General features: G+C 46.8%; 4 protein-coding genes and 1 pseudogene across 6 annotated transcripts; 2 read left to right on the top strand and 3 right to left on the bottom strand.

Moving 5' to 3' along the window:
- The first annotated feature begins 22,661 nt into the window (after positions 1-22,661).
- On the top strand, positions 22,662-23,206 carry LOC136551114 (transcription factor HY5-like; annotated as a pseudogene).
- Positions 23,207-24,051: 845 nt separating this feature from the next.
- LOC136551113 (UDP-glycosyltransferase 91C1-like) lies at positions 24,052-25,829 on the bottom strand. The gene is made up of 2 exons (XM_066542702.1): positions 25,306-25,829; positions 24,052-25,190 (listed from the first exon to the last, which is right to left on the bottom strand). Exons 1-2 carry the CDS (start codon positions 25,801-25,803, stop codon positions 24,168-24,170), a joined length of 1,521 nt encoding a protein of 506 aa, XP_066398799.1. The 5' UTR covers positions 25,804-25,829; the 3' UTR covers positions 24,052-24,167.
- Positions 25,830-31,054: 5,225 nt separating this feature from the next.
- On the bottom strand, positions 31,055-38,448 carry LOC136549514 (coatomer subunit gamma-2-like). The gene is made up of 18 exons (XM_066540818.1): positions 38,171-38,448; positions 37,859-37,956; positions 37,661-37,711; positions 37,167-37,280; positions 36,880-37,080; positions 36,670-36,771; positions 36,341-36,448; positions 36,041-36,271; positions 34,915-35,165; positions 34,645-34,816; positions 34,110-34,265; positions 33,961-34,011; positions 33,608-33,748; positions 33,326-33,526; positions 33,098-33,229; positions 32,837-33,010; positions 31,873-32,112; positions 31,055-31,500 (listed from the first exon to the last, which is right to left on the bottom strand). Exons 1-18 carry the CDS (start codon positions 38,217-38,219, stop codon positions 31,306-31,308), a joined length of 2,667 nt encoding a protein of 888 aa, XP_066396915.1. The 5' UTR covers positions 38,220-38,448; the 3' UTR covers positions 31,055-31,305.
- A 17,694-nt stretch (positions 38,449-56,142) lies between these two features.
- Positions 56,143-58,575, top strand: LOC136551112 (uncharacterized). Of its 3 annotated transcripts, XR_010782441.1 has the most exons (3): positions 56,143-57,753; positions 57,996-58,179; positions 58,453-58,575. XR_010782441.1 is itself a non-coding variant. In XM_066542700.1 (2 exons), exons 1-2 carry the CDS (start codon positions 56,457-56,459, stop codon positions 58,031-58,033), a joined length of 1,326 nt encoding a protein of 441 aa, XP_066398797.1. In that variant the 5' UTR covers positions 56,143-56,456; the 3' UTR covers positions 58,034-58,231. The 3 variants fall into 3 exon arrangements, 2 of the variants coding, with proteins under 2 accessions (XP_066398797.1, XP_066398796.1); XM_066542700.1 differs by lacking the exon at positions 58,453-58,575 and having other exon boundaries at positions 58,005-58,231; XM_066542699.1 differs by lacking the exon at positions 58,453-58,575 and having other exon boundaries at positions 57,996-58,231.
- A 4,202-nt stretch (positions 58,576-62,777) lies between these two features.
- On the bottom strand, positions 62,778-66,871 carry LOC136551111 (uncharacterized). Its single transcript, XM_066542698.1, has 8 exons — positions 66,646-66,871; positions 66,469-66,552; positions 65,760-65,853; positions 65,476-65,661; positions 65,284-65,337; positions 65,050-65,120; positions 64,170-64,242; positions 62,778-63,522 (listed from the first exon to the last, which is right to left on the bottom strand). The coding sequence occupies exons 1-4, from the start codon at positions 66,673-66,675 to the stop codon at positions 65,534-65,536; spliced, it is 336 nt and encodes a 111-aa protein (XP_066398795.1). The 5' UTR covers positions 66,676-66,871; the 3' UTR covers positions 62,778-63,522; positions 64,170-64,242; positions 65,050-65,120; positions 65,284-65,337; positions 65,476-65,533.
- Positions 66,872-70,950: the final 4,079 nt, after the last annotated feature.

Here is a 70,950-nt window from a genome sequence, read left to right as displayed (position 1 = left end):
TTTGAGAGGTGTGATGAAGATGAAAACTACAATCCACTCGAAGAACCATCGTCTAGCCAAGCTAATGGAGATAGTACTACTCATGGCGTTGAAGATCAAAGTATGAATTAGTTTTGGAATTGGATAGCCGACGATTTGTATGCTAGGAGGTAGCTTTATTGATTTATAATAATGGAGATTGTTGAACTGCATGAACAATGGTTTAAATAAATGAAATTTGGTGATTTTTAAATCCTGGCCAGCAGCGCGGCCGGGAGCATCAGTGAGCCACGTAGGCGCGCGAGCAGCTGGCTTCAGTGCGGGAGCAGCCAGCGCGCCAGCGTGGGAACACACCAGCGTAGGAGCAGCCAGTAGGCCAGCGCGGGTGAGTGAGTAGAGATGGATAAGCAGCATTGATTAGGGGCTCTTTGGTCATTGTTCAGGTGTATTAATGATGTTTAGTTCCTTCTAATCCATGGAAACAAACATCATTTTAGTTCATTCACTAGTTCCTATTTTAGTCTCTAGCCTTACGACTAGAGAAAAGGACACACCCTATAAAGCTGAATAATTAGCCTCATTTGTAGACCTACAAACATTCAAAGAGCTATTGCCGTTTGCCAACAGCTATCAAACATTGAAAATGATAGAGTGGCCCAATGCCAACCATGGGAACACCAATACAGCTAGCTGAAAGGTCCTTGCTTGGTTTTGGTAATTGAGTGACAACCCTAGGTGGACTAATTGTGTTTATATAAGATATACAGGTGATTAGTCTATAGGTACATGTGTGTGAGCAACATATGCCATGGAGGTGGAAATGGCTCGGAGGTGTTGTAAAGCTCACACATGATGATGAAGGAGCTCATTGCACATGAGACATGACATTGGCTCATGTGATCAAGGTGGAGAAGATCAAGACATGACTTGGCTCGACGGACCGGTTGCAAGTGTGAAGGGCAAGTTGAGTGATGACTTGGCGCTGATGGACCGAGGCAACGGTGAAGAGCAAGTGAAGTCAAGATTGATGAACCAATATGATCACGTGATGATATAGAGTGGATCATATTATTGTCGATCATGTTGGTGCATGTGTTGCATCAACATCGAAGGAGATGGAATGGAATACACAAGGCAAAGGTATAACCTAGGGCATTTCATTTCACCGGTCATAGGTGTGTAGAGAAGTTGATGACCGGGTTTAGGATAGATGGTCGTACTATCAAGAGGGGCAAACTTGTTTGTGTATCGGTCATCTAGTGCCACTCGAGTGATCTAACTTTGCATCGTTGCTAGGATCGAGTGGCATGGCAAGTTGAGTGGCTAATCCTTTGAAAAATGATTGTGAAAATGCTAACACACATGCACATGGTGGTGTACACTTGGTGGTGTTGGCACATTTGCAAAGGAAAAGAAGTTGGAGTTAAAACGGATCAACTCGGTGAAGAAAAGGACCCGATGCTTGGCGAAGAGGTGACCTGACACATAGTGGCCACGTCCGGTCAGGGTGACGTACGGTGACGTAGGCAGCGCTGGAGTTGGCGCACAGGCATAGAGCTGATCGAACGCTAGTCAGCGTCCGGTCATGCAGGATCGGACGCGTCCGGTCACAAAACAGAGGCTTGGGGAGCTCTCTGGAAACGACCGAACTCAGGCATAGCAGCATCCGGTCATCCTCGTTGTGCTACGTCCGGACGTCTTGACCGTTGGTGCGTGAAGTTACCGTTGAGATCGGGTGGCTCTGGTTGAACGTAGAGCGACACGTGGACGACGCAACGCGATCAGACGCTGGTAGGGTGTGTCCGATCATCTCGAAATCTACCCAGTGAAGGGGTAACGACTATTTTAGCCCATGGGGCTATAAATAGAAGCCTTGGTCGGTCTTTGGCCGAGAAGTGGAGCATAGCTGAGCACCCTTGAGCCTTGATGGCTTGTGTAGGTGTGCTTGGGAGCCCTCTAACTCACTCTAGCTTGATAGTGTTCATCCGATCGAGTGAGTGAGCGATTCTTGTGTGATTGCATCGTGAGGTTGCACTGAGTGGCACTAGGGGATCGAGTTGCAAGCCAGTGGTGCTTGTTACTCTTAGAGGTTGCCTCCTCCTAGATGGCTTGGTGGTGGTCTCCGTTGAAGCCTGCAAGAAGCTTGTGCGGTGCTCCGGAGAAGAGCTTTGTGAGGGGTATTGTGCTTGCCCCGTAGGAGCCGTGAAGAGCAACTCTGGTAGAGCGAGACATGAAGGGAGACAAGTGGTCTAGCCGGGTCAAGTGCTAGAGCTTGTGGTAAGCACTCCACGTGGGAGAGTGTGACTTGTGGGTCACCACTAGCAAGAGGACCAATGGCAACCTTGGAGCTTGTCTCAACGGAGACTAGCATGTTGGCAAGCACATGAACCTTGGAAGAAAAATCACCGTGTCAACATTGTTCTTCCTATTGGTTTGCAATCCCCTTACATAGGCTGGTAATTACTTTCATATACATTGTGCTTGTGTAGTTGCTCTTATAATTAGTTAGCTTCTGTAGCTTGCTAGTTACCTTCTAGCTTGTGTAGCATAGAAGTAGCTCCCCTACGTGACTAATTTGGTTTGAGTAACCTTGTTAGTCACATTGCTTAGTTTGTGTAGCTAAGTTTTTGCGCTCTTTAATTTGGCATTGGTTGCCTTGTTATTGAGCATTGCTAGTGAGCTTAGGAGCTTTGTGCTTTTGCTTACTAGAATTGTGTAGGAGCTCCCCGGTGTGCAAAATACTAGTGGCATAGGTTTGTGTGACCTTGCTCCTAGAATTGGATATGTGAGCTCTAGCTAGCTTGGCACCTTAGTTGCTTAATTAGGATCTTTGCAAGGTGCTAGAGAACATAGATAAAGGGGTGTAGTTTTGGCTAGACCGATAGTTTTAATTTCGCACTTGTTTCAGTTAGCCAACGCGATTAAGTTTTAGAAAGGACTATTCACCCCTCTCTAGTCCGCCATCTAGACCCTACAAGTGGTATTGGAGCTAGGTCTCTTATTTGTGGTCTTCACTGACCCGAGAGGATGGCGACTTATGGGCTAGATGTTGAGTGTCCATACATTTTTTATGGCACACACTTTACACAATGGAAAAAATTGGATGATATGCAATTTTAAGTTTATTTGCCCTCAAATGTGGTGGGTGGTAGATGTAGGCTTTTCTCATGTGTTGGATGAAAATAATCTAACTCAAGCACAAGAGAAATGCCTAGATCTCGACACCCAAGCTATTGACACCATGTATAGATCTTTGGATGATAACATATTTGGTGAGATCATTGACATGAAGACCGCTCATGAGATTTGGAGTTATCTCAATGAGAAGTATGGGATGGTCTTCGATGATGATGATGAGCCCAAGAAGGAGGCACATGATGATGTTGAGCATGACCACAACTTGGTGATTGTGGAAGATTGCTCCACCTCATGGTCAAGTGATGATGATGATTGAAAGGGGACCATGATGCCTAAGAGGGGGGTGAATTACGCAACTTAAAAATCTAACTCTAAACTATGGCCTCTTTTTCTAAACCTAGCAAAACCTATGTAAAAGATAAACTATCTAAATGTGCAACTACGGTTTTGCTAGTGTGTTGCTATCTCTACCGCAAAAGGAGTAATACAATTAATGTAAATGCGGAAGCTAAAGAGCAAGGTAGAGATATGCAAACTCTCATCGATGACTCTAGTATTTTTACCGAGGTATCGAGAAGCGCACAAGCTTCCCCCTAGTCCTCGTTGGAGCCCCTCGCAAGGAATCCCTCGCAAGGGCCAAGCACCTGGTCAGGTAACTCTGTGGATAGCCTCGGGCCTTCCCCATGCACAAGTGGGTCTCCGACGTGCCTTCCGGCAAGCCTCTCCTGGATGCTCCCCGCCGTCTTCACTATCAAGCTTCCAGCCAAAATGCTGTGGGCCTTGTTCCCTCCGGTACACGGTGGCGGCCACACCACAAATGTGGTTGGTGTGATCTCGCAAGACTACAAGCCCCTCTGATGTACAACAATGGTTCGCGCAAGCACTAAGTAGTAAGAGGTATGCAAACCTCACTAAACACTAGGCCTAAACCGAGAGCAAGCGTATAAGTGGTGGTCTAATCAACCTAAGCACTTCACAAAGCACATATGCTAATCACCTAATAAAACACTAAGCGCTATGCAAGTGGAGATCACTAAAATGGTGTATCAACACCCTTGGTATGTTTCCTTAGCTCCACCCATGCCATTTGGCCGGTTAGGGGTTGTATTTATAAGCCCCACAGAGAAAGTAGCCGTTGGGGATGAAATCCTGCTTTTCTGCTACTGACCGAACACTGGAGTCATCCTGATCGGACACGTCCAGTCGTCCCGACTGTTGGAGCCACGAACAACTGATCGAACGCTGGCAGCGTTCGGTCACTTGCCACCGGACGCGTCCGGTCGCAATTTCACCACTCTGGAACCTCTCTGTACTCGATCAGATGCCGTTGTCCTACGTCGGGTCAATTTGCCGCCAGCGTCCGGTCACTTGTTGAATGTGTTGCTGTGCTGATGAACAGTGCCATCGGTGCATCTAGTCGATCCACTTGTTCAGTGTCCGGTCGCTGCTGCTGACGCCTGTTGTTGCCAAGGCACTGATCGGAGCATCCGATCGCTTCCTTCCAGCGTCCGGTCACCTTTGTGAGCTTGTTTCTTCATGATCTTGCATACGGCTTGGTTCCTATCTTCATGCTTGGATTTTGCTTGATATCTTGGGTCTTCTCTTATGCTCCTAAAGTCTTGCTTGAGGTGTTGATCATCGGATCATCACGTCGCCATTGTCCAAGTCACGTCTTGCATCCTATTGAACTACAAAACAATCACTTGCAAATTCATTAGTCCAATTTGATTGTGTTGGTCATCAAACACCAAAATTCAAAGTAAATGGGCCTAGGGTCCATTTTCCTTACAATGATCATACTACCACAAGATCACTTGACAAGGTTGATGATGATGCCACAAGTGTTGCACATGAAGATTCTACCTCAAGCACACTTGGTGGTGATCTTGATGATGTTGGTTCATGCTCAAGCCATGATTGTGATGCTACTACAAGCTCTCCAACTACATCACATTGCTTCATATCACAAGGTGACACCAAGGTATCAAATGATAATGTGGTTGATCATGTTGATTCATATGATGAGCTTGTGAGTAGACTTGCCAGCATGACCATGTCTTTAGAAAATGAGAAAGCTAAAACAATGAAATTGGAAAATGAAAATTCATTTCTAAAGAACTCTTGTGAAGAACATAAGAAATTACTTGATGTTCTTAAATCTTCACATTGTGATCTAAAATTGAATCATGAGACACTACTTGCATCTTATGAAGAATTATTAGAACAACATGCTTCTCTCATTAAAGTGTTTACAAAGAAACTTAAAAATAATGAGAGCTCATCACATGGATCAAATGATAAATTGCAAAATGTTGTTAACCCTTGTGATGTAGGCAAGAAGCATGTATCCACCTCTTGTGATGATTTATTAGATATGCCATGCTCTTAACATATAGACGCTTGTTCTACTTCTATAACTTGTGAGACTAACCTTTTGAAGGAGAACAATGAGCTTAAAAATGAAGTGAAGAATTTGAGCAACAAGTTAGAGAGGTGCTACAACTCAAGAGTCACCTTTGAGCATATGTTGAAAACTCAAAGAAACTTTGGTGATAAGAGTGGTGTTGGCTTCAAGACTAGCCAAGTCAATCATCAAGAAAGCCATAATGACATGAGTGGCATTGCCTTCAACAAGAGCAAGATCAAAGGCAAGAGATGGGGCAAGAGAAGATATGAAAGAGAGATGAAGAAGCAAGAACAAATGAAGTTATCTTATTTCATGTGCTTCTCAAATGCCATGAAGTGGGTCATCTTGCAAATGGTTGCCCCAATGAAGAAAAGCTCAAGTTGAAGAAAGAAGAAGAGAGGCTAAGGCATGTCAAGTGCTTCAAGTGCCGCACATGGGGTCATCTCACCTCTATGTGCCCAACCAAGCAATTAGTAAAGCAACAAGTGAAGCCTCAACCAAAGCCACAAGTTGAGCAAGAAAAGACACGCCAAGAGTAAATCAAGATCAATCATGATGGTAGTGACTTGATGATGAAGAAGAAAACAAGAATAGGTTGAAAGGCAAGGCATCCAATGCAAACTCAAGTGTAACACCCTCGGTGTTACCCTATAAATCATTTACTAAAACACTGCATGAGCATCATATTTATGTGTTAATGTATGTAATATAGGGTGTAAATCAATTTACGTAACTTAAAACGACCAACGGAAATGCATAACGAAAGGTTGTTCGTGACGTATGAAATTATCAAGTATGGATGTTCGTGAACTTTTATTGAACGAAAACACTATAGAATGTATATACAGAACTTTAATAAAGTTAGAAGTACAAACCTTGTAGATGACTATGAAATACCTGCGGTCGAATAATGAATTCACTAGCTAACTAGTCTAATAGGTTGGAAATTGAATTTGACGCTAATCCGATCAAGACTTAGTCGATTTCATAAGTCTAAGAAATGGTTTGACAAAGCTGTGTTTGACAATTTTTGTAGAGTAATTGGGTTAAGGAGTGCTATGGTTTTAGGGCTTGTCTTAGTAGCCTAATATGGCCTCTTAAGAATTGCATAGGTGGTTGGGCGATTAGATCAACGTGTTAGATTTTTCGAGCGCTTTAAAAATCATGCGTAGCATGCTCTTGGCTAGTTTCAGCGACTGGGCGCAGTCACCGTGCCTTGGCACTCGGCATTGCAGCGTTGGCTTGTCCAGCGCGCTGTGGTAGAATCGCCTGAAATAATGCACTTACAGAGGCGCTCGTCTTCCACCAGATACTAAGCACCCCCGTAAGCAAGCTATATCGGGCGGTTTCTATCGGGCACACCCCAAGGGAGAGCTCGAAAGATCCATATTTTTCCCCAAGGATCCAATAATGAGAACAAGTTACAATACTTAGTACATTTCATACATCCAGAGTTCTTAGAAATTCATTATTACATTGTCAAATTCAGAGTGCTGAATATTAAACAGCGGAATGATAATAAACATCTATCGATAAAGAACAAGGATCCGTCTGTGCCCACTAGAAGAATCCTTCACACAATGGTACTCCTCAAGCATTACCTGCAACAGGGGTAAATAACCCTGAGTACACAATGTACTCTCAAGATTTATCCGACTAGTGGGAATAATTTCCCGACTCCAAGGAATATGATAAGTTTTATGGTTTGTCGGTTTCCTTTTTGCAGAAAGCAATACTAATAGTGAGTCCTTATTTATGTTATTATTAGCAGCCATGATTAATTTATTATCTAGCCATTCTATGTAAGCACATGTTCTACTTTCAAGCAAGAGTTGAGCAATCAGTTCCATTTCATCACCGTTCATCTTTCAGTTCTTACTATGATGCTAGAGTTTAGACAAGCCGTACTGGATTTCCTAGCGATTCGTGAATCAATGCCCCCAGCTGGGTATCCCAAAAACACACACCTCGCTTGTACCCCATGCATAAGCAGGACCAACCCATCACCCTCATGTCATGGGGTCTAGATCCCTGTCCAAACTTGGACTCCAAGCCCCCGCTCCTAAGTCCCGGACTTAGTGCGCTGCAAGGACCTCTACCATCCCCGCCTCCAATCAGTCGGTCCAAAAAGAGCTGGAACCAACGACAAGAGAGCAACAAGCCTTCCCTATGCCCATAACCACGTATGTGCTCGGGATAATAAGTCTATGACTTGCCTAGCGTCCAATGCAATAGTCGGTCCTTAACCGACACAGACAGGGAAAAAGTGTAACCAAGCTATGCCCTATTGGCCGTAGGACACAACCTCTTACACCCACTAATACCCAAACCATATCCCTGCCCGGTCACCATTTTTCCTTTCCACCATTTTATCATGAGTGATCATAATTATCACCTATTGTGAGTAATGGTAGGTTACTCACGCTACCGAAATCCTGAGCATAGCAGCTACTCGACCTGTACTAGTAGGACTCATAGGTAGATATATTTATGCATGTAGTTTCCATAAAATGCCTGTAACATAAATGCACATCATATATATATTCAGTGATCATTAAAAATATGGGTTATGCACCGGGGCTTGCCTTGGGTAGGTGGTGGGTCAACAAAGTTAGCACCAAAAGGCTCTAGGGCTCCCTCCTACATGAGGATCTCATCCTCATACTCCTCAATGACCTCCTCATAGTTCTATTCGTCCGTAGGCATGAACTCTACCAACTCGTGATCAACATGCATGAAATGATGATGCAACACTTAGTAATACAGCAACAACAACTCTTAAATAAAAATACGTCTATCAAGCTACTAAGCTAGCTCTACCGACTAAGGTGCTAAGTTACCTACTATTACCACTAACAAGTATGAAGCATGACATACATTATCTTAGCAACTAAGGTAATTCTTACTCTTAATACCGATTTACTCTATATATGATAAAACAAGGGTACTAGCTACTCTATTTATCAACCAACTCTAGGGCTACAAAAATTACAGTGAGTACATAATAATCTAATGAACCTACTATAAAAATTTTATGGCTAAAGCTATCACCGATTTGCCACAAAAATTCCTACAAATATTGAGCTACATAATACTAAGCTTTCTAAATTGAATTTATGACTCTATCATTATCACGGCTAACTGTAAACTAACTACACCAACAGATAGATGGCATTTTTGTGAACCTAACAAATTTTGTTTTACTATTTTTGGATGCCTACAACATTTACTATCATTTTTCAAAGTTCAGCTCAAAACTAAATTGAATAAACATTTATTCATTCACTGGAAAAATGAAAAACCGAATCCCTCTGCGTGGCCCGTGAGCGAGCGGCTCGGCCCACTCCAGCGCCCCACGCAGCCCACGTCTGCTCGGTGCACATGCATGTGACGCACCAGCGCGGCCCACGCGGGGGCGCAGCCCAGGCGCTACAGTGGCCCCACGGGGAGACCCCCGTGCGCGCCGATGATTATGCAAAATAGACCCCGGATTACAACTAATAGAACCCGCAATCCTTACCACTATTTCACTCTCTCTCTGACACTCGCACTTAACCCCCCGGTTCACTATCAATTCTCATTTCAAGGTCCCTAGCTAGAACTTAACAGAGGCCACGGCATCTCTGGCCAAACGCCGGCGAGCACGGATGCCCTCGGTAGCAATCCTCACCACCGCTACACTCCTCATCACAAGCGCATTTGATAGAGGTAATAAACACCATGTTTGGTGTTGCATAGAGGCATGGCCACACACCATGGTGGGGTTTGACCATGGTGACACCGATGCTAGCGAATTAACCTAGCCCAACGCCTCTACCGCTACCCTAGGAGCAAAGGTGCCTCACCAGATACGTGAAGGATGGTCTGGACGAAATCACGGGGCTCGGCAGGGTGGTTGGCCACGAGCGCGAGGTCGCTCTGGTTCACGGCAAGCGTGGTGATGGTGTCCCTGATGACCTGCTGCTCCGCCGATGAAACTATTACACGGGTGAGGCAACCAAGTCAACACGACGCAAAGGCACCGCTTAATTGAAACAATGGAGCACGGAGCACCATGCTAGCCAAGCACCTGCCTCGACGGCCATGGCGGACCGCCACGAGGAGAATGCCCCGCATTACCTCACTAGAGGATGGAAGCTCACCAAGACGACTCTAATCGTAGGCTAACTAATAGGGCTAGTTGAGTGCACAATTAATTGGAAGGAGGTGGACAATGCAAGGCTAATTAGATGGACGACTCAACTCGGTGTTATGGTGGCCGGCGATGGGGAAAACTCAAATCGACACCCCGACATCGTATGGCCACAACAGTGGTAGTCTTGGCATGATGCTAGACTCCAAACCAAGCTACAAACATGCACAATTACGAGGGTGGGGCCAGGCTCTCTGGGTTTTGCCTTGGTGTGGCTCGACCGGCGTGATTCAAGGTGATGTGACGGGGAGCGTGGTGTGGGAGAGGACGACAATGCAATAGGTGCTGGCTCCATGTGCGCGTATGAGTCTGGCACGATGACATGCAACCGGACCACCATGACCCACAAGACGATGGCGGCACGGCACTGCGCGCCGCAGTGGCTGGTGCCGATCTAGGAGGCATTAGCATGGCGAGGCACGAACGCGGACATGATGGCAAAGGCAAGAGGGGCAAGCCCACGCGCACACAGCCATGAAGGGTCAGCGACAGTAGTGACTAGGCGAGCGTCGGTCAGAGCACAGCGTGACCAAGGACGTAGCTCGACGCGATGGCGATGGTGAGCAGAGTGACTCAGGCTGACGCGACAGCGGGCAGAGCGGCCAGGCTCACTGGGCCCCAGCGTGCGCGTGTGTGCGCGAGTCGTGTGCTAGGGCATGGCAATGGTGGTGCGGCCTAGGCGGCAGTGCGCATTGGCACATGCGTGCTGCTGGCGGCAACGCAGGCCAAGTCATGGTGACCGCAGCCAGACGCTGGCACCATTCAAAAACGTGTCTTGCACACTTTTTAAAGTTGCTCCAAAATCCAACTCGATGATCTAGTAGCTACACCACCTATTTTATGCTCGAGATAGTATGTCAAACTACTAAAACCAACCATGAAATTACACTACTTCTTAATCCAATTCACCTACAAAAATCCCCAAACCTAGCTTCGTCAAAGTGTTCTTCGACTTAGGAATTTCAGCTAAGTCTTAAACGGTTTCACGTCGAATGCGATTTCCAAGCTATTAAGTAAGCTATCTAGCGAATCCCGTTCTCGACCGCAAGTATTTCACAGCCACCTACGAAGTTTGTACTACAAACTTTATTATAGATTCATATATGAGTTCTATAGCATTCTCATTCAATGAAAATTCATTTAGAACCCTAAGTGACATAACGCGACATGAAATATAACATTCGTTTCGCGTTTCCGATGAACGTTTTGAGTCACAGAAATTGATTTACACATTATATTCCATACACTATCACATAAACATGAAGCACAAGCAGTGTTTTAGCAAAAGATTATACAGTGTAACACCCTCGGTGTTACACGCGTGCACACGTGCGCCGCCGCACAGGCTCCGCATCACCGCTCCCGCGCCCAGGAACATGTTGCACCAGTAGAGCACGCACATGCCCACATCGCGCACCGCCACGTTTGATCGGTCGCTGGGGGCCGGTTGGCCTAGCCGCTGTCACCGTGGGCCCGATGCCCTGGCTGGTCCGCTGCTGCCTGCCTCACCATGTCACTAACACCGTCCCATCACCGTGATGCGCCGCGCTATCACTGCCATGCCATAGCATGCTGCCATTGTGTCCACCTACACCACTGTGTTGTTGTCATCATGAATTCATGCACGTGGGCTTGCCGAGGTCACGCGTGTGTCCTTTCACCATTATCAGTGCCATGGCCATGCTACTACGCTGCCACCGCCCGCACGCGGGTATGCCCCCCTCCTGGCTGCGTTGGCTCGCTATGCTTATGCATGTGCAGCTACTGCGTCCCACCAAAGCTTGGACAAGTAGCCAGACCCATCCCCTTTTCCCTCCCTCCTTTGCTGCATGGGCCAGCCAGGCCGTGCCATCAATCCGGCATGGATGGGTCATGTCTCTTCAATTCGGTGCGCTCCTAACTCCGTCTTTGAGCCTGCTAGCTGACCAACCCTGCACTGTGTCCAATCATGCCTTGGCAAGCTCTAATTTGGAGCCAGGTCTCCGCCGTCATGCCATTAAAGGCTAAGCCTGCCATTGTCGTGGGAACTACCCACCCTATCATCCCAAGCCACATTGGCCACACCCCTAGCCCTGTGTCACAGTCCTCCTCGATGTGCGCACCTTAGCCGTGCCCTCACTACTTCCCTCGCGGTGCTGACACGGCCGTGCCTACGTGGCTCACCATCGCCTTGCCATACACATGTGGCCGACTCGACTGGGCAGTCTCCGGATGAACCACCACTTTGGGTAGGATCACGGTGAGACCCTAATGCTTATCTGTTGTCCGTATTTCTTCTCCAGTGGCAGATCTCGACTGAACGGGGTTGCCGCCATCGCAAGTTGTCTGGCGTCGTGGAGGGAGCTCCTGACCGCGCCCCAATTCATCTCTTCACTGCCTACCGCTTCGCGTTTGCATCTAGGTGAGCATAGGTCCCTTAGAGGGGGCGGGGAGGGGCTAGGTTGGCCAACGTGACTGCCCAGTGCCGTCGCCACCACGCCGGTGTGTGCGCAGGTGCCCGAGGACCTAGCCGTGGTAAAGACGGATTGTTCCGAGGGCTAGTTTGCTTTAACGCTGACTGTAGGAATAGTGCTATGAACCCTAGGGGAAATCACAAGTAGCTCAGGGTCATTTTCACAAAAATACAGGAGCGCGTGGGCCTCCCCGTCGCGGGCCATTGCCGCGCGGTTGGGCCGCGCCCTGTGTGGGCCACGCCGGCGGGTTGCGCATGCGCGCGCGCTGCACGGGACTAGGCCGCGCGGGCTGAATTCGTTTTTCATTTTATAGAAGATAGAAATAGCTTTATAATTTACATTCTAAGTTAAACTTTGGAAATAAATATCAATTCATATAAGTATCCAAAAATTGCGAAATAAATTCTGTTGAGTTCCTAAAAATGTGGTCTACCTGATAGTAGGATTAGTTTATATATATCTATGTTTATGCTAAGGTCCATTAAATCATGTGGAAGTGCTAATGTTATTTAAATTAATAATTGTAGGAATTTTTGTGGCAAGGTTGTATAGCTCTAGCCATAAAATTTTTACAGTAGGTTCATTAGATTATTATATGCTCACTATAATTTTTATAGCCTTAGAATAGGTTGATAAATATGGTAGCTAGTACTCCTTGTTTTATTATATATAGTAAATCAGTATTAAGAGCGAGAATGCCTTTAGTTGCTAAGTTAATACCTGAAATGTTTCATACCTGTTTAGTGGAAATGATAGGCAACTTAGCGTCTTAGTCGGTAGAGCTAGCTTGGTAATTTGATAGATGTATTCTTATTTAAGAGTTGTTGTTGTCATATTATTAAGTGTTGCATCATCATTTCATGCATGTAGATAACGAGCTGGTAGAGTTCGTGCCTGCGGGTGAGCAAGAGTATGAGGAGATCATTGAGGAGTACGAGCAGGAGATTCTAGTATAGAAGGGAGCCCCGGAGCCATCAGTTGATGACTTTGTTGACACCCCGTCTGCCCAAGGCAAGCCCCGGTGCATAACCCTTATTTTGAATGATCAATGAATATATATAAGATGTGCAATTCTGTTATAGGCATTTTATGGAAACTACATGCATGGATATACCTACCTATGAGTCCTACTAGCATAGGTCGAGTAGTTGCTATGCTCAGGATTTCGGTAGCGTGAGTAACCTGCCGTTACTCACAATAGGTGATTATTATTATCACTCATGATAAAAAAATGGTGAAAGGAAAATGGAGACCGAGCAGGGATATGGTTTGGGTATTGGTGGGTGTAAGAGGTTGTATCCTGCGGCCAACGGGGCATAGCTTGGTTACACTATTTCCCTATCTATATCTGTTAAGGACCGGTTGTTGCATTGGGTTCTAGATAAGTTATAGACTTATTATCCCAAACACATACTTGTGTATGGATGTAGAGAAGGCTTGTTGCTCTCTTATCGTGGGTTCCAACTCTTTTCGGACCGACTGATTAGAGGTAGGGATGGTGGAGGTCTAAGCACCGCACTGAGTCTGGGACTTAGGAGCGGGGGCTTAGAGTCCAAGTTTGGATAGGGACCTAGACCCCGTGATAGGAGAGTGGTGGGTTGGTCCTGCTTGTGCCTAGGGTACAAGCGGGGTGTGTGTTTCAGGGTACCCAGCTGGGCACATTGATTAGTGAATTGCCGGGCGATCCAGTATGGCTTGTCTATAGTCTAGCACCGTAGTAAGAACTAAAAGATGAAAGGTGGTGAAATGGAACTGTTTGCTCAACTCTTGCTTGTAAGTAGAACAGGTGCTTACATATAATGGCTAGATAATAAACTAATCATGACTGCTAATAATAAACATACATAAGGATTCACTATTAGTATTGCTTTCCTCAAAAAGGCAACCCAGCAAACCATAAAGCTTATCATATCCCTTGGAGTCAGGAAATTATTCTCACTAGTTGGATAAGTCTTGCGAGTACATTGTGTACTCTAGGTTTATTTACCCCTATTGCAGGTATAGCTTGAGGAGTAGCCGTTGTGTGAATGATTCTTCTAGTGGGCACAGATGGATCCTTGTATATTATCGATAGATGTTTCTTTTCATTCCGTTGTTTAATTTCCGCGCTCTGAATTTGGTCCTATAATAATGTATTTCAAAGAACTCTAGATGTATGAAATTGACTAAGTAATGTAAACTCATTCTCATTATTGGATCCTGAGGGAAAATGTGGATTATTCGGACTCTCCCTTGGGGTGTGCTCGACGGAATCCACCCGATGTAGCTCACTCTCGGGGTGCTTAGTGTCTAGTGGAAGACAAGCGCCTCCGTAAGTGCGTTATTTCAGGCAGTTCTGCCACAGTTGGTACTAGAGCCAATAATCAGTCTACGAGTTTCATCACTCTTTTCCCAAAACCTAAAATTTGACCAACAAACGTTTTGCGAAAAGTAGGATGCGATAAAATTATGTAAATAAGTATAAGCCCTAGCAATATGGTCTATCTAGGATAGCGGCACTGGTTTTATATAATCAGTTTTCTATAGGTACACTAACTTACGCTGTGTAAGAATCGTTTAGCATACGGAAAGCGAGTGTGCGATGTGCCAAAAATTCTTGCGAATGCCGCTATATTTCGGTTTGAGTGAACGTATAGGCTAATGCATGCATCATGATAAGAGAATCTTGCTTAAACTAAACTCCCCCTACACATATAATTTGGATTAGTGAATTGATAGGATAAACTAAAAGAATGCTTTAATAGATGTCTTATCATTTCTCTAATCTCTTGTTCCTGATCTGGAGGATTGTCCTAAATGGTTGGTTCCTATCTGTTTTTACATGAACTTGAGATCCGGTGGTGGGAGCACTAGTGCTGGAGCGGGCCATGGTCTTGGCAAAGGCCAAGGTGAAAGTGGTAGGAGCAATGAGCATGGCAACGGGGAGAGCCATGAGGCCCCACTTCTGGCTCCTCCTCCACCACCACCGCCACCTCTGATGACTCATGTAGAGATGATGGCGGAGATGTTGGCTGCTCATCATAAGTTAGCCCGTGCCATGGAGCTGCTGGCACAGGCTATCGGTGGCTTCGCTCGTGGAGGCCACGGGGGCAATGGTGGGAACAGGGGTGGTGCCCGTAGTCCCAAGGGACCCTGCTCTTATCAGGATTTCTTAAAGACGCACTCACCCACGTTCACGCCGACTGCTAAGCCTCTAGATGCGGAGCATTGGCTTCGTATTCTAGAGCAAAAGTTTCTGCTACTCACCTCAACTAAGGAGCAGAAGGTGCACTTTGCAGCACAATAGCTATTGGGGTCTGCTAGTGCATGGTGGGACACATTCAATGCCATGTAGCCGGTGGATCACTGGGTGACCTGGCAGGAGTTTATTGCAGCCTTCAGAGAGTATTACATTCCTGTTGGTGTTCTAAACAGGAAGTTGACAGAGTTTCTGGACCTGAGGCAAGAAAGCATGTCTATGATGGACTATGTCAACAAGTTCAACCATTTATCATAGTATGCTGGGACTCACGTTGATACAGATGAGAAGAAGAGGGACCATTTCTATCGCGGCCTCTCTTGCAGCCTACAGAAGGAGTTATATACAGGAAACTACCAGACCTTTAGGGCTATGATGAATTCTGCTATTGCCATGGAGGAATTGTAGCATGACTCTCAGGTAGAATGGAAGCGCAAGCAGGTGGCTACTAGGTCTTCTAGTCACCCCCATGCTCAGAAGGTACAGGTTGTGAGGTGGGTGCCCTATCAGTCTTTGGCTGGGCATTCGTTTTGACAGCCTCAGTAGACCTATCAGGCACCTTCCACCTAGTACTGTGCACTGACTCAACAGGTGCAACAACAACAGCCTTAGGGATAGCAGGTCCCACCTCGTCAAGGATAGGGGAACAAGCCTGGTGCTTGTTTTAAGTGTGGCAAGGAAGGCCACTATGCCTGGGAGTGTCCGCAAAACTAGCCTACCTAGTCTACTCAGCCCTCAGCTAACTCCTGCCTGATCAAGCGAATAATTATCAAGAAGAAAGTGTCAGTAAGTTGTTCTAGATAGGTTGATTTCATAGAGGCTGAGGAGATATTGCAAAACAAACCAGTGATGGCTGGTATGTTTACCATTGATTCTCATCCTGCTTATGTGTTGTTCAATTCTGGTGCATCACATTCATTCATGAGCATGGGATTTGCACACAGGCACAATATACCTCTTATGGCTATACCTTTTGCCTATAGAATCAGTACTCTGGGTGCGCAGTTGTGCATTAATACTCAGACAGACACAGCTAGATTAGTGTTAGCCACTCACACTTACCACCTCCAGTTCATGATACTATTGGGGCAAGGCATTGATGCAATTCTGGGAATGAACTGGTTGTGTGTTTATGGGGTAGTCTTGGATCTGAAGTAGAGAGTTGTTGAGTTACCGCTTCCTTCTTCTAAGGATAGGATGTCTCTTCTTATGCCCTCAAATCTAGCCTTACCTGTTGCTGCTCATGCTGAAGTTTCTCCTGATCTTGCCTCTATTCATGTGGTCTATGAGTTTTCGGATGTCTTTCCTGAAGATCTACATGGGTTGCCACCAGATAGAGATGTGGAGTTCTCCATTGAGTTAGAGCCTGGCACTGCTCCTATCTCTCGGTGCCCATACCGCATGGCTCTGAAGGAGTTGGCTGAAATGAAGAAGCAGTTAGAAGAGTTGTTGGAAAAGAGATTCATCCATCCTAGCTCTTCACCATGGGGTTGTGCAGCCATTTTTGTGAAGAAGAAGGATGGCACCCTTCGGATGTGTGTGGACTACCGCCCTCTCAATGCAGTAACCATTAAGAACAAGTGACCTTTACCTCATATTGATACTTGATCGAGACCACGTGCTCAACTTGTTTGTATATCGGTCATCTAGTGCCACTCGAGTGATCTAACTTTGCATCATTGCTAGGATCAAGTGGCGTGGCAAGTTGAGTGGCTAATCCTTTAAAAAATGATTGTGAAAATGCTAACACACATGCACATGGTGGTGTACACTTGGTGGTGTTGGCACATTTGCAAAGGAAAAGAAGTTGAAGTTGAAATGGATCAACTCGGCAAAGAAAAGGAGGCGAAAGGAGGTCACTGTGAGTGACCGGATGCTGGCCTCGGTAGGACTGGCGCATCTAGTCAATGGTAGCAGTTGAGCATGTGGTCTCGATCAAGTAACCGGACGCTGGGCGAAGAGGTGACCTGACGCAAAGTGGCCACGTTCGGTCAGGGTGACGTATAGTGATGTAGGCGGCGCTGGAGTTGGCGCACGGGCGTAGAGCTGATTGGACGCTGGTCTATGTCCGGTTGTGCAGGATCGGACGCGTCTGGTCGCAAAACAGAGGCTCGGGGAGCTATCTGGAAACGACCGGACTCAGGCATAGTAGCGTCTGGTCATCCTCATTGTGCTACATCCGGTCGTATTGACCGTTGGCGCGTGAAGTTACCGTTGAGATCGGGTGAATCTAGTTGAACGTAGAGTGACACGTGGACGATTTAGCACAATCAGACACTGGTAGGGTGCGTCTGGTCGATCCGACCGGCATGTCCGACCGTCCCGAAATCTGCCCGGTGAAGGGGTAGGGGCTATAAATAGAAGCCTTGGTCGGTCTTTGGGCGAGAAGTGGAGCACAGCTGAGCACCCTTGAGCCTTGGTGGCTTGTGTAGGTGTGCTTGGGAGCCCTCTAACTCACTCTAGCTTGATAGTGTTCATCCGATCGAGTGAGTGAGCGATTCTAGTGTGATTGCATTGTGAGGTTGCATCAAGTGGCACTAGGTGATCGAGTTGCAAGCTGGTGGTGCTTATTACTCTTGGAGGTTGCCACCTTTTAGATGGCTTGGTGGTGGTCTCCGTCAAAGGCCGCAAGAAGCTTGTGCGGTGCTCGGAGAAGAGCTTTGTGAGGGGCATTGTGCTCGCCCTATGGAAGCCGCGAAGAGCAACTCTTGTAGAGCGAGACGCGAAGGGAGACAAGTGGTCTGGATGGGTCAAGTGCTAGAGCTTGTGGTAAGCACTCCACGTGGGAGAGTGTGACTTGTGGATCACCACTAGCAAGAGGACCAGTGGCATCCTTGGAGCTTGTCTCAGCAGGAACTAGGCAAGGCATCGATGCAATTCTGGGAATGAACTGGTTGTGTGCTTATGGGGTAGTCTTGGATCTAAAGTAGAGAGTTGTTGAGTTACCGCTTCCTTCTTCTGAGGATAGGATGTCTCTTCTTATGCCCTCAAATCTAGCCTTACCTGTTGCTGCTCATGCTGAAGTTTCTCCTGATCTTGCATCTATACATGTGGTCTATGAGTTTCTGGATGTCTTTCCTGAAGATCTACCTGGGTTGCCACCAGATAGAGATGTGGAGTTCTCCATTGAGTTAGAGCCTGGCACTGCTCCTATCTCTCAGTGCCCATATCGCATGGCTCCGAAGGAGTTGGCTGAAATGAAGAAGCAGTTAAAAGAGTTGTTGGAAAAGGGATTCATCCATCCTAGCTCTTCACCATGGGGTTGTGCAGCCATTTTTGTGAAGAAGAAGGATGGCACCCTTCGGATGTGTGTGGACTACCGCCCTCTTAATGTAGTAACCATTAAGAACAAGTGACCTTTACCTCATATTGATACTTGATCGAGACCACGTGCTCAACTTGTTTGTATATCGGTCATCTAGTGCCACTCGAGTGATCTAACTTTGCATCGTTGCTAGGATCGAGTGGCATGGCAAGTTGAGTGGCTAATCCTTTAAAAATGATTGTGAAAATGCTAACACACATGCACATGGTGGTGTACACTTGGTGGTGTTGGCACATTTGAAAAGGAAAAGAAGTTGAAGTTGAAACGGATCAACTCGGTGAAGAAAAGGAGGCGAAAGGAGGTCACTGTGAGTGATCGGACGCTGGCCTCGGTAGGACTGGTGCGTCCGGTCAGTGGCAGCAGTTGAGCACATGGTCTCGATCAAGTAACCGGATGCTGGGCGAAGAGGTGACCTGACGCAAAGTGGCCATGTTCGGTCAGGATGACGTATAGTGACGTAGGCGGCGCTGGAGTTGGCGTGCGGGCGTAGAGCTGATCGGACGCTGGTCTACGTCCGATCGTGCAGGATCGGACGCGTCTGGTCGCAAAACAGAGGCTCGGGGAGCTCTCTGGAAACAACCAGACTCAGGCATAGTAGCGTCTGGTCATCCTCGTTGTGCTACATCCGATCGTATTGACCATTGGCACGTGAAGTTACCGTTGAGATCGGGCGGCTCTGGTTGAACGTAGAGCGACACGTGGACGATTTAGCACAATCAGACGCTGGTAGGGTGCGTCTGGTCGATCCGACCGGCACGTTCGGCCATCCCGAAATCTGCCCAGTGAAGGGGTAGGGGCTATAAATAGAAGCCTTGGTCAGTCTTTGGGCGAGAAGTGGAGCATAGCTGAGCACCCTTGAGCCTTGGTGGCTTGTGTAGGTGTGCTTGGGAGCCCTCTAACTCACTCTAGCTTGATAGTGTTCATCCGATCGAGTGAGTGAGTGATTCTAGTGCGATTGCATCGTGAGGTTGCATCAAGTGGCACTAGGTGATCGAGTTGCAAGCCAGTGGTGCTTATTACTCTTGGAGGTTGCCACCTCTTAGATGGCTTGGTGGTGGTCTCCGTCAAAGGCCACAAGAAGCTTATGCGGTGCTCAGAGAAGAGCTTTGTGAGGGGCATTGTGCTCGTCCTGCGGAAGCCACGAAGAGCAACTCTTGTAGAGCGAGACGTGAAGGGAGACAAGTGGTCCGAATGGGTCAAGTGCTAGAGCTTGTGGTAAGCACTCCATGTGGGAAAGTGTGACTTGCGGATCACCACTAGCAAGAGGACCGGTGGCATCCTTGGAGCTTGTCTCAACGGGAACTAGCGTGTTGGCAAGCACGTGAACGTCGGAAGAAAAATCACCATGTCAACATTGTTCTTTCCATTGGTTTGTAATCCCCTTACACAAGATTGTAATTACTTTCATATACATTGTGCTTATGTAGTTGCTCTTGTAATTAGTTAGCTTGTGTAGCTTGCTAGTTACCTTCTAGCTTGTGTAGCATAGAAGTAGCTCCCTTGTGTGACTAATTCGGTTTGAGTAACCTTGTTAGTCACATTGCTTAGTTTGTGTAGCTAAGTATTTGCGCTCTTTAATTTGGCATTGGTTGCTTTGTTATTGAGCATTGCTTGTAAGCTTAGGAACTTTGTGCTTTTGCTTACTAGAATTGTGTAGGAGCTCCCCGGTGTGTAAAATATTAGTGGCATAGGTTTGTGTGACCTTGCTCCTAGAATTGGATAGGTGAGCACTAGCTAGCTTTACACCTTAGTTGCTTAATTAGGATCTTTGCAAGGTGCTAGAGAACATAGATAGAGGTGTGTAGTCTTGGCTAGACCGATAGTTTAATTCCGTACTTGTTTCGGTTAGCCGGCGTGATTAAATTTTAGAAAGGACTATTCACCCACTTTAGTCCGCCGTCTCGACCCTACACTAGCACATACTGTGGATCGGAGTTTGAATTCAACTAGCTAGCCATTGCATGTATGTCTGTCTGTCGATGTTGCTGATTTAATTTGCTCTCGTTTCTATCTAAATCTGAATTGATGGCCGCCTGCAGAGCTCATGTTTGCCTCTCAGCCGGCTAGTATTGATTCACGTTAAATGCCGGTACCAAGTTGTAATAAGAGTCGATGGGGGTCTTTATTTTAAGAAAAAAACACACATCATTTATAAAAAAGGATGGAGCCATTTCATAGTTAAAAGTTTGCTCTCTTCAGTACTATATGTAAGATTGAAGATATGCCAAGAAACCAAATGATTTTTTAACGGAGTTGCTAGCGCCTAGACGTCTGATCGGGGTGTTTAGCTTCGGACGGTGCAAAATCCCGCTGAAACGTTAATATGGGAATAAAAAAAAACCCACCTCACCATGCTTATTTGTAGGCCCACCCACACGCCTGACACGCCCGCCCTGACGCCTGACCCGCCCCCAACCCCATCCGTTCGCCCCGCCCCTGCAGGCGCACCCCCGCCCCGTCATGCCCCAACCGCCGGGCCCCAACATGCTGCGCGCCACATCCATCGGCCACCGGCTCACCGCGCCCCATTCCCTGGTGCCCCCGAACAACATGAAACACGAGAAACATAAAATGCTTAAATGCAACATATGTCTGAAACAGATAAAACATCTAGAACATATACTTACAACATATTTGTGAAAACATATGCAACATTTAGATAGAACACTTGCAACTTGCAACATGAAAGCACTTGATGCAACAGAAGACTGAAACAAATGAAACATTTTTGAACATACTGTTACAACATATGTGTGAAAACATATGAAACATCCAGATCAAAGCGCTTGCAACATACGTCTTGAAATAGATGAAACATTTTGAACAAACGCTTGCAACATATGCAACATGTGCAACATCCCCCGATCTAATTTTGCAACATCCATATGAAACAATTGCAACATACATCTGAAATACCTAGAACACTTGAAACATACCTATGCAACATAGGGGAGGGGAAGGTTGGGCCAGCCGATTTCGGTCGTCGAGGTCGGAGATGGTGGCGAGTGGCTGCGCATGAGCACCACCATCACCAGCACCACTAGTACTAGGCTTGGCTCGACGGAGACGGTGGGGGATGAGGGGCGAGGAGCACCATGGCCACTGGGGTGGGGGAGCTCGATCGCTGGGGTGAGAGAGGGCACCGCGCCGAGGTCGGAGAGAGCCGCCCACTCCTCTGCAACACCATCGCATCTCGGTCATGCTCCATGGATCTCGCTGGGGTAGGGGATAGGGCCACCGGATCTGCAGCATTAAGGGCTCCCGGTGGTTGAGGGCGCCGAGGTGGGGGGAGGGGCGCCACCGGGGTGGCCAGGCGAGAGAGAGAGAAAGCAGAGCAGTAGGGAAGCATGAGAGAGAGGAGCTCGTTGGGCAGGCGACGTGTGCGGAGCGAAGCAAGGCGGCCAGGAGTTGATTTTGTGTTTTTATGGATTAAGTCCACTTTTGGCCCCTCAACTATCATGTTGGTCTAATTTTGACCCCCCCAACTACAAAACCGTCTATTTCAGGAACCTCAAGTTTGAAAACCATTCACTCTTGGCACCTAGACACGGTTGTGGTTGTTTCAAGCCGATGTGTACCTGGTTTTGACCCGACACGCTAGCGTTGACCGCCATGTAGACACACGCACAGGAGGGATAAAACTCGTGTATAAAACTCGGCGCTGGTCGGCGTCCCCTACCCACCCCGGGCCCCGCCTCCTGCTCCGACCTCCACCCCGAGCCATGGCCAGCCACCTCCCAGACGCCGACGCCGCGGGGTTCAACCTCTTCGGCAAGGCGATGGTCAGCCGCCTCCGCCTCTGTCGACGACAACGACTGTCCTTCCTCCTCCCCCCCCCCCCCCGCCTCCGTCCCCACCACAGCCGCTTCTGCCCCTGCAGCAGGCACCTGGGTTGCCGTTGTGCGCATGCCACTGCAGGGGTGGAGAGCGACGAGGAGATACAGTGGGTGCCGAAGATGGGCGGCGCGTCGGCGTCGGCCTCATTGGGCACGGGCGTGGACGAGCGTCCCAAGGAGGACAATAAGCAGGGGGCAGCTGGCGGCGGCCACGGGGGCGCAGCCTTTGGCGGCCAGGAAGAAGCGCAACCGCACCATAGGGGACAAGGAGCAGAATCGGCTAAAGCGCCTGCTTCAGAACCGCGTGTCCGCGCAGCAGGCGCAGGAGCGGAAGAAGGTGTACCTGATGAAGCTAGAGGCCAAGGCCAAGGACCTGGAGCTCCACAATGCTGAGCTCGAGCAGCAGGTGTCCACACTCCAGAACGAGAACAACACGCTCTACAAGGGGCTGCCTCGCCTACCTCCTTCTATCCCCATTCGTTTTCGCTGTTCGATCTGAGCTCCGAAGCGTTCCTCTCGTTCTAAGTGACCGACCCTCTGGTGCTCCCGCCGCGCAGATTCTGAAGAACACGACGGCGCACACGAGTAAGAGGAGCAGTGGCGGTGGCAGTGGCGGCAAGGGTGGAGACGGCGGCTAGAATCACCACTTCACTAAGAGCTGATGAGAATGGGAGAGGGACCTGGTCTGTGCTCGCGCTCGCCTAATCTGACCATTGCTGGACAGTCGCCGTCACGCGAGTCGCCGCTGTCGTGCCTCCGCGGCCACGATGGTCGTACCTCCGGGCCCCACAGGCTACGGACCCGCGCCGGTCTTGCCTTCGTGCCCGAAATGGTCGCGCCTCCACGCCCACGCAGGTCGTGCCTCTGCCTAGCCGTGCTCGTCGTTGGCCCATCGCCTCACCGGCGACCAGCGGCCTCCGCGCCGCGCTGGCTACGGATTAGCTCCGGTCGTGCCTCCGCGCCCACGCCGGCCACGCCTCCGCCCAATCGCGCTCGTCGTTGGCCCATCGCCTCACCGGCGACCAGCGGCCTCCGCGCCGCAAAGACTGCGGATCCGCGCCGGTCATGCGTCCGCGCCCGAGATGGTCGCGGAGGGCCGCCGGTACCCCATTGCTATGTAAAAACATATGTTTATAGCATGTGAGTCGATGATGCGTGGGCCCATATGTCACTGAGATGGAGGTTGCGTGTCAAAACCGCTCAACATCGGTCAAAACAGCCTTGCCCTAGGCCAGGTGCTAAAAGTAAACGATTTTGACAGTTAGGTACCGGTACTAGACGGTTTTGTAGTTGACGGTTAAAATTAGACCGACACAATAGTTGAGGTGCCAAAAGTGGACTTAATCCTTTTTTATTTATTTAGGCGAGCGATGCGTGTGGCAGTTAGATAAAGTTGTGGTGCACGTCACGCCACGCATCCCGAGATGAGTCGCTGCCGTCCGATGTCCTGTCTGTAGTATTACCGTTTTTTTAAAGGAAGGCGCAAGTATTTCATAACAAATGTTCACCAATTTATACTGAATGATACAAGAACCAAACTATTAGAGACAACATTATTCGGACAATACTGAAAGATACACTGAAATAACTGGATAAATCTTATTTGTAGCGCCGCAAATAGTCCACAAGCTCATCCACGTACTGCTCTTGTTTTGCCCTGTCGCCGACTACCTTCTGCATCTGCCTGGCATTGCGCGCGAGCTCCCGACCCTCTTCCTCCGCGATCACCCGCCGCACCGTCGCCGCGACGTCGTCCCCGCGGAACGACCCGTCGTGCTCGTCCCTGGGCACCTCGACGCCGACGCCGTGCGCCGCCATGGCGCGCGCGATGAGGCCCTGGTCGGCGACGAACGGCAGCATCACGAGCGGCAGGCCGAACCGGAAGAGGCTCTCCACGGTGGAGCCCCAGCCGCAGTGCGTGAGGAACGCGCCCACGGCGGCGTGCGCCAGCACGCGCACCTGCGGCACCCACCCGGCGCGCGCCACCCCGCGCCCCGCCACGCGGGCCTCGAACCCGTCCGGGAGTAGCGGCAGCGCGCCGCCGGAGGGGTGGCCGGCGGGGCGACGGACCGCCCAGAGGAAGCGCGCGCCGGAGCGCTCCAGCCCCAGCGCCAGCTCCCGCACGTGGTCCGCTGTCACCGGCGCCTCGCTCCCGAGCGCCACGTAGATGACCGACCGCGCCGGCTGCTCGTCCAGCCACCGCATGACGTCCGAGAACGACTGGTCGCCGTCGCCGCCCGGGCCGGCGTCATCGTCGTCGGCCACCTCGTCGGGCAGGAGGAGGCCGGAGGGGACGACGGGCTTGGCGAGGAGGTCCGTCAGGAGCGGGAACAGCCGCGGCTCCGCCTCGGGGCAGCTGCGGAGCACGATGAGGCGGCAGCACGGGCGCTGCATCTCGTAGAAGCGGTCCATGTCCGACACGCCGGAGGCGTTCTGCCGGAACACGGCGGCGATGGCCTCCGCCTCGTGCCGCCGGTGCGCCATGGTGGTGGGGAACGGGATCCACGGTGGTTGCACCATGTAGTCCTCAGTCGTCGTCCGTGGGTGCGCCTCGTTCTCATGCCGCGGGCCCAGGAACGCCAAGATCGACGCCGGCAGGATGAGGAAGATGGCGCACGCGATCTACAGTAAACGAATATATAGGAGTAAACAAGTCTCACAAAACCGAGATATTCTTGTCGGAACGTATCACAAATTTTGTCGGCTACTCTTGGAGAACAAGTGGGGCATGATGTACCTCGTGTTCCTCGGCGATTGGCCAGATCCAGTTCTGCGCGAAGTCGAGGACGATAAAGTCGGGCTTCCTCGAGAACCCAACCCCAACAGCGTCGCCACTGCCACTACCGCCGCCGCCGGCGTCGGCGTCGGCGCAGGCCAGCGCGACGAGGTGGGCGAACGGCGCGGCGAGGCCGTCGAAGGCCTTCTTGAGCAGGCCGACCTTCTCGGGCGGGACGTCGGCGGTGGACTCGGCGCCGTCCGGGAGGCCCTCGACGTCCGGGAGGCCCAGCGCGACGACGCGGAGGCACGCAGACAGCTCCGGCGGGACGGCGCCCAGCCTGGCGGCGTTCCTCAGCGTGGACACGAAGGTGACGGCGTGGCCACGCCGCGCCAGGCGCTTGGAGAGCTCGAGGAACGGGATCATGTGGCCGAACGCCAGCCATGGGAACACCACGACGTGGAGATGAGGAGGAGACGCGCCGGCGGCGCCGCCTTCCTGTTGGGTTTTTTGGGCCATGGCTGCTCCTGCTTCTGCTCAGCGAGCTGGGTACTGAGAGCAAGTATAAGAGCAAGGCCTTGTTTAGATCACTCCAAAAATTTTTCACTCTCTCTTCATCACATCAATTTTTAGATGCATGTATGGAGCATTAAATGTAGGTAAAAAAATAACTAATTGCACAGTTTAGTTGGAAATCACGAGATGAATCTTTTGAGCTTAGTTGGTCCACGATTGGACAATATTTACCAAATAAGATGAAAGTGCTACTATTCATCGGGTTGAAAAAATCTTCAATCTAAATAAGGCCCAAGTTTAATAAAAACGCCGGCAGCAGGCTGCATGCCCATGCCACATCACTCGCCAGTCCGCTGCAGCTTTCAGCAACGAAGACTGATATAGTGGGGCAGACTGTAGGGTTGGTTGTAGTATTTAATGCTCAGATCAATATACGTTCAGATGTTCAGAGCATTGCGGGCTGAGAGATAAGCTTTTTTCTCGTGGCTTGTGCTGCAGCCGGCTGCAGCCGGCGAGAAGGGAATCGCCCGCTCCACGGTCTCTCTCCTACCGTGGCGTCTTTTTTGCCCTTGTTTAGTTCGCGAAATTTAGATTTTGGGGTTACTGTAGCACCTTCGTTTTTATTTGGTAAATAGTGTCCAAACATTGACTAATTAGGCTTAAAACGTTCGTCTCGCAATTTCTCACCAAACTGTGCAATTAGTTTTTCTTTTCGTCTACATTTAATGCTCCATGCACGGGCCGCAAACATTCGATGTGACAGGTACTGTAGCAACTTTTTGTATTTTGGGGTCCAACTAAACAAGGGCTTTGTCGACGTGGACTGCTCTTCGCCGGCTCAAAAGCGTTATTATACTTGCTCTAATAGCAGGCTGTAAGCCGACTAAATGCTGAGGTGGAGGAAAGAGGGGAGGAGAGAGAGGAGAAGCGGGTTGTAAGTTTACAGCCGGTTTGGGCACAAGAACCAAGAAAGTCTGTGAGAGAGACAAGTGGGCCATGTATTAACTATAAAGAGTCAACTATTGTATGAGTGGGCTGAGAGAAGGCTATAATGAACCTTACAGCCAGCTTGCTGGCTATATTATTAAACTTGCTCTGAGAGTGATATAGACGGGAGTGAGCTGTCCGTATTTACTGCGTGGACCATGCGTTTCATTTATTTAACCTGCCGCGACCACTGATCATTGATTTGATAATAGTACGTATAATAGATATAATCATGTAATGTTCACGTCGGGTAGCGTAGTCGACGTGTCTGCATCTTGTTCCATTATTTGTGTAGTATAAAATGTTTTAATTTGGAATTTGGATCCGTCTTTATCTCACATTTTGGGCTGTGAGGTTTAACCTCCAGTGGCAGAGTAACATCTGATTTTTACGGAGAAGCTGTCTCACTCGATGAAGTTGGATTTTGTCCGCATGACATCAACACCATGATTCTCACAGTGTGTTTAGGGGTATATATAGGTTAAGGTTTTCACCGCGGACGAGTGTCATACCTAATTTTAAAGACAAAATTCGATATAAACCATATATATGTCCAGAAATCAATTACACATGTATAGAAACAAATTTTAAGAGAATACTAAGCATAGTGCTTTATTACATCACGGGTATTAATTCATTACATAAAAACCAAAGTCTCAGCATGCAGAAATAAATAGCTAAACACTCCAAATGACGCCTCCATAACCACAGGTACGGTCAACAGGTTGATCGCAAGACTAGTAATCCTCGAGAAAATCCTCATAACCATTGCAATCTGTTATCCATCTAGGATTTTTATCCAAGTAGTGAAAATAAACCAGCATAAGTACATCTCGTACTCAACAAGAATAACATGAGGTACATAAGGCTCAAAAAGATAGACACTGGTTTAACTGTGGTTAGCTTTTATGGAATCACAATTTTAAGCAATTGAGTAGCATCAAGTTTAACATAAAACCAAATAAACACATGATCAGGTAAACATGAATAATGAATAGCATAAACATAATTATCATTAATGATCATCTATTCCATAAGGGTCCAAGGCTGCTCGTGGCCGTGAGCACGGTTGATATACCAGTTTTACACTCAGCAGAGGTTGTACACTTTCACTATGAGTCGTGATTTACCCTTTCGCCCGAGGTCGCGAGCCTCTTGACTCACTACTAAGGAAGGTCGGCAAGGTTCACTACGAAATCTTTCAAAGATTCGTCTAACAAGTTAGGGCCGCTAGGTTTCCGAGGCAAAGGAATATATAGCCCCCTTCCGAATGGCACATTCCACGTAGGCTATACACATAGGGACAGAGGCCGCACTATACTCAGCTCGTTAAGCCACTTTTACGCCATAAAGGTAACCACTAACAAGCTAGAAAAGGTCCTCATACTTAACTAAAGCCAAAGTCATATAGCACTCATGGTTGTATTGTAAGTCCCGGATGATCAGTTACAGATAAGTCCTTTAAGAGAGGAATCTAGAGCATCACAAAAACTATGCTCTAGCCCTCTTGTTTCTTGTTGCTAAAAAGCATACTTTTTTTGTTTATTGCATATACCATTAGTCAAGTTATAAGATCATGATCTTTAATTAAGCGCTAGCATCATACTACCCAATGCATAAACCCTTAGATGACAAGGTACAAGTACAAAGCTAGGATATCCTTAATGGTAGTCAAGATAGACACATGCATATGATTAAAATGTGATTAATGTGAATAGGACAATAAGGATGATCCCATGCTATACTTGCCTTGCTCAAAATAGCCCTGCTGGTCCTGCTCTTCAAAATATTTCTCTTAATCACCGTCGAACTGCTCACCGTCTATTCTCGATCATCACAACATAGCAACACACAAGCATCCACACAATCATGCATGAAGCAAACAAGAGCTACAATTAAAACAGTACACCAACAGTGAAGAAAATAAGTTGAAAAGTGTTTAAAACTATTCTACATGTCGCTATGACGCGAGAATCACCGAAATCGGATTTAAAACGTGGAAGATATAACATTTATAAGCTACCGGTGGCAGAACTGTAATTAAACCGAACTTAATTCGAATTAAAAATAATCAAAATCAGGATTTTGAACTGAACCAGGGATGGCGGGCACAAATGTGAAGAAACCGAAGGGCTCTTTAGCAAAAGTGACTGCGAAGGGGTATCTTCTAATCTTAGCCGTTGAACTCGATCTGGACAACTGAAATTCAATGAGAGAGTATAAGAGAGAGGGGGCTGGCCAGAGACGACAGTCAGCGCGGTGGCCACCATTGCCGGCAGCGAGGACCTTGCCGGCGAACACGGAAATCGGCCTACGGGCCACGATTCTACATGGGTAAAGCACAGGTAGAAGGTGGAGATGAAGTCGAGCTCACCTAGGGCTTATCCTCGGTCGAAGACGGGACAAGGACGGAGAGAGGCTCGGTTCAGCGGACTGCGGCTCCTGCGAAGGTTCGGCGGCATCGCATAAGCAACAGAGAGCGAAAGAGAGAAAAACGGAGCGGGGAAGTTCACTACCGCGTCGAGAAGCTCGGCAGCAGACCGATGACGACGGAGAAGGGGCGGAACGGCGGCCCGGTGCTCGGCTGCGGCAGCTAGGGCTTGCGGCGGCGCGGCAAGCTCGATGGAGGCGGTGGATGCTCGTAGATGGGAAAAGGAGAGCGAAAGGGGAAGGCGGCGGCTTTTATAGGGCGCCCAGGTGTGGCACACACGCCCAAAAATCGACTCGGTTGCGGGTTACGATGCTCGGCGGCGTCGGGCTCGGGTTCGGGTTCGACTCGAGCACAGGGAAAAGAGGTAGAAGGTGACACTGTTGTGAGGGCCCCGTGCGGCAGTGAGAGCAAGGGAGGGAGTGCACCAGTGCCTGCTGGGCCGCAGCATTGGGTCGGAGCGGCACAGCTGCCACTTGGCTGGGCCGGCAGGCCGAGGTGGGCCGCGGCGCTGCGCTGGGCCTGCGGGGTGTGGAGCAGGCCGACAGGCCAGAAGGTGGGAAGGGAGGAAGAAAAACTTTTGCCTTTTTATTTTCTAAAATCTGAATTTTTCCAAAGCTAATTTAAATGGTTTTGAATTCAGTTTGAGTTTTAGTTAAAAACCAATCAATACAGAAACAAATATGCAGCGGCATGATGCAACAGCATGTATCTAACCTTATGATTGATTTTAATTTAGCAAAAAGTATTATTTCTCTACATTCCAATGCTCACACAATTGCATAAATAAATCAAATTTAGCTATTTCGAAAAGAAGCAAAATTTCACGGTGTTACAACGAGTGACACGATTGCCCGCAAAGGCCAGGCAAATGGTGATGCAGTGATGCTGCGAATGAGGCGTTACCCCTCCACCGCGGACGCACAGGCGGTGTGGCAAGATCTCTCGAGCATTGATAATATGCAGGTAGATAAAGAAACAGATGAATTCGGCTCCGTTCGCTTCGCTGAAAAAACAAGCCGAAATACTGTTCTGACTAATTTGTTACGGGAGAAAAATACTGTTCCGACTGAAAAAAAAATAAGCTGAAAAATATGGATTATAAAACCAGCGAACAGGACCGAAGCATTGAATGCTGATCTAATAATCGAGTGACATGGAGACAGATCACACTTAAACCTTCGAGTTATATCAACATCACAACCCAACCCCTTAACTACCTCCACTTTTAACGATCCAATATCGAAGAACAGAGTTGAAAACTGACTATTTCTGCTACCTCCGAACCGGTTTACATACAGTTGAAACTGACTATTCTAGTTCAAGGCGCTAGAAAGTGCTTCTGCCAAAAGGCAGAACGTCAACGAAAATGCTGGAACAAGAAGCTGCTTTTTAATGCATAGTAAAATTTCGCAGCAATCGGCCCTGTTTTTAGCTCTTGGCTTTCTCAAATGGGTGAAAATAATAGGTGAAAACAAAGAGATGTTTCACAACCATTTTCTAGGAAGACAAGAGAGAGGGCCTTCGATCCTATTTTTGGTTCTGTTTTTCTAAATGGATAAAAGCAAAGAGATGTTTCACAACTATTTTTTCATTAAATGGATGAAAACAAAGATTAGTTCCACATCTATTTTCACGAAACATAGACCAACAGTTTACAACTTCTCCAAGGCACATAGCTCAGGATCAACCTTTTTACAGCTTACGGTAGCTTTTCTAAACTCAAAACTGAACCAAATAGAACCTAAGCATAGGTGAAAGCCACACCTTATGAGGCCACGAATTTAAGCAGTTGCCTCGTCAATACAAGATTTTGTTGCTGATGTGCAATATGCTTCATTTTACCAACAAAACTTTACTTGAATTTTATTGCATACACTATTATCTCCTCGGTATATAAGGAAAATTGTACAGATCCAAATCAACCAAAAAACTGTTGTACTGTGTCGAGGAAGAATGGTGGTGCAACAAAAGATGGATCCAACTGGAAACCAAGCTTACATATACTAGAATTAATTGAATCCCCTCAAGCTTCCCGTAGCATGAAAGCCAAAACAAAAGGAGTCAAAAAAAATATTCTACTAGTGTTCTTAGCCATTAGCAACAATTTCGTGGATCTTGTCACTGATCTCTGGATCATCAGATCTAACTGCTAGCTTCATGGCCACCTCCTTCGGTGCACTGATTCCAAATGACAGCCTCACCAAGACTTTCACGTTACCAATAAACACACCAGAGAGCAGACAAGTGTGCGACCTTGAATTGCTTGGGACCACGTCAGTTCCCTACAAACCAAAGGTGAAACGAGTCATCATTTTAAGGTGAAAAGCAATGCTAAATACAGCCAGGGTTCCGAATCAAGGTGATAACCCTTTGAGCTGTTGGTTGCTTGAACTATCAATACTGCTAGATTTTATAGGAATTAAAAAAAATTGTCAAATATCAAGGAAGGAGATACAACTTCTTATTAATGACCAGGACTACTAATTGGTACAGGCCTAGGAAATTTCTAAAAAAAAAAGCTCTAAATCCTGCAATCTCTCCACGAGGTAGAAACACTATATAACTTTTTAAGCAAATTTATTACAAATCGACTTATTATTATATGTGACAGTGGCATTCATTCGATAGGAAAAAGAATGATAAAGGAGACTGACCTCGCAAGGCTGCATGCCGAGGATGCTTATAACAGCACTTACAGCCTCAGCCAGGCTCTCCCTTACTCCAAGCCCATACTCGTCAACCCGCTCACTCTCCGGATCCATGCTTTCCCAGGCATTTCGGAAGTTAGATGCTCCCACCTTCAACATATAATCAGCAGAAACGATTTCAAGATCTTCAAGCTGGTACTCATCCTCAACACCATCATCCTCAGCTTCACCAGTGGATGGGTCAACCTGAAACACAACAAATGAGTCAAATCAACAAATTATCATTTACCGCTTCAAATGGAAAGACAGGAAAGCATTTCACAAATTATCTGAACCGATTAAGCGTATATATGCCGTACAATGATCTTATTCAGAAGAGTACAAACACAGATGTAGATCCCAGTTTAGTGCATTTGCAAGGAGTCAAGGGCATCCAAGTAACAGATTTAACAATTTCGCTGAGAACTCAAAAGGACCCTGAAGCTCAATATACTAGTGCATATAGCAACAAAGAAGGTAGATCTGATTTCCAGTTCAGAACACTTTAGGTACAGATCAGCCAAAGTTTAGACAAAACACTATCTTATGTCAAATCAAAGATTACAGATAAAAAGTAAGTTCAACCATGATTACTGGTATGACTGCAAGGGACCTTAGGCTGGAGAACCAGATAGTTCCATTTAAATTATCACGTTTTATGATAAGCTTTCATACATGGCCTCCCTTCTTTGTTCGGTAAGAATGGTTCTTCCCATAGGGAAGGCCTGGTTCAGCATTTCCCAAAAGGAACAAAAACTGGAACTGAACAACTTTTTCATATACACATCGCAAGCTAAACGAAGCACTGGTTTCTGGAGTAGCCAAGGTGTCAAGAATGCCTTCCATTTGTTCATGGGCACTTATCCTCACCTCACACAAAATGCACATAGAAAAATATAAGATAATGGGGAGGAGCAAGCAAAACACACACCTCCTTAACAATGAATTTCAGGATATTTGAGAACTTGCCGGTGGCAATGACACCTTCTGGCTTTTCAAAAGCCACAAAGGTCCGTCCAGGAGAATCATATGGTAATGATTCTAAAGGCTTCGAAGCAACTTCTAAAAATTCATCAGCCTCCGAAGCATCAACGAAAACAACTACCTGTGGAATTGAGGAGTTAAAGGCACTGAATCATAAAAACACAACATATGCATGTATAAACCTATAAATATGAAAGAAGTTACATACCTGTTCAAGCAATTGTTCAGGAATTGTATTGGTACAGTTGTATTGGAGCACAACGTGTCCATCAAAAATATGCTTCACAACATTTACTGAGTATTCAGTCTCAGCTTCAGTCAATTCTACAGGTGCGGATGACTGGAAGAGCGAACAAAAAGTTACAACACATGCAATGAGATTCAGCCAGGTCCATAATGCACATCTTTTATAGAAGGACAAATAATATATACCAACCTTAAATAGCTTTCCAAAATCAGCGAATTCCGGAATGGATGAAAGAAGCTTCTCATAAGAAGCATCAACAGTAGAAACAGGGCCACTGACAGCAGATGCCGGACCGGCTGATTTCTTGCCTGTAGACTTTTTCTCAGCAAGGGGTTGGGATTTTGTCTCCTTCGAAACAGATGAAATATCAAAAGGTACATCTGAAGGTTCCTATCAACAAATAATGATAACATAAGATATACAAGGATAACAGAGCAAAAGCATAATTATATTCAAGTGACCAAGACATACATAATTCCGCAGGCTCGTCTCCAAGTTTACTAGTGGAACATCAAGTGAGCCAAAGAGAAATTCATTCACATCCTTCTCTGTCTCACCAACTGTAGCTTCCCCACCTAACAATTTGAGGTAAAGGGTCGCTCTGTCACGCACCTACAAGGTAAGCGTATCAAACATCAGCAAGGAAATATTTCTATCTGAAAAAAGAAGAATCAAGCAAGGTCATTTATCTAAATATAACTTTTGCTTTACAATTAAAATGAGGTAGCAAAACAGTAAATGAGTAAGACGCACAGCGGAAAGGGTTATTGAATCATAAAAAATAGAGCATAGACGTATCTTCATGGGAAAAGTTTCACACTAACCTCATCATCCCCATCAAACAGGCAGCGTCTCAGGAGCACAAATATGCGAGGCTGGATAAAAACATTGCAAGTGCAATAGACATTTGACAGATAAGAAACACATTGCACAGCAAGAACATCATTTGAAGTATAAAAAATCATGTAAGTACCTTGAGTGAGTCAACCAAGGCACCAAACTTTGACAATGTGCTGACTGCACTAGCTCGAACTGTAGCATTTTCAAGTATCACCCTATTGTATATATAACGTATGTATTTACTGGGATCTGATGTTTTTGGGCCTTCATTTCCCAAAAAGTGAAGTATCTGCCACAAGATTAAAAAGCAATTTGATTACAATGAAGAAATCAGCTGACTTACTAAAGTAGTTTATGAATAGATATTTTACTAGTCCATAATCATAAATGTCAGTGTTAACATAGGAAAATACAAAATGAGTTCAGTTGCAGGTTTCAAATCAATTAGCTCATTATATCTACAGAAGCAGAAAATAACCATCTATAGACAGCTCACAGCAGAAGATATATAATTAGAAATAAAATGTGTTCATCGGTCACTGTTTCAATGTGATCAGCCTATTGTACAGAAGCAAAAGAAAAATAACATATTCACAAAAAGGAAATTAAATCGATCTTACAACTATTTTCCAAATTACATGCCTGAAGAGTGATTGATTGATGGTTACCTGGGTGGACAAATAGGTGAATTCACAGTCTTCTATGAATTCACATAAGTGAAATAAACCACTTTCCTTTGCATCAGGAATATCTCTAATGAGTATAATAATTGAGTCAACTATGGCTTTCTTGTACTCGAATCCACCCTCTTCCCGTAGAATATTACTCAAGAAGTTCATCCTGGAAAAGATAAATGGAAATTAAGGCTTATAGATGAAAAAGGTAGTTTACGATATTTAACAATAATAGAGCAAGAAGATATGCTTCTATGTACATACAATGAGCGATATTTCAGAGGGAACTTCAAGCACAGGGATCTTATTGCTTCAACAACAACAATCTTGAATTCATCAGCTATGTCTGACATAAAGTTGGTCATCTGTTTCATTAAACGATCAACACTTGACTCGTTGCCTGTCTTCAACAGTGTTGTAATCGCAAGGGTTGCAATGCTCCTGTTCTGATCAGAGATTAAGCTCTCCATGTCTATGTTACAATTTGTGACAGCCAAAGGATGAGTTGATGCAACCTGTACAATTATTCACATGAGCAGTCAGTAAATATAATGGAATCAACAATGATTCTGACAAGAACACTACAGGCAATCTGGGCCATACTATCAGTAAGGAAACTGTTAATCCAACAGCAAATCCAGAACACTAAAACAGCTTTCCAGCAGGGGAGATGAATTTTCCACAACAGATCAAACAACATAATGAAAATGCATATGATACCAAACAAACAAAAAGTAAAAGATAACTCAATGTTGCACTCTTATCATCTGTTGCTCCCTATATGCAATAGAAAGAAAAATAGCAGATTCAAAACATGTTAGATAAAAGATGTCATATCTGAAATGTCTGATCTTGCATCAAACAAATGGAATTCAGTCCAGTAACCAGATGGCATGTCTTTGTCCTACCCAAGGATCAGCTGTTATGGATCATAATGTATAAACAAACATAGAGCCAAGAATTCAATGAAATAGTTGTTCAAGCACAAAGCATATGTAACATGACTGAACAATCAAGGAGATGATAGATCAGCAGTCCTATCTTCCAGCTATATTACATGGCTACTGAGAGAATCTAAAGAAAGCACGAAATGAATGTTGTGTTAAAAAATTATTTAGATACCGGAGATTTAGACCTTAACTTATTTGGTGCCATTCATGGAAAATACAAACTCCATCACAAACCAAAATAAGTACTGAGAACAGGATGCAACTAATATTGCTGTGTTATTAATTATTATAGTTCTGCGACAAAAAAAAGAATCCCAGACATTTGAAAGCCAATGATCCTTTATTGGAAACTACTACACAATCAATAGTTCTACTTAAATGAGAATTGCATAGTATCAAGAACAGCTAGTGTAAAGAAATAAGCAGAGCAGCAGACCAACCTTGTTAAGTGTGCGAACAGCTGCGAATCTGAGAACAGGTTTGGATGAACTTAAGAACAACTGCAGCACAGTAATTGCAGGTGTAAGCTCACGGCTTGTGACACCATTCAGTTCAGTAATTGCTCTTGCAGCCTCAAGTATGACCATTTCTGCTTTGTTCCGGAGACAGGACTCAAGGAAATCAAAGAAAGGACGATCTCCACCTTGGTTCACGCCAGACTCTCTAATCACCTGTAGATGCCACATATTTCAGATACCGATGATTATCTACATTAGATCTGGAAGATATGGAACACATGCCTGGCTTGTGTAGCGAATAAGTAGGCACTGGGCCAAAGGAGAGCGAACTGAACCCCTGGTCAAGCTAGTGACAAGCTTGCTGACCGCCAACCGATCATTTTGTCTAATCTGAAATGAAAGGTAGATGGGATTATAAGGTATTTGTGCATTAACAAACAACTTGAGCCTATCAAAGTGCTCCATGTTGCATAAGTAGCAGACAAACAAGAGCTGACTAATTAAGTTTTGCAAAGCGTCTGATTCATTTTAACATTCGAGGGTGAGGATATTATGGATATGCGGATATGCCTATCTATCTACTTAAAAGGAGCACCATATGTTGAACTCACTTGGTGAAGAAGAGCAAGGGCATGAAACTGCACAAGAGCAGCTCTTGACTGCACAGCCTCTTGAACTTCATTGCTCCATCTTTTTACAACTTCCGGACTTGTCTGCCAATAATACAAACATGCAGAAAACATAATCAGAAGGATCTAAAGCTGCCACCAACTAGTAACAATATATCCAACTGGAGCACCAAATATAATTGCAGGACGTACTTGAAGCAAGTAGATGCCACTAACAAGGGCTGCACTGGCAACAACAGGATTCTTGTCAACAATGGCTTGCTTCAAATACCTCTCGATTTGGGTGAGAAGAGTTGAGTCGATAATACGACAAAGAACTCTAATAGCGTTCGCACGGTACATATCAGTTTTGCTATTCATGTCCTTCATCAAAGAGCTTGTTACTATGATGACCTACACCCAATAGATCACAAATGAAAGTCATTCCCACATTCCACATAAAGCAGCGAACCACATAGTAGCAACCAATATTCACCAACCTCATCAGCTGAAGGCGATAGTTCCTTGATCATAAGGTACACCATCCTCCTAAGGCCCGCATCTTTAGACTGGAACAGCTTGGTTGTTGCAAAGAAGACCTCTGTGGCCTCAACCTACAATTTTTTTTCCACTCATGTAAAACTATAGCACATGTCCTGGACTAGAGCTCAATGGGCACACTAATGTATTGAGGAAACTGCACTACATCAAATGTGATTATATATGTACCCTCAGATCCCCTTTGTACTTATAGTGTTTGAAACATGCATAAGGTCTACTCTCTGGACATTAAGCTAGCAAGTAACTCCTCACCTAATGTAATTCAGGGCACCAGGTGTTGAACCTAACTTTGTAGGTACCAACTTCCTTTTAGAGGACGATAACTATGGTCAAACTTCACAAGAATTTTAGATATACGACGAGTACTGGCAATCTAAATCTAAAAACCCAGCCAAATTATGATCACGGTAAGATCAACGATGTGCCACTGTACCTTGGTAAAGGTGTCACCCTGGTTGAGCAGGTACAGGAGCTTGGTGATAACCTACAGATGCAGGCAGAAAGCATGAGAAACCAGTCATTTATGTAAGCCCGCGAATGCATTCGAATTCACATTCGCACAAGCTTGGAGAGATGGTATCGCGAGATCCCGTGGGGAGGGGATGAAACACGATTGGGCAGAGACAGGCACCTGGCAGCATCGCCGCGCGTCGAGCTGAGGGTCGTGGAAGACGCGGGCCTCCTGCAGCACGGCGCCCTTCTCGATGCCGAGGAACGGCGAGTAGTACTCTGCAGCAGCAACCAAGCAAGCGAACAATCAGCCAGCCGCAAATGCGACGGATGCCGGGATCCGGGCCGGATCACGCCAGATCTAGGGCGCTGCGAGCGCGGATCTGGGCACACACGCGCACACGGGCGCGCACACACAACCGGAGGCGTACACGCGCGCAACTAAAGGAACGAGGCGAGACAGACGAGGGCGCTGACGCGCGCGCGCGCGCACCTTCCTCGTCGAGGTCGTCGTCCTTCTTCACGACGAGCGGCTGCGCCATGTCCGCGGCTGATGTCGGGGCGACGCTCGCGCGGGAGGGTGCCCGAGCCGGCGGCGGCGCGAGGGCGTTTCCCCGGGGCCCGGGCGGTGGCCTCGCTGGATTTGGAGTGGAGGAGGCGCGGAGCTTACAGGAATGGAGAAGCGTGCGGCATGGATCTGAATCTGGCGCCGGGAAAGGCCTGGGGGAGAGGGAGGGAAAGGGGGTATCCACTACCAGTCCTTGAGCAGCGTTTTCCTTTCCTTCGGATGCGGTTCAACTGTGGACGCGGTAGGAGAACCGCCTAATCTAATGTCGTTAGGAGTACTCATTTTCTATTGGACACTAAATATTTGAAGGAGAACATCTAATTACATAGTTTCGTCGGACACATCCTAGAGAGAACCCAAAAATCCACATTTTTCATCAGGATCACCAATGAAAGAATAAAGCTTACATCATTCTTAACTATTTCTTACGTAACTTTTAATACAACATCAGAGTATAATATTTATTATTATAACACCAGAATATAATCATATTATCAGAGTTATAAACAGTTTAATAGAACAGCGGAATATAAACATGTGATTACAATTACAGCGGAAATAAATATCTAATCATGACATGATAAAATATTGATATGTAAACTACGACAACAGATTAGGAAACTTTCATTTATAAAAATATTTGGTGGGAGTTATAAATAACGACTATGATCGCAGCGTAAAGGAATTCTCGCTGAGCCCACCAGAAGAAATCCACACACAAGAGTCAGCTCTAGCATCCACCTGTCACCTGCAATTATACTCAGCAAGATTTACCCAACAGGAGGAAAGAAAAGACTCCAACGATATGCAAGGCTATCTGGCTTGTGGGTTTATTGCATTTATAGGAAGCATTGCTAAGAGTGCGTCCTTATATTCGATTTTTATTAAAAGCCACATCGGTTCATTAACTAACCATTCTATGTAAGCACATGTGCTACTTTCAAGCATGTGGTACGCAATCAGATTTCCTTTTTCCATTCCATCTTTCATCTTTCAGTTCTTACTACGATGCTAGACACGAAACAAGCCGTACCGGATTGTCCGACGATTCGCGAATCAATGCCCCCAGCTGGGTACTCCGAAAACACACGCCCCGCTTATACCCAAGGCACAAGCAGGATCAACCCATCACCCTCCTGTCCTGGGTTCCTAGGTCCCTGTCCAAACTAGGACTCCAAGCCCCCGCCCTGAGTCCCGGACTCAGTGCGGTGCAAGGACCTCCTCCATCAAAAAGAAACTCTAACAGTCGGTCCAGAAAGAGTCGGAACCCATGATAAGAAAGCAACAAGTCTTACAAGCGTCCATACCCAAGTATGTGCTCGGGATAATAAGTCTATGACTTGCCTCGATGGCTTATGTAACGATCGGTCCTTAACCGACACAGACAGGGAAAGCAGTGTAACCAAGCCATGCCCCGCATCCACGGTGACACAACCTCTTACACCCACCAATACCCAAATCATATCACTGTCCGGTCACCATTTTTCTTTTCCACCATTTATATTTAATAAGTGATAATAATACAGTAATATATTTCTTATCTCTCGCGAGTGACAGGCAATCACTCGACTTCTACCGAAGTTCTGTAGCATAGCATTCTACACGATCCTGTTATACTAGTAAGACTTATACGATAAAGATATATATGCAAATGAGTTTCATTCAACTTCTTAAAACTTAATGCACAAATATAATTTAAAGTACAGAAAAATAGGGGTTATACATCGGAGCTTGCCTGGGTAAGATATATATTAAAAAGTTAGTATCTGCATCTTTAGATCATCCACCATCAACTGAATAGAAAACCCATTACATCATCTCCTGGAGAAAATACCATTATACTATCTTCGGATTCCCAATCATCCTTCAATTGATCCGTTGATCCATCATCGTACCTATATGATATGCATTGATGCCAATGCAGAGATGTAAATAATCGACGACAGCCGAAACGTTTTGAAATCCGATCACGGCTCACAAGCTAACGAGATAACCCTAACACTGGTCTATGTATTCATATTGTCGAATAAGGCGTTATTTCCCAATAATTATTTTAGTTATATAAACCAATGTTGTTTCTTTATTATATTCTATCAATTTAATCTTTATTCGCAATAGGACATCATTATCTATTTAGCAAACTAATTATTCTGGAGCTACAACAATTACAGTAAGTACCTAATATTGCTAGGAGTCTACTGTATAAATTTTATATCCAACACTATTACCAATTTACCACAATAATTCTTATAAGTGTATATTTTTACAATATTAAGTATCTTAAATTAATTATATAGTTTCCAAGAATACTTTCAAACTATGTGAATAAAGTATACTAGCAGGTAGATCATAATTTTAGAAACTCAACAAAACTGGTTTGGTATTTTTATGAATTTTCTACACTTTATTTTTAATTTTAGAAAGACACTGAATTAACAGAACCAAAACAACGCAACAAACAAGACCTGGGCGGCCAACTCGGCCCGTCGGTGCGTGCGTGGCCCAACACGGCGCGGTGGCCCAGCAGCTGCACACACAGCCTGATAGCCAGGCGCGGCCCAGCGGCGCGGGCAGCACGCGACCGGCCCAGCGGGGGCGCGGCCTAGGCACGTTGGCAACCGGCAGGCCGGCCTAGCAAGCTGGCCCAACACGGTGGTGACGGCATATTTGCGAAACAACCCCTACGCTTCTCCCTATCCAGCCCTAGGTCCATAGTACTGTTTAAATGAGTCATGTATTTTGCAATAAGAACCATGTATAAAATTTCGGCTTGGACTCAAACCCTTCTTCATCCTCCAAAGCAGAGCACCGACGGGGAAATCACCGCCCGGCGGTCAATCCCGGCCAGAGAAGGCACGACGGCGACGGGAACTCGCCGGTGAGGAGCATAGGAGCCCGCGCGACCACGCTTGGCCACGGAAAGACTCGAGTGGGTCCTCAGCTGTCCGCCCGCGCGAGCCATGGCGGCGGTAAGCCGGCAGCGGTGACTACGCAGCGGTGGCGCGCGACGCGGGGAAGAAGTGGAGGACGCCGATGCTCGTGGAGGAGCAGGAAGGGCCGAAGGACCAGCGTGACCGAGGAGCACGCGCACGGAAGAGGCAGCGCCGTGGAGCCAGAGCGACGAGTCCAGCGCTGGCACGGTGCTCCAGGCGCGCGACTGTGGAGCTGCGGGGTGCAGCAGAGGTGGAACAAGGCATGGATGGGCGCCACTGGTAGGACGTGGCGCTGCTTGTGCTGGGACGGGGCACAACCTGGCGGACGACAGCGGGACAGCGTGGTCCGCAGCGGAGGCGGAGACACGCGCGGACATCGTGGAGCCGTGAGGTGTGCATGCGCTTGCGAGGAGGCCCGGCCACGGACGGCGTGGATGCGGCACAGGGCCACGCAGTGGGGCTACGGCTCAAGCGCGTGACGGAGGAGGCAAAACGACAGTGGCAGCTTGGCTCGGCGACGCCGATGAGCAGCAAAGAAGAAAAGGGAGGGGGAGGCAGCGCTTGGGCTTAGCCCCGAGCTAGTCCATGGCGGATGCGTGCTAGCAGTAGAGCTCGGTGCGCTTGCGCTGTGGCCGAGCGACAGCGGTCGAAAAGCAGGAGAAAAAGGAAGGGAGAGAGAGGCCATGTTGTACACTGTAGCTAGTGACGGGCATGCAACCTGTGTGCGGCTTGTGCGGTGAGGAGCGGCCCTGTAGGCATGTCAGCTTGCGTATGTACGCAGTGACTTTCAACCAACTAAAAAAAAGTCATAACTTTTAAACCAAATATCCAAATTAAATTTCGATTGTACCATTGAGTTTCTGACAATAAATCCTTCAAAACAAGATCTCACGTGATGAATAGGTTGCATATGATTTTTTTTCCAAAAGACGTGCGTTAAAAAAATAACCGAACTAATTGTAAAAAAAATAATCGGTAGTATGGACTCCAAAAGACGGGCTCGATGCGCTGCTCCTCGATAACCGCGGCGCCCAAAGACACGTGAGACACGCGCCTGTGGCCTGCCATCTGGCTCTGGCACCGCCGCGCTCTGGTTGCTTGTGTCAGAATACTAGCATTCATATCGCACTAACGCTCACCTCGTTCACCTTAAAGTTCCTGTAATAGAACCGACCAATTATATGAAATTAAGTAAGAAAATCATCCGCCAGAGCAGACGATTTAGCAAACTTAAGCCCGTATAACCCGGTAGTCCGTGAAATCACGAAGAATTTCAAACTAACTTCCATTCCAGCCAAGATCGTAATAAGTTTAGCGGTCACCATCACATATTACATAAAAGTTTGCATCTCAGATACATCAGAGTTTAAACATAGTTATTATAAAACAAGTTCGAATAAAAGTAGCGGAAGCCATTTGTTCAAACCACACACACTCACACGGAGTTCAAATACAGTGCCAGCGAATGATTATCTCCAACAAAAGCATCAGACGAGACGTAAGGAATGACCATGCCCATGGTCCTAAGCATCATCCATCGCAGGATAAAGGCAGTTGATACAGTAGCCGTAATACATCTGCCCATCTGCAACAAGTGAGAATAAAACCCTGAGTACGAGAAGGTACTCAGCTAGACTTACCCGACATAACCGAAAATAAGTGACACCAAGGATTATGAAGGGCTTTATAGTAGGGTAGCTCACTCATTTGTAAAAAGAAGCATTTTTAGCATTTCAAGACCCTTTTTAGAAGCATTATTGTCAAGTTAATTGTTATTAACATGTCGACTAAATTTGCACCTATACTAGAGCAAACACGTGATTAAGTAGATAATGATAACCAATGATCATTAAACAACCTCCATACTATCATATTCATTATAACTGTCCAAGTGTTCCATAAACATTTACTACGATGAAGTCACTCAAGTCAAGTGCTCACTGTCCAGGAGCGATGGCGATTCGAATCAATTCCTAACCAGCTGGTGATTTATTCCTTACACAAACCTCACTCACCCGCTAAAGTGAGATATTGATCACCGAGTCAACTATCCAGGAATCTCGAGTTTGCCAGAAACCACATGTACCCGAGGGCCGACCGACTGCACTTTGGTCTTATCATCTTGCCCCCGTGTCCTACCCACACCTGCTCCGGCACAGTGCGTTGTGGGCAATCTACTCGGTCTAAATAATCTCCCAGCTTCACGGTCGGAAGGTACTTTATCCGGCCAACTAAATATAAGGCATGCGTTCAACATGACTCGAGGCCCAACAACGGTCGGTCCTTAATTGACACAGACGGAAAGCACTACAGTCCAAAACTCTGCAAGTTTCCGTCCGGTCTCAACTTCATTTAACACTTAGTTATACCATGACTTCATAGTCATCCAAGCAGATCCAGATAACCACCTATAGCTCGCAGGTGACAGGAAATCACCTGACTTCTATCGGTCTAAGTCAGCTAAGCATTGACTCGACTACGGATACCAGGGTAACAAGGATATAGTATAGCAAATGTAACCAAGGTATAATGCAGCAACGGTTGCAAACAATTCCTGAATGTAATGCATCAATTAAAGTAAAGCATTGAATTAATAATTGCAAACCGAGAGAAAATGCTCCGAGGCTTGCCTCTCTCGAAGGAGCTCAGGCGGTGATCGGGGCACTCCGGAAGTTCCTCAACGTCCTCCTCGTCGGTTTCGGGCACTTCCTGCGGCTACACCTCGAGCTGCTCCTCGGGCTCCTCGGGTATGACGACTGGGTTCTCGATTTGTGATCCTGTATGATGTAATGTGCGTAAGTGCTTATGCAATCGGTGCATCGGATGAGATGAATACAAGGGATATGCTTGAATGCAAGGTAGTCAACATCATCCAAAAAATATACTACAAGCACATGTCATCTACTGCATTCTCTTCTACTACTAATATGCTAAATCAACACATCTTATTAAATGCTTCAAAGATACACCAAAACTTTACTAATTTCTTACTCACACAAAAAGCAACACTTAATTAAACCCTAATTAATAATAGGTTTGAATAGCAACATCTAATTTTATTGCTTAGAAAAATCTTAGAAAATTACTACAGCATAGTACTATCCTAAGTAGTCTACTATCAGATTTTCATGGTAATTGAATGAGTGGATTAGTCTACACAAAAATAACAAGCTATGGCATGATTATGAACATAAAATACTTTGTACTGTGAAAAGTGTCAAACAACAGAGTTAGCATTTTTCCTATGTTCTTTATAGCATACAATTACTGTACAAAAATTATCACATGCATGTTTTATACAAAGTTTGCTCTCTAGCTAAAATAACAAAAATCAGCCATTAAAGGTACTTGAACTACACCTCAAAAATTTTCTACAGTACATGCATGACACATATTTTTCCTAGGAAGTACATTACATAAGAAGATTAACAAACTTGAAATCATATTTTTCTGAAGCCCATAGATTTTTCTACACATTTTTCAAGTTATCAGCAATATCCATGATTAAATAAAGTCCTACAGAAAAGTATCACAAAAATGATATGCAATAATTTTCCCAAGTAGATCTGATGATAAGGAATCTAGAAAAATTTATTTCAATAAATTTGGAGCAAATTTGAGTATCCAAACATTTTCCAAACCATTTCTATTTTTAAATAATAAAGAAAAATTGAAAACAAATACTCCTATGGCTACTGGGCCGGCCCGCGGGAATCAGTCGGCCCATGGCCACACTTGGCCTGCGCGGCCCGAGCGAAGGGAAGGGGGAGGCGGCCCGGCAGGGCGTCGGCCCATGGCCTCATTGGCCCAGCTTCGGCCGAGGTGAAGCCACGCCAGCGCTGTGACACCGCAGCGGCGCGGCTCGGCCAACGAGACCGGCGGCCATTGCCGGCCGTGACAGGGCGAGCTAGCGGGCGCATGCGGTTCGCGAGAAGCTGGCGAAGGCGGGAAGGTAGCTAGGCAGGGTGGAGAAGAGGAGGAAGAGAGCCTTCCACGGCGGCCGAGCACGGCGGCGCCATGGCCGACGATGGCGAGGCACGAGAAGGCGCTACCTGAGCTCGACAGTCGGCACAAGCGCGAGCACCACGTGCCGGAGAGCGAGGCGGAGCTGCGAGCGCACGATTGCTGGCCGAGGTGGAGGAGAAGCGACGAATTTGGCCGGCGGGTGCGGTGGCGCGGCGAGGGGGAGAGTGGGTGAGCTGGGCGCTTGCGGAGAGGAGAGGCAGCGCGAGAGAGTGCAAGCGAGCGCACCGGCTTCAGCAGAAGTAGGCGGGCGCGTGGGCGCGGGCGCAGGCCGGCTGCGACGCGCGGCGGCATCGACGGCGCATGGCCGCCACGCGGCGGGCGTGCTCTGCCGCGGTCGGCGCGTGTGCGAGCGGCGAGCAGGGGAACGGCGCGGGACTAGGCCAAGGCGAGACGCGCGCGGGATGGCGTGGCGCGTGGGCCGGCGCGCTGGGCTGGCGAGGCGCGCGGCAGGCGGGGACGCGGGCCAGGCCGGCTTCAGCCGTGGGCCGGGAAGCTGGGCGACGGCCTGTTAAGCGAAATGAATTTCTTTTCTTTTTATTTCTCAAATAAATAGAATTAAATTCCCATTTTTGGAGCCATTTAAAAGCATTTTCATAAATTGGTGCAAAAATAAAATTTGTTCCATTTTTCAATATCTACAACTTTTATTTTATGACCAAAGCCAAATTCTTGATAAATTTTGAATGCTAAAATTAAAGTCAATTTTAACTCAAAACCTTAATTTTGGAGAATTATTTTTAAAGCAAAATTTTGAAATAATTTGAATACAAACTTCGCTCCAAGATTTGAACTAAATAATCCTAGATGATTTACAAGCATAACCAAACAAGTTCTACTAACCTAGCAAGCAAAATCAGGGCAAAACAACTCTAACAAGTGTATGCAACATTCAGGTTTCACAACATGTTTCATATGTTTCGAAGCAGTGTTTCAGTTGTTATTTACATGATTAGGATGCTTGATGATGCATGATATGCATAATTTACAGTGCCTAAATGCTGGCATAACACCGGGGTGTTACAGTTCCCATCGTGGCACGCTTGCTCACCTGCTCTTGATGTTTTGCTATTATATTTTCTTAATCTTATTACTCTCTCGCACCTACAAATGATGCAATTTAGTATAGCGCTAAATTAATTTTTTTATTAAGATATATAATTCCTTGACACACACTAGAACTAAAAAATGATATTATTCTAAGATGTAAGTGAGCATGTTTTGGCTGTCAAATATTATTCCTTGACACACATTAGACACACATTAAGATCAAGTTATCATGTTTAGTTGGAGGCATGTTTTGGCTGTCAAATACGTACTCAGTACTAAGCAGCATTATTTTGATTTTCTAAAAAAATGTAATAAAGAACAAGAAGCATGTTGGTATATATACTTGTACTCACAGATTTCTATCATGGAGTGCAGACGAACGGAGCTCCTTGCACTCGTAGGCCGGAACAACAGCGACTCACCTCACTGTCACTGCGTTGTGTTTGGTTTGTTTTGTCTTATAATATAATAATTTGCCTCAATGCGAGCGCCCGGGGGGCCACAGCGACTGCGACGTCGGGTTGAGAAACGGAAAGCCTCGTCCCATCACCATTGCACGCGCCTGACCGCGCCGCGGACGTATGGGAGAGAGAGAGGAGTGGAGGAAGGGAGGCAGATGCACCGGCACAGCTCGGCCAGCCAGTTTTGTGACGAGCACGGGAACCGAGGTAACGCGGCCGCCAGTCTGTTGGTCGTCAGCGTTTCCGAGGTCGGCGTCAAGATCTGTGGCCACGTAGGATTTTCTTCTGTGCACGACCAGGTAACTCGACGCCAAGATCTGTGGCGCCGAGACGTGTTACCTCGGCGCTAAGACTCATGGCGCCGGCCCCAGAGTCCAAAGATGAGTTTAAGTTTCTAGGGGACCAAATGTAAATTTTATTCAAAAAAGGGTTAAATAGTAAAAAATTAGATCTTGGCGCGCGCGCGAGAATTTATTTGCTGCACTGCACGGCAGTACTGCACACATGCATGCATGGGGGCCAGGCCACACGGGCCACGTTCGCTTGGAAGAATTTAGAGGAATCTGGAGGAATTTAAATGAATTTGAAGAAATTTAAATGAATTTGGAGAAATTTATGAGAGGAAAATACTATTTCGAATGAAAAAAAAAGCAGCTCAGGCCGGATTTAAAAGCATGCGGGCCACGGGCGCAAAGTTCTGTACGTACCGCTGCGCAATCGTACCCAAGCCCATGGTGGATTCAGAACTTTTGCATCGTACCCAAGCCCACGGTGGATTCAGAACTTTTGCATGGATTCAGAACTTGCGCAATCCTACCTGCAAAAGCAACGCATTCTCCGGCTCTAAGCTCGGCGCCAGTACAGACTGCGTGGAAGTACTTGCTAAATCAGCGTCACGTCAGTGTTGAGTTAAGAGCTCGACGCTAGAGACGCTAGCAAGCTAAGAGTCTAGATTCTGAAATCTTTCCTTCAGAGATATATTTGTAAATTTTTTTAAAAAAAAATAGCTAAAAAGTAAAAAAAGTTCAGTCGTTTCCTCAGCTCCCTGCGCTACCTCCGTCCGAATCCCGTGCGCAGACACATCCGTATCCATCGACGCCGCTGTTTCCTCAACCCCCCGCGCGCGTCTGCTCTCCTCTCCCCCGCGCGCAACTCGCCTGGTACGAAGCTCCCTCCGGCGCGACTTATTCTTGTTGCTGGTAAAGTAAACAGTATGAGGCTTGTTTAGTTTGCGAAATTTAAGAATTTGGCTATTGTAGCATTTTTGTTTTTATTTGACAATTAGTGTTCAATCATGGACTAATTAGGCTCAAAACGTTCGTCTCGCGATTTCCAACCAAACTGTGCAATTAGTTTTTTTCGTCTATATTTAATGCTTCATACACGTATCGCAAGATTCGATGTGATGTCTATTGTAGCACTTTTTGAAAAACTTTTTGGAAACTAAACACAGCCACAGCCTGAACACTTCCTGCAAATAGGCTGAACAGTCTTCAATAGTCTGATCAGTTGCTGCGATAGTTTGCACATGTCTGAACACTTATTTCAATGGACTGCTACTATTTTTTTAACAAGGAATGGACTGCTACTATTGATATCGAGTTTAAAATCAACGTGTTTCGTATTATTTATATAGTTTCGTATTATTTATATAGTGTTTACTATCAACATATACATGCTGCGCTGTGCCGTGCGAGTGTTTCAGAGATGGACTGTATACGTGCAGGCCACAGTTGATCCAACTCATTTTTTGTTGCATTTAAGCTTTTACTCTGTATAAAAACTGCTATAGAACTTATGGGTTGAGGAGAGTAGTTTCTGAGGGATATTAATCGTGCTCTTTTTTTCTTAAAAACTGGCCATAGAAACCATGGGTTGGGAGTGCCCAAAGGGCTACAGCTACTACATTAACTTATGCTCCTCTTTTATCTATACATGGTTACACATGAAATCTTTCATCTTCATTAAATTCCTGCAGTAAAGCATGAGGTATATATTCACCTAGTATTGAGTATAGGTATGTAATACTATAAAAAGGGATGCTACATTAAATGTGTTGATAAGTCTTTGTGCTCAGACTAACTAAACCTTAAGTGCCAACTTGAGAGGAACACTTTTCCCGATGTTTTAACATGATATAGTTTTGGAGCTTATTTTTAGTTGGGATGGATAGCTCTCTAAATAAATTTTCTAGAGTCAAACATCATCGAAATCGGAGGCGAAATGTTATGGCTATTTTAGCTGAGTTACTCCGGAAATTTCGGGTTTGGTAAGAATCCTGAGCAGTTTTGGAATTTCTGATGTAATTTCCGATCAGGGATTCTTAGGTTGGAATTGATTTTTCCTGGCCAGAAATTTCGATCATATCTAGAATTTTCGAATGTCTATCCTAAATCCTCTTTATAGTACGACTATCTATCATAAACCCGACCACACACTCTATTGCGTCTTGATCAACAAAAACGAAAACAGAACATATATCTTTGCCTTCGGGCTTGTTTTCACCTCATCATCTTCTCCAAGTGTGAGCTTGCACGAGTTGGATTGATCACCCTTCGTCCAACTCCTTACCTTGCTCACCACCTTGGTGTGGACTTCACCTAGTTTAACCAACACTTAGCCAAAAGGTTAGTCCACTAGTTGTCACTTAATTAACAAAACCAAGCTAGAGCTTTTCAAATGTGTGAGATGATAGTTTCATAATTTTTTCGCGCCATAAGTAACCAAGCAACATGTCTTTTCATTGCAACACATGAATATGTTTGCTAGTAAGTTATAAGTTAAAATTGCATGCACACATATGTTGCTTGTTTCAGGGAAAACAAAATTACAAGGCATGAATCCAGCTCAAAACAAATCAGAAGCCCATAAGGTGTAATATAGCATAACAATGACGAAGAAAGACAATAAAATCTGAAAATTTGAACTGGGCCGACTCTGCTACATCAATGTGCTAAATTAACCACACAAACCAAAACGTGAACAAATTTTGGCCCATGATCGTGGATGGGAGATAGAAAGATAGAAGAAGTGTTGTGACCCAGAGTCAATGGAGGCGGTGGCCTGCAAGAGGGCTTGTTCGTTGGCGAGTGATCCCTTGGGTCACAATATCAGACTAGCCATTGACTATGTCAGCCTCGTCAGAAGCATTAAGGTGACTAGTCAAGACGAGTACGGACTTGTTATGTATAGGAGATCAAAACAAGGGTGATGAAATTTTATAGGTTGATTTCGTGCATGAAGGCAGAGGGTCCAGTAATGCTCACATTCTAGCTAGGAGTTCTCACTATGAGAATGGGGCGCATGGCTGGCTCCTCGGCCCGCCTAAGGACATTTATATCAACTTTACTTCTTTGCTGTACATGGAGGCATTGTTTCCTTAAAAGGGAAACTTACCAAGCATGTGGCATCCATTAGACTTCAATTTATGACGAAAACTTTAACCGTTTGACATTTATAAAAATTGTTTGACAAAATGTATGCGATTTAAATGCATTACTTGCTCTTACATTCATCTAGAGACATGATCTAGTTTCTTAAACTACTAGAAGCATACCCGCGCGTTGTTGCGTGAATTAGAATGAAACTAGACTAAATTACTTGTATAAATAAATAAACGGTTATAAATTGATGGTAGTGGATGGTGTGGTATATACTAATGATGATAATTAAATGCATGTGATAGTGGATTGCTGAGGTGAACTGCTTGCCTTGTCGAGATAGAATGGTTAATGAGGTTTAGGATTATAAGATATAGATATAGATATAGATATAGATAGATATCTATACCCATTACTAGAGAACAGACTTTAGAACGATGTTCCAATTTGGCATTAGCCTCGGCATTTTTTTGCCCCCGGGACTAGAAGGCCTTTAGTCCCAGTTGGTGTCTCCAACCAAGACTAAAGGTCCCTGCCCAACGGCTAAACCGGGACTAAAAGTCCTCCAACCTTTAGTCTCGGTTGGTAATACCAACCCAGACTAAAGGTAGACCCTTTAGTCCCGGTTGGTAACACTAACCCGGACTAAAGGACCCTTTAGTCCCGGTTGGTAACACCAACTGGGACTAAAGGTCCCCGGATGGGTTAGTTCAAAAGGAAAGCATCCCATCCATTGTTAGATGTGTTGTGTAGGTGGGGTGGTAAGCTATGCGCGAGGCAGTGCATGAGGTCTTGGGTTCGAATCTCATAGGGCACAGCGGTGGGAGGCATTATTTTTTTAAAGCTGGAAGGATCTTTAGTCCCGGTTGTGGCAAACCGGGACGAAAGAACAACACCTTTAGCCCCGGATTGCTAGTCCCGGTTGGGAAACCGGGAGTAAAGCTGGTTCCCAACCGGGACTAAATCTCATATTTGTAGTAGTGACCTAATAATAAAGAGACAAAATTTCAGTCTATTTTTTGGTTTGTCTATTTTTTTTGTTTGTCTCCTTCTAACTAGTGGACAATAGAGAATTTCTTTCGTCCAGACTTATATATATAACATGTTGAAAGGTCACTAGTTTGGTTTTGATAATTGAGTGACAACCTAGGTGGACTAATGTGTTTAAATATGAGATACACATGTGATTAGTCCACAGGTACACTTGTGTGAGCAACTCATGCCATGACGATGAAGATGTCTTGGATTTGTTGCAAGGATCATGTGACTAAGGTGGATAAGATCAAGACAAGACTTGGATTGATGGACCGGTTGCAAGCGTGAAGGGCAGGTTGGAGGCTTTGGAGCGATGGACCACGTGGCGGTAAAGCTTGAGCAAGACTTGGCGCCGATGGACGAAGGCAACGGGGAAAAGCAAGTGAGGTCAAGATCGATGAACCAACAAGATCACGTGATGATATGAAGTGGATCATATCATTTGTTGATCGTGTTGGTGCATATGTTGTATCGACATTGGAGGAGATGGAATGGAATGCGCAAGGCAAATGTATATTTGTAGGGCATTTTATTTCACCGGTTATAGATGAGTAGAAAAGTTTATGACCAGATTTAGGATAGATGGCCATACTATCAAGAGGGGCCATATCGGCCATCTAGTGCCACTCGAGTGATCTAACTTTGCATCGTTGCTAGGATCGAGTGGCCATAATGAAATGAATGACTAATCCTTTGAAAAAAATATTTGTGAAATGCTAACACACTTGCACATGGTGGTGCCCACTTGGTGGTGTTGGCACATTTACAAAGCAGAAGTTGTTGGAGTTGAATTGGATCAACTTGGAGAAGGAAAAAAGGTTTTTCGGTGTGCTCCGAACTATATGATGGTTCTTGGATTAGAATTCTGTATTGGTCCATTATGCTTTGGATCATATATGCAAGTGGGATGTGTAGCCCTCTGAATAAGCTTTCTAAAATGTACAAGATCATCGAAATCAGACTCCAGAGCTAAGAGTTATGGTCGTTTTAGTGATGAAAGGTCTGTGACCGGACGCGTCCGGTCGAGAGTCCGATCAATGTTTCTTTCACAAGCAGAAGCGACTGGACACTAGGAGAGTCCGATCAGTGATGACTTGACGTGTTCGATCATCATAAGAGTCCTCTGGAACCCCTCTTTAAGTGACCGGACTCTGGGAGAGTCGAGTCCGGTCATAGGAGAAATGGGAGTCCAGTTAGTTGTGCAGAGGCGTGTTGGTGACCGGACTTGGTGTCGGAGCGTCCGGTCGCTAAACCTAGGCGCGTTCGGTCAGGAGTATGCGCGCGTGGGAGCTAGCCGTTGGCGAGCAACAGTCATCTTCGAATAGCGAGGCTATGTGGCTGCATCTCATTGATCGGACTCTGGATCAGACTCTAGACCTGACTCGGGGTGAGTCCGATCAATGCGCAAAAATTAGGATGAAGCGGGTAACGGCTATTTTAGCCCTTGGGGCTATTAAAGGAATGTGTGGCCCGCCTTGGCACATGCTTAGCACCCTTGGTACTTAGTGTCCTTACTTGGGGAGTGCTAGGAGAGCCTCTAACTTACTTGTGCACATAATGGTTGCATCCGATTGCGAGTGAGTGATTCTAGTACGATTGCATTACGAGAATTACATCAAATGGCACTAGATGATCGAGTTACAAGCCGGTGGTGCTTGTTACTCTTGGAGGTTGCCACCTCCTAGATGGCTTAGTGGTGGTCTCCGTTGAAGCACGTAAGAAAGCTTGTGCGGTGCTCCGGAGAACGATTTGTGAGGGGTACCATGCTCACCCCGCGGGAGCCGTAAAGGGCAACACTAGTAGAGCGTGTCTTTGAGCTATCCTTACTTTTGGGATAGGTTCTTACGGTGCCAAATGTGTGGGCTTGGCGGGTGATGCCAATTAGCCGCCGAACCACCAAGTGAGCGGTCGACACAACGGGAACTAGTTTAGTGGCAACCAAGTGAACCTCGGGATAAAAATCACTGTGTCATCCTCTTTCTGTTGGTTTGCAATACCCTTACACAAGCTTGTAATTACTTTCACATTCATTGTTGTTGTGTAATTGCTCTTGTAATTAGTTAGCTTGTGTAGCTTGCTAGTTACCTTCTTGCTTGTGTAGCATAGAAGTAGCTCCCTTGCGTGACTAATTCGGTTTGAGTAGTCTTATTAGTCGCATTGCTTAGTTTGTGTAGCTAAGTAATTTGCACTATATAATTTGACTTGTATAGCCTTGTTACTGAGCACTGCTAGTGAGCATAGGTGGTTTTGTGCTTTTGCTTACTAGCATGTGTAGGAACTTCCCCGTTGCTTGAAGTACTATTAGCATAGGTTTATGTGACCTTGCTGCTAGAATTGATTAGGTGAGCTCTAACTAGCCGGCACCTTTGTTGTCTAATTAGGATCTTTATAAAGTGCTTGTGAACTTAGATATAGGGGTGTAGTTTTGACGAAACCGTCAGTTTTAATTCCGTATTTGTTTTGGTTAGCCGATGTAATTAATTTTAGAAATGACTATTTATCTCTCATCTAGTTCGCCGTCTCGACCCTGCACACGGGCTCATACAAATTAATAGTTTGAGAATCTATATGATATCTGTGGACGAACTTAAAGATTGGTGGTGTATTTCACTCAGTTTATATTGTCTGAACCTTAGCACTGACATTGGACCCTCAATAAATAAATGGTAAAAAGGCCATTTTATTTGTTTCATAGTTGAGCACCTCCTTCTCAAATCTTATGGCTGATCAAAGTACTGATGTAGAATAAAAAAGATATACATTGATATTCACATGCTACTAAAATAGTGAGACGGATAGTTCACATGCCCGGAACTAAGTAAATACTATATAGTTCACGCGATTCGACGGAACCTTTCAAATTTGGATGCTACAAAGAACGTAATTCTATTTTAGTATTTTAAATTTAATTAATTATAGATAAAAAATCATCAACATTTATGATATCAAATAAATACCATTAGAATAAATATGAAATATATTTTTATAATAAATTAATTTAGAGTCATAAATATGAATACTATTTATTAGAAACCTTTTCAAACTTAAACCACTCTAGCCGGCATACAAACTTGTAGTTGCATTCTTTTTAGACAGAGATAGTATTTGATTCTGACAAGCCAGTCATAAATGTTTGCACCTGCACTTGGGTACTCTTCTTCTAAGGCTCTGTTTAGATCCCATCAAAAACAAAAAATTTTCAAGATTTCCCGTCACATCAAATCTTGCGACACATGCATGGAGCATTAAATATAGGTAAAAAGAATAATTAATTGTACAGTTTGTCTGTAATTGGCGAGACGAATCTTTTAAGCCTAAATAGTCCATAATTGGACAATTTTTACCAAATACAAACGAAAGTGTTACAGTAGCCAAAAGTTAAAAATTTTCGGAACTAAACGCGCCCTAAACTAAAAGATACCCGCGTGTTGCTACGGCTAAAACGAATAATTTGGAATGAAAGTCAGTGGGATGAGCTACGTGGATAACTTGCGATTAGAGGTGAAAGCTACTGAAATGATATAATTATTAGTGGGAAATGATGTGAATAATTAGTAGGATATGATGTGGATGACTTGCATGTTAAGATAGACTTGTAGTGGGATTAAGGTCCTGTTCGTTTCTCTTATAGTTCATATTTTTCAGCTTCTTTTTTCAGCCGGAACATTGTTTTTCTCTCACAACAAATTAGCTGGAAGAATATTTCGGTTTGTTTTTTCAGCGAAACGAACGGAGCCTAACTTTATAAGAGATATAAATATAAATATAGATATAACTATTAGTAGGAGATGATGTGTGGGGTATGATGCAGATGGCTTGTACGTTAAGATAGATTTGCAGTGGGAATTAACTTTATAAGAGATATATAGATATAGATATAGATATAGATATAGATATAGATAGATGGTATAACTATTATTAGGAGATGATGTGGATAATTAGTTGGGTACGGCGTGGATAGCTTACATTCTGAGAAAGACATATATAATGGCCTTGTTTAGTTCCACCCCAAATTCCTAAAAAGTGCTACAGTACCTGTCACATCGAATGTTTACGGCCCGTGCATGGAGTATTAAATGTAGACGAAAAAAAACTAATTACACAGTTTGGTGGGAAATTGCGAGACGAACGTTTTGAGTCTAATTAGTCTATGATTAAACACTAATTGCCAAATAAAAACGAAAATACTATAATAGACCCAAATTCCAACTTCCTACGACTAAACAAGGCCTAAGAGATATAGGTCACATCTTGTCCACGCCAAGATCAGTGTTCGCATTCACACATCGATCAAGCTCCAAGAAGAAGATTACCATTCATGGCAAAAATCCAACAAGCAGGAGTCTTCTCCTCGGCACATCGTGGTGTTCCCATGGCTCGCCTTCGGCCACATCATCCCCTTCCTCGAGCTCTCCGAGCAGCTCGCCAAGCGCGGCCACTTCGTCACCTTCGTCAGTGCCCCGAGGAACCTCGCCAAGCTGAGGCCTGTCGCCGCCGACGTTAGGCCGCGCATCCGGCTCGTGCCACTGCCCCTGCCGCTCGTGGATGGCCTCCAGGACGGCGCCGAGTAAACGGCCGACGTCCCGCCGGAGAAGGTCGAGCTCCTTAAGATCGCCTTCGACGACCTTGCCGCCCCCTTCGCCTCCTTCCTCGCCGAGGCTTGCGCCGACGGGGAGGCCAGAGAAGGGCACTCCAAGAAGCCCGACTGGATCATCCTCGACTTCGCGCAGCACTGGCTTCCGCCCATCGCCGAGGAGCACAAGGCACGTACCTATCACAGCCATAGCACCTTCTCGTATTTCGTCCGAGTGTCTGACCGACCGTCTCCGTGGCAAGTGCAGGTGGCGTGCGCGGTGTTCCTTGTTAGACTAAGCAATGTGTGGTTGCATATATTAGGCTAGGCACCGTGCGGTTGCATGTGTACCGTGCGGTTGCATGTGTGTATAAATATGTAACCGATGCAATCAATAGATCTTATCCCTTACATTCTTTCATGGTATCACAGGGGGTTACGATCCCCGCTTCCGCAACCCTAGCCGCCGCCGGTCCTCACGACCGACGCGGCCTCGCCGTCGCTGGGCCTCGCGCTCGCCGGCCGCACGCGCGCCCCTGCGCCGTGCCTTCCCTCCGCCGCTGGGCCAAGGCTCGCCGGAGTCCCACACGTGCGCCGTTCTGATCGCGCCGCCGACCGATCCATCCGCGCCGGCCGCCGATCCCATCGCCACGTCGCGCGCCGCCACGACCGATCAGTCCACGCCGCCACGGTCCGTCCGCGCCGCCACGACACGATCCGTCCGCCCGCCGCCGGTTTCCTGCCTCTACCCCAACCATGGCGGAGACCGCAGCCGAGCGCGCCGCCCGGGAGGCCCAGGAGCAGCGCGACCGGGAGGTGGCCGCCGCTGCCCGCGCCAAGGCCCTCGACGAGTACGAGGCCAAGTACGCCGACGTCCACGCCGCCGCCATCGCTGTTCTCAACATCAAGGTGCTCGTGCCCGTCGTCCTGGATCGCGTCGCCAACAACTACACCCGGTGGCGCGCCCTCTTCCTCGTCGTCTTGGGCAAATATGCCCTCACCGATCACGTCCTCACCGATGTGGTCAATGATGATCGCCCGGCGTGGCTGCAGATGAACTGCACCGTCCTCACGTGGATCTACGGCACCATCAACCCCGACCTGCAGCAGTCCACGATGTTGAAAGAGCCCAACGCGCGGGTCGCATGGGTACATCTGGAGGACGAGTTCCTCGGGCAGCGCGAGTCGCGCGCCCTCCTGCTGTCCGCCGAGTTCCGCACCGTCAAGCAAGGCTCATCCTCCATCACGGACTTCTGCCGACGCCTCGAGACGATGGCCGCCTCTCTTCGCGAGTTTGGCGACCCCGTTGGCGACCGCACCCTCGTCCTCACCCTGCTGCGCGGCCTCAGCGAGAAGTTCCGCCCCATGGTGACGAACATCAAGCTGCGACAGCCGTTCCCCAGCTTCTCGGAGGCGAGAACCCTGCTGCTCCTCGAGGAAATCGACCTCAACGACTTCGCCGGCGACGCCGGCACGTCCTCCAGCAGCACCACGCCGGCCGCGGGCGCACCGGCGCTCCTTGCGGCCACGGGCTCCACCAACACCGCATGGCGCCCCCCTGCCGGCGGCCCTGCTCCTTCTGGCCGCAACCAGGGCGGCGCGCCCACCGGCCAAGGCAACGGCAACCAGGGCGGCCGCTCCGGACGCCGTCGCGGACGCAACAAGCAGCAGCAGCAGCAGGCGCCGCACGGGCAACACCAGCGCCCGCCGGCGCAGTACCAGCCCTGGGCGTACTGGCCACCGCCCGCTCCGGGGCCGATGTACAGACCGCCTGCTGCAGGGTACATGGCCGTGCAGCAGCAGCAGCAGGCGCCGCACGGCTACCAGGCCGCTCCACCCGGCTTCGGCCTGCCACTAGGCTTCGGCGCACCATCCGGCTACGGCTACGGGGCGCCTCCACCACAGCAGCAGCAGCCGTGGACGCCCATGCATGGAGGCAGCTTCGACACGTCCTCGCTCGCCAGCAACTTCAGCACCATGACGCTCTCCCCTCCCGGCACGGGCGAATGGTATGCTGACTCGGGCGCTGACTCCCACATGGTCAACAACGCTGGTATACTCACCACCTCTCACCCTCCCTCGTCATCGCATCCTTCATCTATCATTGTTGGTGATGGGAACTTACTTCCCGTTACTTCCGTTGGATCACACTCCTTTTCGAACACTGGGCGTCCTCTAGTCCTTTCTAATGTTTTAGTTTCTCCAAACATTATTAAGAATCTGATTTCAGTTCGCCGTTTTACTACTGATAATAATTGTTCCATTGAGTTTGATCCCTTCGGCCTTTCTGTGAAGGATCTTCAGACACGGAGCGTGATCGCCAGGTGCAATAGCACGGGCGACCTTTACCCGTTCTTCACGCCATCCAGCACCACTGCCCTCACTGCTGCTGCATCTTCCACCACTCTATGGCATCGTCGTCTCGGTCATATCGGTTATGAGGCTTTGTCCACGCTCATTAGTTCCAATGCTATTCCATGTAATAAGCGCCATGCTACTCATATTTGCCACGCTTGTCAGCTTGGTCGCCATGTGCGCCTTCCTTTTAGCATGTCAAACTCTCGTGCCTCGCACGCCTTTGATTTAATACATTGTGATCTTTGGACATCCCCAGTTGTTAGTGTGTCTGGCTACAAATATTATCTTGTTATTTTAGATGACTGCACACACTACACTTGGACGTTTCCTTTACGCCTCAAATCCGACACAGTTTGGTGCCATTACTCACTTTTTTTCCTATGTGCGTACGCAGTTCGGCTCCTCCATCAAGGCAGTCCAGTGCGACAACGGCCGTGAATTCGACCATTCTTCGGCCCGCACGTTCTTCCTCACTCATGGAGTCGTTCTTCGCATGTCCTGCCCTTACACTTCACAGCAAAACGGGCGGGCCGAGCGCATTCTTCGCACTATAAATAATATTGTGCGCTCCATTCTCTTTCAGGCTAGTCTTCCTCCCGTTTATTGGGCTGACTCCTTGCACACTGCAACATATCTTCTCAATCGTCACCCCACTAAAACCCTCGACGGCCTCACTCCTTTCTTTTCCCTATATGGCACGCAGCCTACGTATGATCACTTACGCGTTTTTGGCTGTGCTTGCTATCCCAACCTATCATCCACAGCTCCACATAAACTTTCACCTCGATCCACTCTGTGTGTGTTCCTGGGATACTCCACTGATCATAAGGGTTATCGGTGTCTTGATCTTCACACAAACCGTATCATCATCTCTCGCCATGTCACCTTCGATGAGACGGTTTTCCCCTTCGCCGATATGTCCTCTTCCCCCCAGGACCACACCACACTTGAGTTTTTGGATGCTGATGATTCCTCTTCGCCCGATGGCGCAAGAGCTGTGCTTGCAGGTACCCGCCTCCCCGGCAGCATGGATGCTGCTCCGGGGGGTCATACCGATTCTCTGGCCACGGGCGGCCTCGACCCCACCACCTCGGCCCCGGGCGGCCACGGCCTGGCCTCGGGCGGCCACGGCGCGCCGGCCACGGGCGGCCACGGCCCGGCCACGGGCGGCCACGGCGCGTTGGCCATGGGCGGCCACGCCTCCTCTCCAGCTGAGCTGGCCACAGGTGCTGCTGGTGGCCCCGCTTCGACCGCGCCTGGTGCCACTGCCCCTGCGGACGGTCCGTCCCAGGCTGCTGCCAGTGGCGCCGGGCACCCAGCCGGCCGCACCACCGCCACAGTTCCTCTCCAGCAAGCACCTGTCGTCAACACACACGACATGCGCACACGCGGCAAGGACGGCATCCGGCAGCCCGTTGACCGTCTCAACCTTCACGCGGCAACGCTGTCCCCTGTGCCTTCCTCAGTCCATACTGCCCTGACTGACCCCGCATGGCGCTGTGCAATGCAGGATGAGTTTGACGCTCTGCAGGCTAATGACACATGGACCCTGGTGCCTCGACCGTCCGGGGTCAACCTTGTTACTGGGAAATGGGTGTTTCGTCACAAGTTCAAGTCTGATGGCTCTCTGGACCGTTACAAAGCTCGTTGGGTACTCCGCGGCTTCACACAGCGTCCAGGTATCGACTATGATGAGACTTTCAGCCCAGTGGTCAAACCAGCAACCATCCGCACAGTTCTTACTCTGGCACTCTCTCATTCATGGCCTATTCATCAGCTTGATGTGAAGAATGCATTTCTCCATGGCATCCTGAATGAGACAGTATATTGTGTTCAGCCTGCTGGTTTTGTTGACACTTCCCGCCCAGATTATGTGTGTCGGTTGAACAAGTCACTCTACGGTTTGAAGCAAGCACCCCGAGCCTGGCATCATCGCTTCGCCCGTCATATCACTTCTCTCGGATTTGTTGAGGCGAAGACTGACAGTTCTCTATTCATATACAGCCGGGGTACTGATGTGGCATTCTTGCTTCTCTATGTTGATGACATTGTTCTTACAGCCTCCTCTTCGAGTTTTCTGCAGCGGATCATCCATGCTCTCCGCCAAGAATTCTCTATGACAGATATGGGGGCTCTTCACCACTTCCTCGGCGTCAGTGTGCAGCGTCAGAGTGACAGCTTGTTCCTCTCACAGCGTCAGTATATTTTGGACATTCTTGACCGTGCTGGTATGCTTAGCTGCAAGCCTTGCAGCACACCTGTGGATACTCATTCCAAGCTTTCTGCCGATGGAGCTGCCGTCACCGACCCCTCCTCCTACCGCAGTATTGCTGGTGCTCTTCAGTATCTCACTTTTACTCGTCTAGATATTGCTTATGCTGTCCAGCAGGTGTGCCTCTACATGCATGACCCCCGGGAGCCTCATCTGTGCGCTATGAAGCGCATTCTTCGCTACCTTCAGGGTACCTTGGATCTTGGTCTTCATCTTCACCGGACCTCACCTGTAGATCTGACTGTCTACACAGATGCAGATTGGGCGGGCTGTCCTGACACGCGCAAGTCCACTTCTGGCTATGCGGTGTTTCTCGGGGACAATCTCATCTCGTGGTCATCCAAACGTCAGCCTACAGTGTCCAGGTCCAGTGCTGAGGCGGAGTATCGAGCTGTGGCAAACGGCGTTGCTGAAGCCTGCTGGTTACGACAACTACTGCAAGAGCTTCATCATCCTCTTCGCCGTGCTACCGTGGTCTATTGTGATAACATCAGTGCTGTTTACCTCTCCAGCAATCCTGTCCAGCATCAGCGGACCAAGCATATTGAGATTGATTTGCACTTCGTGAGAGAGCGAGTCGCCCTCGGTGAAGCACGCGTCCTGCACGTTCCCACTACGTCTCAGTACGCCGACATCTTCACCAAAGGTCTGCCGACATCAGTCTTCACGGAGTTTAGGTCCAGTCTTAATGTTCGCGGTGCTCCCAGTTAAAACTGTGGGGAGTGTTAGACTAAGCAATGTGTGGTTGCATATATTAGGCTAGGCACCGTGCGGTTGCATGTGTACCGTGCGGTTGCATGTGTGTATAAATATGTAACCGATGCAATCAATAGATCTTATCCCTTACATTCTTTCATTCCTGATCTTCCCTGCGGCCTGCGTCGCGTTCGTGGGCCCAAAGGAGCTCAACGACGCGCACCCGCCATCCGCGGCGGAGGACTTCACCGTTCCGCCGCCGTGGATCCCTTCTCCGTCCTGTCTCGCATTCCGCGGCCACGAGGCTGAGTGGACCGCAGGGGGGTGGCAGCCCAACGCGTCCGGCATCTCCGATGTCGGCCGCATCTGGGAGACGACGCAGCGGTGCCCGCTCATCGTGCGCCGTTGCAGCCACGAGGTCGACGGCCCGCTCTGCCCCCTCCTGGAGCACTACGGAGGAGTCATGACAACAGTTAAGGACGCCAAGTGCCAACCAATGGTCCAACGTTAATGTATGCATCCATCAATAAATATGAGAAAGATCAAAGGAATTGCTACTCTGTTTTTTCAAAATTTTGAGGTGGTGAACACTGAACAGTAGCCATCGGACGTGTCAATTCAACTGTCCCTTTCTTCTTACCGACGGTGAAAACCACTCTCCATTTTGGCTCCTCCGCCGATCGTCGGTCGCCTCCCAACCTCAGAGGTGTCTCCACCGCCAAGCCTGCCTCCGCTGCTCTTTGTCGTGGGGCTATTGTCATGACTCCTCCGTCCTTCCTTGACCCAATTGCCATCCCCCTGCCCGCCTCCTACCGTCCTGCGTCTGGCCGACCTACCTCCTCCATGTCCCTTTCTAAGGCTGCAGGGTGCAATTAGACCCCTCTAACACCAGAATGAAGCGATCGACGTCACCTAAGGGACACCAAGTTTAGAGGCGATTGAACAACAGAAGTGAAAGACAAATCACCCCAAGCAGAGGTGCTAGTTCACCTAGTTCCCACGTCCATCTATCCATCAATTATTTCTCATCCCTCCTCTCTCAACTCTAAGAGCGAGTATAATAGCAGGCTGTAAGCTGACTAAATGCTGAGGTGGAGAAGAGAGGAGAGGAGAGAGAGGAGAAGCGGGCTGTAAGCTTACAGCCGGCTTGGGCACAAGAACCAAGAAAGTCTGTGAGAGAGACAAGTGTGCCATGTATTAACTGTAAAGAGCCAACTATTGTATGAGTGGGCTGAGAGAAGGCTGCAAGGAACCTTACAGTCAGCAAGCCTGCATTATTAGCCTTGCTCTAAGGGCCTATTTGGAACAAAGATACAAGGACACATATATCATTAGAATCAGTGGCGGAGCCACATTATAGTGGGCCATGGCCCCCCTACCCTGCATGAAAGTTTGTACCGGATGCATACCGTAATCAATTCATTTCTCTCTCGTATAGCCCTGTGACTCTGTGAGAACTATCTTACGGTTCTATTTGTTGATTTGTTTAGGCCATATAGACAAGGGGCTATGCGCCATGCATCATCTCATGTTGAGCTTGTACCGTACTAGTGGCGGGGCGCGCGCCTTCGCGCGCCCGTGCAAACACAAATCTGAGCGAGTTGGTCTGAGAGATGGATCAATATAGGACTGAAGTGTAAATGTTTAATTGCGCAATACAGGTATGAAACTAAAATGGTTCATGGATTTAGTAATATCATGAATCGAAGACCTAGGAAAAAAGTATTGGGTCCTTTACTCATCCCTGACACAGCATAGCAATACAATGAAGAAAAGCGCTCACGTACATAGAAGAATCTCTAGAATAATAGACTATCCTTGGCATACACAAGGTCCTCAGAATATGTTCAATCAGCTACACAAGCATATGTCGCTTACATTTATGGCTATGGAGATCATGGTGGTCTCCTCTACTTCAGCCTTTTTGGGATTAGTTCATGACAATGGAGATCATGGTGGTCGCCTCTTCTTCAGTCTTTTTGGGATCAGTTCATGGCAACCTTCATTAGGACTCCCTTGGATAAGCGCACAAAAGGATAGAAGAAGCCTAGGAAAAGTATACACAGGTAAATCTGAAGTGGGATCCAGCAGATATTGATTAATGACAAACCATTTGTTTCGAGGCTCCAATATGTGCTACTCCTAATGTTTGATTTGTCGATTGTTAATATGTATGGTATATTTTTTTTTTGTGACCGAAGAAGCTAAAGAGGAGAACGTTATTTACTAACATTACAGAATAGAGCAGTAAGTATACTTGAAGCAGTGATATTAATATACAAACACCAAGTCCACGACGAAGGTTCTAAATAGGCTGACTTTTTGCTATGTACAGAGAACCTGAGATGGTAAGGCAATGGCAGGTGTCTTTGAGTTGCAAAAGAGAACCTGAGATAGCAAGGCAAAGGCAGGTGTCTTTGAGTTGCAAAATGTAACCTTACGCGTCTGGCAAAAAAAATGAAGCGGCCATGCCATCTTGTTCTGTGGCACCACTCCCTGCAGGAACATAATCAATCAAGAAAAAAATAGGGAAAGAATTTGTATCAGTTAACTGTGGGCATCCCTTTTTGTCCAAAAAAGCATAGTTTTAGCATAACTACAAAGTAAGGTTACCTATGGATATCGAACTAAGAATCAAACTGGTAGACAGTTTTTGGAATTAGAAATTAGCAATGTGAGGTAACTGCCAACTTCCTATGACAAAACAGGAGCATGCAAAGCACCAGAGGCTGAAATTTGTTTAAGGAATTTTCGCTGAATAATTCCAGCAATGGATATAATTCGGAATTAGATGGTCGCCGAGGTATCGACTGTGTCTCTGACATTTACTGTTAATTAATAGAAAACAGATTACTCTTTAGAAGAATGTAAGCATGCATAAATTTGCTCTAGCCCATAGTAGAATATGAAGTTGGCCAAATAGAACCACATATTCTCAAAAGAGCGTAGCATATGCAATAGTAATCTACACATCATACAAAGAATTTGTGGATCACTCAAAAATATTAGGTTCGACACACCAACAGGATGAACCAATATTCAGACACCACCAATACAGTAGGTTTGGCCAATTTCGTTGGATCAAACTAAAAGCTATAGTAAATCACTGTAAAGACATATATGCAGAAGTAATCCAACCGTACCTGACAATTCAATTACCAATCAGAATAGATGGAAGCCACATCCGTGCACATTGCCCTGGTCTGTTGGCTCCCACTACAAATCGAATAGGTGTGTAGATGATCAGTCCTTTAAATGGTGGGGCAAGTTAGTAAAAAAATTCATAGAAGCTCATATAAGGATAATTGACATAGCTAAGCCAATACTCTCTCCATAACTAAGCTGACCATGGCATACATCTGACCTTTCATTATGACATTTAGGGAAACAAAATGTTGAATTTGAAGTACAGAAAATCTAATGCCGAATTGGCTCTTGGTTGGTACCAGTAAATCAGATACGATAAAATTTCGCATGGCACTGCTAATAACTTGACTGATGATAGCACATATGTAAAATTAGGCGGTCAATAAAATACAATATTGATGTGCGGAACAAATGTGGCTCATAGGATATCCCTAACTCAATATCTTTGTAGTAGTTGAGGCTGGTCATTACCATAAGTATTACTTGCCCATGGGAAGCTAAAGCCAAATGACAGGAATAATTATTCTTTTTGGAACATTGCATATCAAGAAACTTTAACTCTGAATTTTGTGAGGAAAATGCATGGTCATATAAACAGTTGCGTGTCCCCCAAATCTGACTAAATAAATTGGTTTCAATTCAAGAGCTAATGGATTCTTCTTAACGAAACAATACAGAGCTTTTCTGCATTGTTTTGAGAAAAAAAAGAGCTAACTGATTGAGCTTTGGAATGGAAGCCATCAATTCATGTAATCAGTAACCCATTTTATTCATAAATTTTTCCATGAGAACTCTTGAATCCTCTCTTTTTCTAATCACAGAAACACAGGAAAGGGAGATGGAGGGGAAAGTAGCTAGGGGGCATCAGACAGAGACCTGGATTCAGAAGGGTTGCATTCATGGGACTACTTGAATCATAGCTGTAGTTCCCCTCGCCAATTTGCTGCCTTGGTTGAGGGATGTGAGAAACATGAGCGTCAAAGTTTAGACATGGTAAAATGACAGGAAATTTATAAGGGAAAATATTTATTGAGTTTCTATTTTTTAATACCTAAACAACTCAACTGAGATACTACATGAAATAGAGGAGCAATATGAATTGGAGGTTACCTTGTTTGCTAAATGTGAACTGAAGCACTCCAATTATACTTTTCCCAGTCGCATTTGTTGGCCATAAAAAACAAAAGGAACTATTAGGCTAGGTAAAATTACGGATAGAAAGACTAATGGAATTAGGGATCAGTATGATATATCATGTGTAACTAAATAAAATATCATGGTCATAAGAGTGCTAACACATACGAGAGAGAAATCCATAAGCTTAGTTGAGTTGGTCTACTTTCATTGATGTAGGTCTATATCAAGGCATACAAAACTTCACATTGTTGTTGAAGAGGCAGCCCTGATGCCAGAACTTCTGCGTGGTTCCTATTCCGAAGCAGGCAGCAAAAACACTGCTCCATATTTCTTCAAGGCTAACCAAGAACTCTAAATCAAAAGGACAACAAAAGAAACAAAGTTAGCTCAAACTGTCGAAGACCGAGATTCACTATTGGAAGTAAATTGACATGAAGAAGCATGTCTACCTCGTATCCCTAGCGAGTAGTCAAGCCAGATAGTATTTAATGAAAACACATAGGACATGGTTGGTACCATATAAGTGTAAGCTGAAGGCCTTATCTAGAAAAGAAAGGAAAATAATGAAAACACATAGGACAAAATACTTTTCCATCATAAACTGAAGGTAACAAAATATATGTTGACGTACATAAATTAGAAAGGCGCAACATGTAATCTGTTTGTCCTAAGATATTTTTGGGTTGTAGGCAGCGCCACCAAGTAAAGGAACACTCTATATAAAGGGCCTTATGAAATAAGAGGCAGTCTACAACCAAGCCATAGTAGTAGAGTATTTGGACGTAGCTGGTCAATAGAAGTAGGTAGTACTCAATATAGCAACCATTGTTAAGAGAAGAAAACCTCTAGAATTTCATGGTATCTTTAAAAAAAATTATTTCGTCCTATTATCTTGTATTAAATACATCTACAAACATCAATGCATAATGGTAAAAAATATTTTATACTAACCGTACACCCCTTAACCATGGACTTTTTTAATGAATAGTGTGGTCTTTGAATGTTGTCTCGGAAAAGGTCTGAGCACCTGGAACATTTTAGTATAAATTTGGTAAAAAAAATACAGGTTGGCTGGCTAAATAGTAAACTAAATGTGGAATTGAAACAAAATGAATAGAGAACCTGTATAAATAAAATATGTCCAAGGGAACTGTGTACCTTCTGATAGTTGCTCAAATCATTGCGTCGACACTTCGTAGCTTCATTCCTTCTGAGCTGAGCGGAACCAGGAGCTAGGGTTTCCTGTAGCAAAGATAGGTAGGGTTTGTAGAAAAAATAGATAGGGTTTTTAGCAAGCCAAGGAGAGGAGGAGCAAGAGAGAGAGAGCGGCCTCACCTGGAGCTCTCGCGCCTGAAGCCGTCGCATGAGGTTTGGTCGTGCCGGTGCGCCGCCAGCAGCCTCCGCGCCTGGACCCAGCCCGCGCCGGCGGCCTCCACGTGGGGCGCCAGGGGGGCGCTCGCCCCGTACTGCGCCGGGGTCCGCCCCGCCCGCACCTGCCGCCAGCGCGGGGCCCGCCCTAGCTTGCGCAGCGCCGTGGGCACCCTCGGCCTGCGGCCTTGAGAGAGACAGCGTCGAGATCAAGAGAGAAGGATGAATAGAGGAGTGGGGAAGGGGAGGAAGGATGAATAGAGGAGCAGGGAAGGGGAGGCGGGGGCGCGAGCTGCGGCGGCGTGGTGCGGGAGGAGTGGCGGAAGACGGGGAAGGAGAGGCGTCGGGGTCGGGGAGGGAGCCGGTGCGGGGAAAAGTGTGGGAAGAAGAGGAAGCAGAAGCCCAGATATATATCTGTTTCAATGGATCCAGATCGGTCAGAAACCTAAAGTTGGCGGATTCTGAAGAAGCTACCACAAATCATAGGGAGGTGAACAAAAGCAGCATGGAGCAGGTAGAAGCTAGGCACAGTAGAATCCGATTGAGCAGATCTGGTCCATCAAACCCGAGATCCAATGGTATTTTTTTTTGGGTGACGTGGATGGTGGTTCCGTCGGGAAACCATCGCGGGCTTGTTTAGGTAAATGTATATTGCAATCAATTCATTTCTCTCCCTCACAGACAAGGCTACACTACACACACATTAACAAATTTAACAATAGCGCACTAGCAATTGCGCAAGTATATGCTAATGTGCCCACCAGATATTGATTTGTCCATTCTACTTTAACTTTTTTTTTTCTCTTGCTACCTTTAGTAATTCATTGCTGTCATCAATTTAAGCCCCGTTCGCTTCGCTGAAAAAACAAGTCAAAACACTGTTCTGGCTGATTTATCGTGAGAGAAGAATACTATTCCGGCTGAAAAAAAGCTGAAAAGTACGGATTATTTGACAAGCGAACAGTGCCTTAGTTTACGTAGAACTTGAGAACAATAAAGACATTTCTATTGCATTTGAATTGTATGTACTACTGCTGGTTACTAGGGTGGCTCCGCCACTGATTAGAATGTGACAAAATGCAGGAACAAAGAAGAGAAGAAGTCCTCAAATAGACGGGTGAGGAAAAAAACATAGAAATCGATACCAATTTGGTGTTTCAAGCTCATGAATACAAAGAGCCCTGAAAATTTGAAACTGAAGTTAGCTTAATGTGGTCCGGCATGTACTCCGGGGAGTTCCCAAATACCCAGATGCAATTTTGGTATTTAATAGTCAGGCCAATTACAAATGTACATGTGATATATTTGAGAAGAAATTTGTGGATATTTATTTATTGCAAACAATTTGTGAATGAAAGCATTCTTGTCAATAGGTTCTGTAAACGTGGGTCAGTTTAGGTGAGCTCTGAAAATTCTGAGTGAATAAAAGAAAACATGTTTTGTGGTTGTGGGTAATGCTGGATCAGATCATATGGTTTTAATCTTTGACAAGTAATGGCCATTCACATTTTTGTCTGTTCATGTCACTGTATGGTACACTAGATTGAAGAATATCATCACCTGACTCCAAAATTAGGTTCAGTAAAGTGAAGCTAGTGATTCTGCATATTACAAATTTATTTATTTAACTAGACATAACTTGCTGAAAGAATATTTCTCAAACGCTAAACTGAAAACTGAACAGCGCATTGGACTATGAAACTTCAGAACTGCAGAAACTGGAGAACTGAATTGCAGATTTTTCAACCTCTCTCTTTGATTACATAGCATACTGTCAAATTAGTACTTTCCTAGAGTTTGTGTAGTTCAGTGATTCTAGTTTAGTAATTTTTTTGTGAACAGTATGTTCAAAGAACTTAACAGAGAGGCATTGTCGTTGCAAAAAGTGACCAACAAGTAAATATTTGTCGTTTTGCCGTACGTTGTGATCGGATGCGGCATAGCACTCAATGACACAGGGTTTATACTGGTTCAGGCAATGTGCCCTACGTCCAGTTTGAGTCGGTCGGTGACTTTATTCCTGAGCCCAGGTGCTCGAAGTTTGTTGTGGGGTTACAAACGAGTGGGAATAAGATAGGGACTGAAGGGCCGAGAGTGACGGGAGCTCCTACGTGTGCTAAGTATTGGAATGTATGCTCTATGTAGCTTTAGAATTTTAAAGCTGTGAAGCTGTTCGAGTGCTCAGAATGTCTGAAGCTAGCAGAGAGAAAGTCGGGATGATCGCCCTTTGTTGGGAGAGAGCGCATCCCTTTTATAGGTGAAGGGGACGGCCTTACAAGTTAGGAGAGAGAGAGAGAGAAAGAGAGCGTTCCCTAGTCTTGTTGCCCACGCCATCGGGTACAAGACAATTTATCGGCGCCCACAATACTGTTGATGCCCAAATGCACGTGGCAGGCTTCATCGTGTTCTTCTGGTATGGCAAATGTCGGCGCCTACCATACTGTAGGACAAATGTCGGCACCCACAACACTGTTCGTGTTTAGACATGTCCGGAAGGTTGCAAAGTACCCTTCTAGCATGGCCTGACAGTACTATCCTGCAGGTGCGCATGGTACGGTCTTCGGTATTGTGGTTTGACTTGAGAGTCTTACCTTATCTGCTCCGCCTGATTTCTTGGGTCCTCACCGAGCGGGTGTCCCCGGCCTGTCGTTCCCAGTCGGCTCCGACCGTGCCGGTCAGAGAAGAGCCGTAAGCAGAGGTTCGGTGTATTCCTGGTCGGAGAAGCGGGTCGAAGTCGGAAGCGAGCATCATCCACTCCTTAGCCAGGCCTTCCGATCGGAGAAGCGGGTCAGAGTCAGAAGCGAGTGTCACACCCTCCTTCGCTAGGCCTTCTGGTCGGAAAAGTGGGTCGGAGTCGGAAGCGAGCGTCGTCCCCTCCTTGGCCAGGCCTTCCGATCAGAGACTGGATCGCTCTTTTGGCCTGTCGTTAGGTATCTAGGCTGGCCTTAGAGTTGCGAGTTGTTTGTAATGCCGTCTGCTGGGCCAAGCTTTTTGCTAGAAAGCGGGCCCATTAGGGACCCCAGGTTTATGAACCCGACAGGAGCCCCCGAGCCCCCGGGCAATTTAGGTAGAATTGTCTGGGGGATTTTTCATTTTGCCGTTCCGCGACCTCGGGCCAACGAGGTTGTCTCCTTCCTCGCCTTCCATGAGTGCGGGCTAGGATATCCCGTGCACTCATTCTTGCGTGGACTCCTCAACGAGTAGGGCCTAGAGCTGCAGTAGCTCAATCCAACTGGGGTGCTGCACATTGCCGGCTTCGTCACCGTCTATGAGGCCTTCCTCGGGATGGAGCCGCACGTGGATCTATTAAGGTGGATCTTCACTGGGCGAGCCCTATCAGAGGGGAAGCCACCTAGGACCACGCCAGTTAGGGGCTTCGCTTTGTAGAAGAAGCCAAGGCCGTCGGGCTTCTACCCCGTGTACTCCCCCTACGACTTAAATCGGGGGTGGCATGGGGAGTGGTTCTACATCAGGAACCCAGCGGAGGCATCGTTCCCGCCATTCACCAGAAGAAGGTCGGAGAGGCGAGAGAGCTGGTCGTGGGGGCCCTCCAGTTAGTAGACACAAGCTAGAGGTCATCGAGGTGGAGCTCCAGAAGCTGGTGTAGCACGGCCTTGATGGGGTGTGGGTGTTCCACACCTTCTTCCGACATCGCGTCACCCCACTGGCAGAGAGGAGGCAACCGATGTGGGCCAACTACGGCCCATCAGATCCCAACCACGCGTCGTCGGAGGAGCTAGCAAAGGACGAGGTCTAGAGTCGGCTCGACCGAGTGCCGCAGATGAGGGACAAAGAGTCCCTTGAAGGAAAGCCCGAACCTCTTCACGCCGTGAAGCTATCCAATCTGGTATGCTCCCCTCTTCTCATTTCATGTCCTTTTCCCTTTTGCTCTCCTATATTTTGACTTCGAGTCGTCCGTTTTGTAGGGACTCGCGGATTACAAGTCCTGGCCACATCTTTCGAGGGGACCAGAGGGCGCAGCTTGGCAAGCCACTCTGAAAGAGGCAGCGGTTGCTAAAAAGAAGAAGAAAGCTGAGAAGGCCCGGAGGAGGCACGAGAAGGAGAAGGAGAAGGAGATCACCCGGTGTGTGTGGACCGGTGAAAACCGGAGCGACATGGAGGCAGAGCTCGAGTCGGAGGAGCCCATGGAGATGGGTGGCGACATGAACACCTTCGAGGATGATGGAGATAGGGGTGTCGTCATGACCTCAGTGGAGCATCGTGTGCCTACGCCCGTGTCCGTCGGTGGTGGACGGGATACGGAGAGGCATG

This window comes from Miscanthus floridulus, chromosome 4 (genome assembly GCF_019320115.1).
Source record: "Miscanthus floridulus cultivar M001 chromosome 4, ASM1932011v1, whole genome shotgun sequence".
In the NCBI taxonomy this organism is placed as follows: domain Eukaryota; kingdom Viridiplantae; phylum Streptophyta; class Magnoliopsida; order Poales; family Poaceae; genus Miscanthus; species Miscanthus floridulus.
The sequence above is the reverse complement of the archived record's forward strand: the minus strand, read 5'-3'. Positions and strand labels throughout refer to the sequence as shown.

Coding starts and splice junctions, on each gene's coding strand:
- LOC136551113 (XM_066542702.1), bottom strand. CDS start 25,803: ATGGCCCAAAAAACCCAACAGGAAGGCGGCGCCGCCGGCGCGTCTCCT. Junction 25,191..25,305: donor CAATCGCCGAGGAACACGAG/GTACATCATGCC, acceptor CGTTTACTGTAG/ATCGCGTGCGCCATCTTCCT.
- LOC136549514 (XM_066540818.1), bottom strand. CDS start 38,219: ATGGCGCAGCCGCTCGTCGTGAAGAAGGACGACGACCTCGACGAGGAA. Junction 37,281..37,660: donor AGGGTGACACCTTTACCAAG/GTACAGTGGCAC, acceptor AAAAAATTGTAG/GTTGAGGCCACAGAGGTCTT. Junction 33,527..33,607: donor AGACGAGCCTGCGGAATTAT/GTATGTCTTGGT, acceptor ATTTGTTGATAG/GAACCTTCAGATGTACCTTT.
- LOC136551112 (XM_066542699.1), top strand. CDS start 56,457: ATGGCGGAGACCGCAGCCGAGCGCGCCGCCCGGGAGGCCCAGGAGCAG. Junction 57,754..57,995: donor CCACATGGTCAACAACGCTG/GTATACTCACCA, acceptor CTTTCTGTGAAG/GATCTTCAGACACGGAGCGT.
- LOC136551111 (XM_066542698.1), bottom strand. CDS start 66,675: ATGCGACGGCTTCAGGCGCGAGAGCTCCAG. Junction 66,553..66,645: donor TTCAGGCGCGAGAGCTCCAG/GTGAGGCCGCTC, acceptor TCTTTGCTACAG/GAAACCCTAGCTCCTGGTTC. Junction 65,854..66,468: donor ATTTGAGCAACTATCAGAAG/GTACACAGTTCC, acceptor TTTCTTTTCTAG/ATAAGGCCTTCAGCTTACAC.